We start from the raw sequence: 72,089 nt of genomic DNA, 5'->3' as shown, positions 1-72,089 counted from the left end.
AGAGCCCGATGCAGGACCCTGAGATCATAACCTGAGCTGAAGGCAGAGGCTTAACCCACTGAGCCACCCAGGCGCCCCTGGGTTCTGTCATTTTTATCCAGTCTGCAACCCTGTGTCGTTTCATGGAATCGTTTAGGCTGTTCACATTGAGAGTAATTATTGAAAGGTACATTTTTATTGACAACATGTTGCCTGTGAAATCCTTGTTTCTATAGATTATCTCTGTAAATTTCCAGTCTCTGTCACTCTTGGGTTCTTTCTTCTTTTATAGAACCTCCCTTAATATTTCTTGTTGTGCAGCTTGGTGGTCACATACTCTTTTTTAAACCTTGCCAGTCTTGGAAGCTCTTTATCTCATCATCCATTTTGAATGTCAGCCTTGCTGGATAAAGTATTCTTGGCTGCATTTTCTCATCTAGTACCCTGAATATGTCTTACCAGCCCTTTCTGACTTGCCTGGTTTCTGTGGACAGGTCTGATATTATTCTGATGGACCTTCCTCTGTAAGTAAGGAATCTCTTCCCCCAGCTGCCCTCAGGAGCTGTTGTCTAAAATTATGATTCATCAGTCTCACAATCAAGTGTCTTGAGTTCTTTCTAGGTTCTTTTTTTGGGGGGGAGGGGTGATCTTTCTGTGTCTAGGACACCAACACTGGCTCCATTCCGCAGATTGGGAAAATTTTCGAGAATTTGCTCAACTATATCTTCTAGTCTTCTTTCTCCTCCCCTTCAGGGATCCCAATAATTCTGACGTTGGAACATTTCATGGTGTCATTTATTCCCCTAATTCTGTTTTCATGGTTTCTAAGCTGTTTCTTCCATGCTTCCTCCTGATCCTTTTTCTCTATCAGTTTGTTCTCCAGATCACTAATTCTATCTTCTGCCTCGGTTATTCTAGCTGTTAGAGAATTTAGATTAGACTAGATCTCACTGATTGCATTTTTAACCTCTCCCTCGGTGGCTTTCACTCCCTTAGAGATTCCATGTTGTTACTAATGGTTTTATCCAACCTAGCCATTGCCTGGAAAATTGTTACGCTGAATTCCCTTTCCAATATACTGTTTATATCCATATCCAATAGTTCTGATGGACAGGGCACAGTCCCTGAATTTTTGCTCTATTGGGTGTTCCTCCTCCTAGTCATTTTGGTGAGAGGTGGTTGAGGGGATGTATAGCTGAATATATCAACCGCGATCCAGGCAAGGTGCACCCTGGAATGCTTCTGAGCAATCAGAAGTCACCATTAAAAAGAAAGAAAAGAGAGAGAGAGAAGACCCAGCCAGAATGGGCCCCTAAGGTAAGATTTTTAAGGCATACAAACAAAAATGGACAAACAAAAAGACCGACAAAAGTAAATGACAAGAAAAAGAAAAGAAACCAGCCAAAATTAACCCCAAGGATAAGATTTATATAATACCAGAACAAAACAAATACAGAGACACTGACAGAGGAAAAAGATGGGAGGGTGGTTATAAATCCTCAATGTGGGTGAGGAAGGGTATTTTGAATCTTCCTGGGTGTATCTTGATAGCTTTGTTAAAGGACTCAACTTTCCAGGGATAAAGGGAGACTAAAACCGGGGTTTATACATAGGCGTAGTATTGATTAGGGAAAGAGGATTACCTTGAAGCTTATATCTATATGTATGTTAACAAAAATAGAAAAACAAAAGAAAAACACAGGTATATGTATGAAAAATGTTCAAGTTAAAAGGTTATTATGGAATTTTTTGTATTGAACCTCTCGTTATAATGGTAAATAGATTAAAAAAATAAAAAGAATGAGAATAGTGAGAACAAATTAAAAATAAAAGTTGTATCTATGAAATATACAGGTTTTAGGGCAATACCGGGAGCTTAGTATCTTCTTATCCCCTGATATTGGGGTTTTACAGTTTTATGGGGACCCTGTGGTGGTTGTCCTCTAGTTTTTTCAGCTGGCTTTCTGGGGGAGGGGACTGCTGGGTTGTTTTTCAGTCAGTCTTCCTTGGGTTGAGTCTTCCTGCACCCTATCAAGGGCCTGGGCTCTGTGGAAACCGATTTTTCAGGCTTTTGTTCTCTGGAGGTTTTTGTTCTTTGGCAGGTTTAATGGAAAGCAAACTGCACCCAGACATCCGTCTCAGTCTCAGAGAGAACCCTCATTATGCTCCCCTCTGGGTGGTCCAGAACACACAGACTCGCCCTCTGCAAACTTTGCTGAGCAGTGCATGTCCCCAGCCACCATATCAGGGGTCGCCCAAAGCGCTTGCTTGTCTCTCTGCATCCCTGTGCCACTAAAACCATGAGTGATATCGGTACAGAGAGTTCACTTCCAGGGGCTGCCTTTGCTAGGACTGCTCTCTGGGGTCCAGATCTCAGGGTTTCGAAGATTGCTGCCCACCCAAGAGATCCGAACCAGAGATAGTGCGCTGTGTTTTTCAAGCCCGGGTTGGGAGTGTTCAGACTCCTGGCTTGTCCTAGAGAACACTGGCTAGCGCCCACACGGAGCTCTCTCAGGCAACAGTGGGGAGTGAGGCTCAGATCCCAGTTGTGCAGTGCGTGCAGAGCACAAAAGGCTGTGGTTCTATAGAGTGCCAGCCCGGGCATACATCAAATTACCTCAGGCACACCTGCAGAAGTACTCCTAGCCCAGAGCTGGTGCTAGCAATGGAAAGCTGGGGGGGTGGGGTCACCAAGCTCAGGGACCATGGCCTGGAGGCTTTTCCCATACTCTCTCTGGCATGGGTGGTCTCTGGCGGTGGCTGTGCTGGGTCGGTAGTCTTGGGCCCAGGCCTGTGACTGTCCAATTCCACCAGTTGTCCCTTAGGATCTTTTGCTCTTTTTGAGTGCTTTTAACCAGACTCCAAGTTAATGCTGGTCCCTAATCACAGGGCACTTTCCTATTGGGATATTACTTTCCAATGGGTTACTTTGGGAGGCTCCCTCCCTCTTCTGTTTATCTTCCAGTATCAGTCCAATTGTTCACACTCCGCTTTACCTCTCCACTGGTGTCTCCTGCCCCCATAGAGATCCAGAAGTGTATAATCTTACATCTCAGGCTGGCTTCATGGGTGTTCAGAGTGTTCTGGTAGATAATTAACTCACTTTAGGGGACAGCTGAAACAGGGTCTCCTACTTGTCTGCCATCTTGCCCCTTCCCCACCAACTGTTATGAAGCATCTTTTGTATGCTTGATATAAGTGGCTTATAGCATAGAAGTTAAGAGCAGGGGAGTTGGGGAGAGACTGGCCTGCATAGCAACCTTCTAATTGTGAGCTTGGACAAAAATACTTAACCTCTCTATGCCTTATTTTCCTCTGTATAAATAAAGTTATACTCACTTCACAAAGCTGCTTTGAGAATTGCAAAATATAATTTTATCAAAAGAATTCATATCATACCCAGCATGTAGTATAAATAATGGCTAGGATGATAACCAATGCTGACTATTTTGATAATAATGATAAATGGTAACATTTGGCATGGGATTGGCTGAAAGCAAAACAGTAGTAGTGGGTTAAAGATTTATCAGTTTTTGGTGATTTTTTTCCACATAACAAAAAAATTTCAGATTTAGGCTATTGCTGACATTAATTCAAGTGCTCTGCAATGTCTTCAGAGCTCTTTCTCCCATTCTCATCTGCTGTATTTTAGCCTGTACTATTCAATATGCAGTCCGTCAGTCAGCAACATTGGCATTACCAGGTACTCATTAGAAATATAAACTTACGGGCATCTTGTTAGCTTGTGGAATCAGAACCACATCTTCCTAGTTGTTTTGCTTATTCATGTTAGCGTTTGAGAACAACAGCTTTAGCCAATGTTTTTGTCCTCATATGTGTTCCCTCATAGCAAGATGGCTTCTGTAGTTTTGAATAGAGGAAGAATGACTCAATTGATTAGGTTTTCTTTTTTTTTTTTTAAAGATTTTATTTATTTATTTGACAGAGATCACAAGTAGGCAGAGAGAGAGAGAGAGAAATCAGGCTCCCTACCGAGCAGAGAGCCCGACGTGGGGCTCAATCCCAGGATCCTGGGATCATGACCTGAGCTGAAGGCAGAGGCTTTAACCCACTGAGCCACCCAGGCACCCCTGATTAGGGGTTTTTGCTTTATTAATTTTTTTTTGTGTGTGTGGGAACATATGTAGGACAGCATGTCTGGAATACAGTAAAGAACAGAGATAAAACGGAAACTACTGGAAGGACAGCTGTTGAATCCTAGACAGGGAAAAGAAGTGAAAGATTGGGAGGAGCCTTACACATCAGGCCCAGAATTTGAATGTTAATTATCAGAGGATTGGAACAAGACCAAAATGTCATCCATGCAAACAGTGTCTCCAAGAGCTGCTCAAAACAGTTCTATGTATTTCTTTCCCTTCATGTTTATACTTGTATGCAGACATATGTTAATTCTAAAGGGATACTAATGTTTGCTTATTTGTAAACTTTAAATAAATGTCATCATGCTGTTTGTGTTATTCAGTGAACCAGGGTAAAGCAGGTTGCTTTAAAAAAGCCAAATATCTTAGTGGTTTCACAGTCTTAAGGTTTTTCAGGTTTGCAGAGCAATCATGGAAAGGTGTTCATGAGTGTAGGTTGGATCTCTTCTATGAGGTTATTCCAACACCCTACATTAGCTTTCTACTGCTCCATAACAAACCAGCACAAACTTAGCAGCTTTAAACCATACTCTTGGGGCACCTGTGTGGCTCAGTGGATTGGAGCCTCTGCCTTCGGCTCAGGTCATAATCCCAGGGTCCTGGGATTGAGCCCCGCCAAGCAGAGAGCCTGCTTCCTCCAATCTCTCTCTCTGCCTACTTGTGATTTCTGTCTGTCAAATAAATAAATAAAAATCTTTAAAAAACAAAAACAAAAACAAAAAACAAAAAAAAAAAAACCCATACTCTTGTATTAGCTCAGTTCCATAGATCAGAAGTATAAACACAGCATAACTGGGTTCTCTGCTCAGGATTTTCCAATGGAAAATTCAAGATCCTGGCCAGGCTGCATGCTTCTATGGAGGCTCTAGGGCTTTTGTTCTCAAGCTCATTCAAGTTATTGGATTAAGTCACATTCATGCTGAGTAATTAAGATCCCAATTTCCTTGCTAACTTTCAGCTAGGATCATGATCAGATCATAAAGGCCACCCTCCTTCCTTTCCTGCCTCCCCCATTTCAAAGCCAGGATACCCCTCAGGTCAAGTCCTTCCTAAATTTCAAATCTCCAGGAAGAACACCTGTGAAACCCTTTAAAGTATCCCCTGATTAAGTGTGACCAACCAAAGATCATCTCCCTGTCCTAAAGTCAACTAATTTGGGCCTTAATTACTTTCGCAAAATCCCTCACGGCAGCTCCGATATTAGTGTTTGATAAATACACCAGGGAGTAGAGTAAATCTGGGAAGCCATCTTAAAAATCATGCCTCAGAATTTCTAAACAACCAGCTTTTCAATGTGTAGCTTTCGAAGTTGTCCTGGGCATCAACATCCCTCCACTTGAAGGGGACAAAAGTATAAAGAATTCCTAAGACTTTTTTGTACACTGAGGCTGAAAGTAGCATATATATTTCTATTGGAAAGAAATTAGCCATCTGTTTCATCCTAAGAAGGATATGTAAACTTTTTTTTTTTAAGATTTCATTTTATTTATTTGACAGACAGAGATCACAAGTAGGCAGAGAGGCAGGCAGAGAGAGGAGGAAGCAGGCTCCCCGCTGAGCAGAGAGCCCAATGTGGGGCTCCATCCCAGGACCCTGGGACCATGACCTGAGCTGAAGGCAGAAGCCTTAACCCACTGAGCCACCCAGGTGCCCTAGATATGTAAATTTTTAAAGAAGATTTTATTTATTTATCTGAGAGAGAGCATGAGCAGGGGGAGAGGGCCCTAGGGCTCAATCCCAGGACTCTGGGATCATGACCTGGGCCAAAGGCAGACACTTCACTGACTGAGCCACCCAGTGCCATAGAAGGAGATATGAATTTGGGTGGATGGCAGGCCATCTCCATATTCTTCATGAATTTGAAGTTCCCTCTCTCTTTCTTCTGCTGTGTCTGGGTTTACCTTTCCAGGTCTGGTGATTTTGTGTTTAGGTCCACCAATCCATGAACCTCACTGTGCAGAAATTAAGTAAGAAGCAACTTACGTGAGGGTCTGTTTAGAAGCTCTGTGTTCTCAGCCTTTCCTGGCAGAGAGCTTCATATAGGCTCAGCTGCAGGCAGCATTGGCAGTGAACTTCTAGTCTCGACCACCTCTCGTACTTGGCCTGGTTCAGTCCTTCAACTTTGTGGAGGTTCATTTTTTAAAAAAAATTTGTAATTTCACTGGGAGTCAAACTCACAGCCTCAGCTTCCTTTCTCTGCTTTTACACTTTGATGTCAACAAATCTACAGTTTCACTTCTGATCACAGCTTTATTCCCATGTGCTCTTCAGTCAATGGAGACCTTTACCTTAATTTTGAGTTCTCCTTTTACATTTTAACTTGCATTGGTTTATGAGGAAAAGCTACAAATTCAAATTAAACTCATAAATGCCATCTTCATCAGAAGTACATGAAAATTCCTTATGGGTTTGTTTCTATTGCCTATTTTTTTTTTCTATTCTTTGGTTCATATTTCCCTGTATCATTGTATTAGTTTCCTGAGTGTGCTGTAACAAAAGGTAGCAACTAGATGGCTTAAAACAATGAAATTTATTCTGTCATAGTTCTGGAGACTAGAAGTCCAAAATTGCAGTATTGGCAAGGCCATGTTCTCTCTGCAGAGAATGTGTTCCATGTGTTTGTTTTCTTTAGCTTCTGGAGTTGCCAATAAAACTTGGCATTTCTTGGCTTACAGATGCATTAGATTTCTGCTTCAACTGTCATGTGGCATTCTCTTGTGTGTTATGTGTCTCTTTCTAAAATGACACGAATAATACTGCATTAGAGACCACCAAATGGAGTATAACCCAACCTTAATTAATTATACCTGCAAAGACCCTATTTCCAAATCAGGTCACATTCATAGGCACCTGGGGTTAAGGATTTCAACATATTTTTGGTGGGACACAGTTTTACCTCCAATACTCTTCATGTGAATTTTTAACTGAATGCCAGAAATTTTATTTGAAAAACTATAAAAATAATTTGAGACCTATGATATATTACCTTCCTCCAGAGAAGATTACATTTGATTCCTGTAAGTGGCTAAAGGCATAATAAGCAATCGAGGATCAGCTTAATCTAATTTCAGTGTTTTAGATAATTCAAAACTGGCCTTTAGTTACTATGAGAACTAATCTACTTTATCTGTTCACATTCACTACAAATTGTAGCCATTTATAGTGTAAGCCTAAATATGAGAGGTTTATTACACCTTCCTGCCAAGTTTGGTGGGTCCAGAACTCTGTGTTTTGTACTCATAGCCCGAGAGGTGATCTAAAATAGTGTTCAACTTCTTATATTCTTTTTAAAGTCAGTAGTTGTCCACTAGGGGAAAGTGTCCCTAAGTTTAAGTCTCACCTCTTTGAGTTTCTCTCTAGGATCCTAACGTCTCACCACCTTTTTGATTTTCTCATGTCTCCAAGGCATATTTTTAAAATATATTTTGTATCATTTATCAGTATTTCTTAGATGGCAAGATCATTGACACAAATTACTTGGTCTATTAATATTTTGAATGTAACTCTAATGTTTAAATATTCACTATCAATATATGCTATCTCATAATAGTGATCTGGTGTGTTTTACATGTTAACATTTTGTCAGATTTCAAGGAAAAAAAAGTATTACAGGAGCAAAATGTTGCCATAATTAACAAGGATAGTAAAAGTTCTTAATTTTATGAATGAAAAATTATTAAAAACTTTAAGGTAGTTCTAAAACAGAAATAATTTGACATTTAACACAAAAAAATGAAAGAATTAGATATTAGGGAAAACTATTATTTTGAGCTAACAGATGTCTTTAAGATACAATTAATATTATAAGAAAAAGTAATAGAAATTAGAATATATCCTAACTTAATACATACTTTTTGATTTATTAGCCTTCAAAAATTAAATTATACATGTATATATATTTTAAATTATTTAACTGAATTAAGGCTAGGAGTCATGAAAAATCCCTTTCTTAGAATTAACATCTGGAAAGTATGAATTAAAAGCAGAATGTCAAGTTTGTTACCTTCAAGTTTCAAAGGGAGGAATAGTTCCATATTGTATGTGCAACTAGATCCTTTATAAATTATCTTTGATCCATATATCTTAAAGACTATAAAGAATATGACATAAAGAAGAGTGTTAAAGCAAATTATCTTTCCTAAAAACTCATGTTCCTAAAGCATCCAAGCTGAAAAGTGAACATCTATTTAGGATCACAAATGTGCAGTGTAAGGATTACAGAAACAATCTAGCAGGTGTCAGCTGAGAAATTGTCCTTACACTGTAACACCAAACCCACATAATTTGGCCACTAAAATGTTAATACTAAAAGTACAAAGATAGTTAAATTTGTGGTAATACTTAAGATTTGTTCCTATATCCTATAAGTTCATTCTATGGTGGAAACAGTGAGTTTCAGCTGACTATTGTTTTTAACATTTAGCCATCTGGCATTTGGCTAAAAAGCACATTCAGTTGCATGTCAGAATATATATTCATATGTTAAACCAATTTCCCTTACATCTCCTATTTATATAGTATATGTTGGTGGTGCTTAACTTTAAATTTTGGTCCATTGCTGTTAAAATATTGATTCAGGAACATAAAGACCTAGAGGACCAGGAATCTAATAATCTGGGCCTTAAACTGAGTATACTAACTACTATGAACTGAATGTGTACCCCTAAACTTTATATGTTGAAATCTTAGCTCCCAGTGTCATAGTATTAGGATGTAGGGTTTTGGGGAGGTGATTTGGTCACGAGGGTGGAGTACTCAGGAATGTGATTAGTGGCCTTAAAAAGAAAACCCAGAGAGCTTTCTTGTTCTTTCTTTGTTGTAATGCCAGTGAGAAGATAGCCATTTATGAACCTGGAAATGGGTATTTACCAGACACAAAATCTGCCAGTGCCCTTATCTCGGACTTACCAGCTTTTAGAACTGTGAGAAATAAGTTTCTTGATAAGCCACCTAGTCTCTGGTATTTTTCATAGGAGCCCAAATAGACTAAGACACTAACAAATGATAATCAGAGTCATCTATTCTTTAATATTGAAAAGTGAGGGGTGTGTGTGTGTAACATATGCATGCCTTAGGGTGTTTGGTGAAGTCTGAACACTTAGGGCCAGATATTTCATCTCCGTGCCCATTTGTAGCTGGAACGTGAGCATATCCTATAGGCCAGGTAATTAGAGGCTCTAGACAGGAATACAAACCCTGAGAAAGTGACACAAATATTCAGGGGCACTTGAGGAAGTATTATTGGTAGCAGCATTTGCATTAAGAATGCAGCTATTGAGGGGTTGTGAATATGGTAGACGGTGGCAGTCTAATTTTCAGTCTCTCTGAATATAACATAGAAGCAGAAAGGGCAACTGGATAACAAAACTAAAATCCTACGGGCAATCTATTTTTTTTTTTTTTTAAATAGGTGGGCACCTGGGTGGCTCAGTCACTTAAGCATCTGTCTTCAGCTTAGGTCATGATCCCAGAGTCCTGCATCAGGCTCCCTGCTCAGTGGGAGTCTGCTTCTCCCTATATCCCCACCTCTGCTCCTTCAAGCTATCTCTCAAATGAAAAAAAAAAAAAAAAAGATGAAACACCCCCTAAACTCCAAACTACAACATGTAAAGACAAACTACCAATAACCATTTGATCTGCACAGTGATCATCTCTGCAGATGAGAAAGCAGAGGGAAGTAACAAAGCATCTAATGGACCTAAGAACAGTAGAATCTCAAAATGAATAACAAGTATTCACTAGAAAGCACAGAGGTCCAATTTAAGAGAAGCAGCTGGAAGGGTTTTGTCCAGTCTAATAGCAGATGAATACAAAGATTATACAGCAAATACTAAAGGAACAAGAATAGTCTACATTCTCTGAACATTAAGAACTAACCCATTAGGACTCCCTTTCAGGTAAGAGCCTTGCACTTTGAGGAAACTGCTGAGGCTGAATCAAAATTGAGCAGAAATGTAACAAAGAGAGGTCCAGATAAAAGTTGGGGAGGAGAACAAAGCCACTATCTTAGAAAACAAGCCATCATGTCTTTGAATACTCCAAGAAAACAAGAGAAATTTCTGTGAAGTTATAATAGCTACCCTGAACCACATCTTCTAAAAGTTCAGGAAAACTAATTTCATACCAAATGAACAACAGAGAAGTACCAAAATCAAATTTTACTTTAAAATGGTCATAAAAGAAAAGAGAATAACAAACCAAATATCATTTTTACAGATAATGAAAACACCTCAGAAAGTCTTGGTCAAATACATCAAGACAGTAAATATCTCTATTGAAAAAGTACTAACAGATATTAAGATATAGATATAAGACATTAGCAACAACATAAATCAGAATTAGAAAAGCTCATAAAGCAGATAAAAGAACTCAAGAAGTATTTCCAACATTTTAAAAATTACTCTAGAAATTAAGATATGATAGCCAGCCTCTACTGACTCTTGTTTCCTAATGTTTAAACCTTTTTATATTTTTTTATATTGACACAGGACTGATCAGCAGAATACCATGTGAGTGATGGCATGTGACCTTTGAAGCTAGGTCACAGGAGGGTTCCATTTGCCTTCTTGGATCTCTTGATCTGGGAGAAGCCATCTTCCATATGGTGAATTCATTCAGCACTATGAAAAGACCAACAAGGAGAGGAGATGAGACCTCCTACCAATAGCTAGCACCAACACTCCAGCTGTAAGTGTTACTTACATTGAAAGTAAATCTTTTAGCCTTCAGTCATGTCTTCAGATGACTAGAACATTTTAAGTCTCTGAGTCAGAAATGGTGAAAAAGAGTGTTTTTTGTTGTTCTAAGTCATTCCGTTTTGTAGTAATTTGTTATACAGTGGCAGCAGAAAACAAATTCAAAGACTAAATTATACAGAATGTAAACAAAATGAAAAAATTTTTGAAAAATTGATTAAGAAATAGATAAAAATATTTCATGAAGTATCATATATGGGAGATATGTGTACACACAAAAATACAACTTACAGATGATAGGAGACTCTGAAAAAGTAAGCCAAAATAAGAGAATATATACAAAAATTATCATTTTAAAAATGTATTACATTAAAAAAAATTTGACTGCATATCCAATTTGTACCATATACCCAAGGATAGCTGAATGACCAATACCAAATTATAAAATAGTTAAACTATTAGACATTAAAGGAAATACCCCCCCCCAAGTATCTAAGCAAGACATGACTTACAAAAGAAATAAAATTACATAGTAATGTTCTATACCTGAAGAAAATGTAATAACATTTTATTTAAAATAAGAGATATTGCCTGGTGGTGGGTATTAAGGAGGGCACATATTACATGGAGCACTGGTGTTGTACATAGACAATGAATCCTGGAACACTGCACCAAAAACTAATAATGTATTTTATGGTGAGGAACTAACACAATAAAAAAAATTTTTTTTAATAAAATATTAAGTAGAGAAAAAAAGAGCCAAAGATTTTATATCCAGCTAAGCTGACTTTCAAATGTAAAGGTGTAAACTGTAGTCATCATGCAAGTACTCTGGAGATTTCCTCCCATGAGCCATTCCTTACGAACTCACTAGAATACATGCTTCAATCAACCACAAAGAAAAAAGAAAGACTTAGTTGAATACAAATTATAATCATTAAACATGGTTATATTCAAGCTAAGATTACATAAAGGACAAAAATATAGTAAGCAAGAGCTATAGGCTGTTAAACAGATACAATATAATTATTTTTTAAAAATATAAATTGGTGAATAGAAAATATGCAAAAATATTCAAATATTTTCAGTATTTAAGATAGCAATAGTATTGTTACTGTGAACTGTGTACATGTAATTTGGGTAAGTAAATGATAGTTATGTGATAATTCTAATGTCACTGTCCCTTGTGTCCCTTGAGCAACAGGAGTTTTCATTGTGGAAGAAAAGAGAGAATGATGTGGTACAGAGGGGATTAATTTAAATAACAACAACATGTTGCACTATACTGAAAGTATGCAGGCAGCAAAATCCAGGCACCGAGAAACCCCACAGGTCAAATGGATGCATTTCTTCAACAAAGAAATCCTAACAAAAACAGAGATGAAGAGGGATCCCGTAAGTAGAAACTCACACATAATTTGTTTTCAACTAATTTTTTTTTTAATTTAAATTCAATTAGCCAACATACAGTACATCATTAGTTTTTGGTGTAGTGTTCAATGATTCGTTAGTTGTGTATCACACCCAGTGCTCACCACATTATGTACGTGTTTTAAAATGAGAAAAACCAAACTATAGTATCTAGAAATGCACATTTAGGTGAAATTCATGGAAATGATTAATATAAAGTGAAGTAGTGACGACATTTGGAAGGGTGAGTGGATTGAGACATAGAGGAAAGGAGGAATACTGGTGGGATTTCTAGGAATGGTGGTGAGGTATTCACCTTATCATAACTCCTTACGCTATATTTTTGCTTTGTGTCACTTTTCCTGTGTTTTAATTTAAAATTAAACAGGTTTTAAAAGATTCTGAAAGGAGTAAATAAGAATTCTGTGGCCACAGCACTGAGTATTCCCAAGTTAGAATGCCCAATGTACTATCTATTACCTTAGAATCTTCTTAATTGCTTTCTTTTGCCAAGTCTAGTCTCTCAGATTTTCTGTAAATTCTTTGAACTATCTGATCTTGTTCCAATTAAACATGTATTGAAAGAGTTAGACAATTTAACGTTTAAAGTTTCTCACACTCTGGATTTTGTTTATTGTATACTTAAGCACAACATATTTTTCTGTTCTCCGTGTGTATGGTACATATATGTGTGTATATGTAAGCATAAGTATATATGCATAAATACATATATTCAATAGAAATTACTTCCTGTTAAATTTTGATTGATAAAACTGAGAAGGCATGGGCAAGTCACTTAATCTTCATCCCTTTTATTTTCCTCATTTATTTAATGGACTAATAATACTTACCTTATAGGATTTTTGTCAGGATAAAATTAGTCGTTAGTTATATAGTAAAATCCACAATACTCAGTTCTCAGTAAGTAACTGTTAACAGCCTTGCCTTTCATTCCTGACTTATAAAGGGAAGAGTAAAAGACGATGTACTAACAAGTCTAGGTGATTGGGAGATTGACAGAATGGATGATTACACCAGAGTACCTATGAAGAGAAGTCAGGTTGTGGACAAAATGAATCACATCTTGCTTATATGAAATCCACATCTTAACAACTATTCAATGTTGATCATCTTAAGAAAATTCCAACCTTGAATAGAGTGAAGATTGTAGTTCTTCTGAGGTGTCTTCTTTATGCTTTTATCAAGATTTCGAACAACTCCAATGCAAATGCTCAGCTTCAGCCCTGTCTCTCTTGTCAGCACAACAAGGGGAATTAATTAAAGTGCTTTCTGTGGGCTCGTTAACCCACCAATTAACCATAAAAGTTTGATTTGGGTATTTACTACTCCATAATTAGTCAAACATAACAAGCAAGAAGTGGACTGGATAATAGAGAAATTCAGCTACTCAGTATGCTTTGCCAACTGGACCTGTAGCAGTGACAGTAGAAAGGACCCGTGATAGCTAGCTAGTCAGGACTTCTGCCTCTGCCACTCCTGTCACCATATACAGCTCAATCACTGCATATATATTCTATCCAACCACTTTTCAGATGTGACCGTCTTCCTATCTTTTTTAAAAATATTTTTCGGGCTCTTGGGTCTCAATTAAACATCTGACTCTTGATTTCAGCTCAGGGTCCTGAGATGGAAACTTCTGTTGGGCTCCTTGCTCAGCAGGGAGTCTGCTTGAGATGCTGCCCCTCTCCTTCTACATTCCCCCTCACTTGCATTGTCTCTCTCTCAAATCTTAAAAAATATTTTTAATATTGTCACTGTTGTTTCTTGTCCTCTAGAAGGCAGGGATTACACATACATTAACTGTCCATTATTAATGAATTGAGCCCACTTGTGGCAACATTATATTTGGAAACATCCTTTATTACAAACTACTACCCAACCTTTACTGCTGAAAATCATGTAATGCCTGGCATTCTAACACAGATCATGAATAAGATGGTATTTAAGAACTAATGATTTTCTCACCTATTCTTTATTATCAGTCACCTAGCTGGGACATGACAGAGCCTATTTCCACGTCTGGATCCCTCTGAATTTCCCCATATTTTATTTTCACTCAGTACTTTACATTTCTGAAATATGTGATTATTTCTCCTATTACCTTAATATCAAAGTATTAGCTGTTTACCTTATCTCTGTCTCAGATTCCCTCTTTCTTTCTTCTAGTCAATAATACATAATGTTCAAAAGATGTTTAAATACATTTCCCTCCTTGTGCTAACATATTCTCCCATTTTAATCTCATATTTGTTCCACATCAGAGATAGGAAATGTGAAGTTCATGATCAAAGAGTTATTAGTCATAAGGGAGAGGAAGGGATGAAACTTTGTCTAAGTATAAGGCTCCAACTCAGAGTTCAGTGTTATTCACTTGACACCAGGACCCATGAATTGTCTGAAGTACACAGCTGGTTTGCAATGTGTTTTTCATTGTCGAGAAAAGGATCTGGACAGATATAGTTTTAAGATTCTGTTCTCCTCTGGGGATAAAAGGCTTTCCTCTTCTTGAGGTAATTGAATATCCTTGGGGACAGTGATCAAACAGAGAAAGGAGTCTTTTATAGGTAATATCCTTTCCTTAAGTTTTTATTCATTTATTTTTCATTTATTAAGCATTTATTGAGACTCTGTTGTATTCCAAGCTGGGTGAAAAATAATAGTGAATAAACCAGGCCCCAAATCTCCTGAGACTTAAAAGAACAATTGAATAAATGGTAATTAATAAATAGATGAGAATACATATTACTATTATGCTACTTTTCCCCTAAAGTTTAAGCATCCATTGAGTATCCTTGCCTGAGTCCATTATTACACTGGGGTATACGAAGTGTTGATTTTTCAATGATATCATTCCTTCTAACATGTATTAGCCAGGTTTTGGTTATCTACTGCTGTATTACAAACCATACCGAAATTGTATGTTTAAAGCACCTACTTTACTGTCTGTTATGATTTTGTGCATTGATAGGATCAACTGGTGGGGTTCTTTAGCTTCACATGATATGAAGTACAGTCGTGTAGGAGTTGGATTTAACTAGGACTTCCAAGATGGCTGACTGACATGGCTGGCAGTTAAAATTAGCTGTTGTCTAGGAACTCTGCTGAGGCTATGGATCAGTGTCCCAAAATTTAGCATCTCCCTGCAGGTTTGGATTTTCACTGCATGGTTAATGGGTTCTGAGAGGGAGCATGATCGTGCCAGATCCAGTGTTCTAAGAGTAAGGAAAAAGATGCTTTCCTTACCTTCCTGAAGTTTAGACCCAGAATTGTCACATATCCCCTTCTATCACATGCAGCCAGCCCCTATTCAATTTCTTACCTCTAAATGGAGAAAGTAAATAATCTTTAACCCATCACAATTGGCATCCTTCTATTTTAAAAAGAAAAAAGTAAAACCTATCTGTCGTTCTTTGTCCTCTTTAGGTGGTGGGGGAAGGACATTACTATAAATGTATAGATCTATTTCTGTTCATTATTTTATGATCTCTTGCCATCATTATTAATTTGAGACTTTAATTACCCCAAATTTGACCAGGTAAAATCCCTTCACACCAACTTCAGTGAGCACATGTTCTGTTGACATTGACTTCATTAACGTGTGAGCCCTTTCTTGCTTTGGCATAAAAGGATGGCTTTTATTCTAGGCTCAATCTGTACTTTTCCTGAAATTAGCAATTTCTCCAAGGAATTCTGATACTAAAAATGAGAAATGATATTTAGAAACCAATAACTAAGAAACAGGTGTGCTAATTGGTTTTGCAATGTCAGTCCTTCCTATTTATTTATTTATTTATTTATTTGAGTGAAACAGAGAGCATGAATGGGGGGGTGGGGAGGAGCAGAGGGAGAAGAAGACTCTGCCGACCAGGAAGCTTGACACAGGGATGGATCCCAGACCCTGAGCCGAAGGTAGACACTTAACTGACTGAGCACCCGGCCTCTGAGTCTCTACTAATACTTCTAATCCAAATTCAAAACCTGTTTTTTAAAAGATTTCATTTATTTATTTGACAGATAAAGATCACAAGTATGCAGAGAGGCAGGCAGAGAGAGAGAGGAGGAAGCAGGCTCCGCGCTGAGCAGAAAGCCCGATGCAGGGCTCGGTCCCAGGATCCCGAGATCGTGACCTGAGCCGAAGGCAGAGGCTTTAACCCACTGAGCCACCCAGGTGCCCTCAAAACCATTCTTGTTTTTTTTTTTTTTCTAAAGATTTTATTTAGTAAAAGTAGGCAGAGATCACAAGTAGGCAGAGAGGCAGGCAGAGAGAGAGAGAGAGGAGGAAGCTGGCTCCCTGCTGAGCAGAAAGCCCGATGTGGGACTCCATCCCAGGACCCTGAGATCACGACCTGAGCCAAAGGCAGCAGCTTAACCCACTGAGCCACCCAGGCGCCCAAAACCATTTTTATTTGTATTTCATTTCTCCAATAGTAAGAAATGGGTTCAAAAATATATTCCTACAAGTAATAACATTTTCTCACTTACTTTGCTCTACTGTGACCTTTGATAAATACAAAACAACTTAGCAATTACCAAGCCAAAACCACTAAGAAGAAAACTTGCAAAATGAAGTGAAAATTTTTTTAGTAGTTATTTTTGTCCTGGGAACATATTCCACTAAGAGAATACAATCAGAACATTATGTTGAATAGGTATTTGAATAAATTATTTTATCTGTATGGTTATATATCTTTTTGCTGGATGGCCTGACATTATGTACTTCCTGATATGATATTTTAGAAAGTAACCAAACTTGCCTCTGTGGAACATTTTTAGAAAAAAAAAATTTTTTTTTTAAAGATTTGTATTTATTTATTTGACACACAGAGATCACAAGTAGGCAGAGAGGCAGTCAGGAGAGAGAGATTGGAGGAAGCAGACTCCCTGCCGATCAGAGAGCGGGATGTGGGGCTAGATCCCAGAATCCTGGGACATGACCTGAGCCAAAGGCAGAGGCTTTAACCCACAGAGCCACCCAGGCACCCCCCCAATTTTTTTTTTTTAATTTGAACTTAATCATGAGAAAATAGAAAAACTCAGAATATGCAAGTTTTCAAGGGAACTCCTCAAATTATTCTATCTCATAAAGAACGGAAGGAGGAAGTAAAAGGCTCGTACTCCCCCCAAGATGGGGCGTGTAGTGCATCATCCTTGATTAGACCTTGGGTTAGAAAAATAGTTATAAATTATATTTGGGGAGTAACTGTAGGAGTTTAATAATGAATTATACCTTTAATGATAGTATTAAATTACTGTTATTTTCTTATCTATGGCAATGATGTTTTACATAGGAGAATGCTCTTACTCTTGGGATCTACAACAAAATGAAATTTCACAATGCCTGTTACATTTTTAGATGGTCTGAGCAAAGGGAAAGTGTTTTTGTAAGTATCATACACACACACACACACACACCTATTTGCAGACCAGGAATATAAATGATGACACCCAAACTAAAATATTAAAATAGTAGAACTCTAATAGACAGCACAAGCTTAAAAAGTTTTCTAAAGGGTATCCTGGGTGGCTCAGTTGGTTAGGCGTCTACCTTCGGCTCAGGTCAGGATCTCAGGGTCCTGGGATTGAGCCCCACATTGGGCTCGCTGCTCAGCAGAGAGCCTGCTTCTCCCTCTTCCTCTGCTACTCCCCCTCCTTGCTCTCTCTCTAATAAATGAAAAATCTTAAACACACACAAAAAAGTCTTCTACAGCTTTGTATGCTATAAATCAGTATTTTACCAACATGGGTCAGCGCACCTATGGCCCACAGAATTATTCATAGGTTTGTGTTCAATGTAGATACCTGGGTCCTATGCCAGATAATGTCGGGACATAGGCCCTGAAATTTATATTTTGTCAAATGGACTAAATGTCCTTTATGAATATCAAAATATCCAGAACAATAGTTGTGAGGACAGACTGGCTATTTAATACATTACAATTGGATTAATTAAACTAAAGCTGTGAAGCAAGTAAGGCATTTCCCTTGATAATTTTAGTGGCTCCCCTTGGAATAAAGAAAAGCACTAGAATCTTCAGCTGAGAAATGTAAGATTCTGTGTGAACAGTCATCAGCTCTTTCAAATTTTATGTAATTTTCTTTATCTGTGCACTACATACAACCTCCTTAGTACTCTACTTCCAACTAAGCACATGACCTTTCAGTCATATTGACCACTGATTGCTACTGTAGCATATTTGGAAGTTTTTGTGACTTGGTTCCTATTTTCACCTCCCTATGCAATGCTTTTGTTTAGCACCAACTCCCAGCCTCTACCCCAATCTGTCTAAATCTCCCCCAAATTTCAGAACTCTTTAAGATTTTATTTATTTATTTATTTGAGAGAGAGCATGTGCAGGGTGAGGGGCAGAGGGAGAAACAGACTCCTACCTGAGCAGAGACTCCCCTGCCCAGTGTGGGGCTTGATCCCGGGACTCTGGGATCATGACCTGAGCAGAAGACAGAGTCTTAACCAATTGAGCCACCCATGCTTTAACTCTGTTTAAATCTTCAGCTCTTTCTGATATTCCTACTCCATATCCCATCAGCACTTCATACTTCTACGAAAGCATGTATGCCTTGAAGAAGGATCACTTGTGGCATGCACCAGTATGAATATGTATCTGTATGAGTCCCTAGAGGATTAGTCCAGGATTTGTAATCCCTAGTTCATCTAACATGTCATTTTATTTATGGAAAGTGTTTAATACTTGCTTGTTGACTATAATAAAAATGTTTAATGCTTTCCCACCTTTTATGTACCATTATACTAAGCCTTGTAGTTCACTACAAAAATTTAAAGGGCTTCCCAAGAGATACCTACCCTTTCACTTTTCATAATAAGTAAATGACTAATTTGTAACCACAATATTTATTGTGACATAGTCATTACTTCTACAGTAAGCTACCAGGGCCTTGATTTTTCACTAAGAATAAGGTAGGGTACCATTGTAGACATGATTTATGTTTTAAAAGGATCACTCTGGGCTTTTCTGTTGAGTCAGACTGAAGACTGTTTCTTCTAAAAAGAAACAAGGGACTAAGCAAAGACAGAAAAGGAGACTAAGACAAAGGAAGGGCTGAAGCAGGGAAACCATTTAGGGAACTACTGACATCACCCAGGATTAAAATGATGGTGCCTTGAACCTGGACTATTGCAGGGCAGAACCTCAGAACTATCTGAGTGCTGAGTATCCTCTGAAGGTAGGCTCCTGTAGGATTTCCTGGTGAATTGGATGTGGTATAGGTAACAAGAAAGCGGTCAATTTAACGATTTTGAACTAGGGGTGCCTAGGTGTTTCAGTTATGCATCTGCCTTCGACTCAGTCATGACCCAAGAATCCTGGGATGGAGCCCCGTATCGGGCTCCCTGCTCAGTGAGGAGTCTGCTTGTTCCACTGTCCCTCCCCACTGCGTGTGCTCTTTTAAAGAGTAAGGATTTTTGAACGAGATAACTGAGTGATGGACTGGCCATCAACTGAAATAGGAAAAAACATTAGGTGGAACAGGTTTGTGTATGGGGGGGGGAGATACCCCAGAGCTCAGTTTGGACATGTTACATTAGACATGTCTAAGGAGATCCTTGACTATATGGGTATAGAGTTCAAGAGGGAGGCCTTGGCTGGAGATAAATTTGGAAGTCAGGGAGGGAGAGTGCGTACAGAGGAAGACCTGCAAAAGGGACTAAGAAGGAGCAACCATGAGTGATGCAGGGAAGAAACAGAAGAGTATGGCATCTGGAAGCCAAATGAGAGCAGTACAGTAAGGAAGGAGAAGTGGTTCTCCATGATAACTTCTCACAGGACATGTAAGATGAGGACTGGAACTGGCCAAATGGATTCAGAAAACTGGTAGGTTAGGAGAGCAGTTCTGAACTAGCACCGGAAATAAAAGCCTGATAGAAGAGTGTTTAGAAGGGGCACCTGGGTGGCTCAGTCGGTTAAGTGTCTGCCTTTGCCTCAGGCCATGATCCCAGGGTCCTGGGATTAAGTCCCAAGTGGGGCTCTCTGTTCAGTGGGAAGTTCTGCTTCTCCCTCCACCCCCCACTTGTGCTTCCTCTCTCTCTCTCTCACTCAAAAAAATAAAGTCTTAAACCTGCCCACCCCACCCCCCAAAAAACCCACAAAAGGTGTCCTATTTTAGGCCACCCTTAAAAAAAAAAAAAAAAAAAAAAAAAAAAAAGATGTTTAAAGGAATACAGAACAGGAAATTGAGATCCTGGATCCCTTGAAGGATTTTGCTACACAGAGGCACACAGAAATGAGGTGGTAGATGGCAGGGGATGTGAAAATAAAAAGGTGTTACTTTACTTGGGATTTTTTTAAACTGGGAGAATTCTATACCAAAAGGAATGCCACTTTCTAGTAGAGAGAAACAACATAGGAGAAATGGAGACTTCTAGAGGCGAGTTCTTGAGAAGAGAGGGAAGAGCTGGGCTCCAGTGCCCACGTGGGAGGCTGTGTTAGGTGAGAACAGGTATGGCTCCTCTTGGTTAATAGGCAGTACCACAGATTAAACATCCTGTCCTCTCAAAATTCCTCTGCTGAAGTCCTAATCCCTAATGTGATGGTATTTGGAGGTGGGGTCTTTGGGAAGTAATTAGATCAGGAGTGTAGAACAGCTATGATGGGATTAGTGCCCTTATTAGCAGATTAAAAGAGAAGCAAGGGGAGACCTAATCCCTCTCCTCTCTCTCTCTCTCTCTCTCTCTCTCTCTCTCTCTGCCACGTGAGGATACAGGAAGACTTCCCTTTGCAAACTAGGAAGAAAAGTTTTCACCAGCAACAAAATCAGCCAGTACCTTGATCCTGGGCTTCCCAGCCTCCAGAAGTAAGTGTCTGTCGTTTAAACCTCCCAGTCTATAGGGTTTTATTACAACAGCCCCAGAGAAGACAGGCAGGAAGACAGAGCTGTGATGCAACCACTGGAGAAAGGGTGAAAGGAGAGTCCCCCAGGGTAGGAGAGCCACAGTGAAGTCTGGAAATAGTACCAGACTTAACCAAAGGACCTGAATCAGTCTTGAGAAAATTCTGGTCCTAAATTCTGGAGTTAAAGCTTCAGCGTTCTCTAGCATCTTCAATCTGGAAAGCTCCACAGCTGTTGCTCTAACAGCTTCCAGAGGGTTTCTGATGCCTTAAATGTAAAAGTTGCTCTACCTCTTAGAGCTTTCAAGGACATCTGTTGATATCTACTTTTTTCCAAGATTCTATAAATAGAACCTGGAAACCTGTAGGATTAGACACTAGTCTCCAGGTCTTTTTTCTCTAGAACTAATCTGCACAGGTGAGTAGCGGGGAGAACCTTCACCCCCGAAGCACCAGTTGTGATATAAACAGCAAGATGAACAAAACCGGAGCAAACCCTGAAGAAGTCACAGCCTGGCTATTAACTAGAGGAGTCAGAACTCAGCAGAACTCAGTGCAACTCAGTTGCATTCTTTAAGATCATACATGGTCTCAGAGCTCATCTCTCTCGCTGATAAAGTATTGGGCCAAGATTCAATTACAAATTGGATTTCATGTAACAAATGGGTGAATGATAGCATGGATTCAAAGAGCAAAATAGTAAGCAATTTCTGTTGAGGCATGAGTTGAGATTCAGCCAGAAGGCAGGTTCAACAAGTGAGAAGATGTTTCAGGGCTTCTGGGGGTGTCATCTGAAGTTCTTTAAGTTTACCAACCTCAGCAGCATTAATTAAAATTAGCACATTAAAAATTAAATGCTTGCAGCTTGAAGGGCAATTTTGTTTCTTAAAAAATTAAATATCCCTATACAGAGCGATCTTCTATTACAACTTACCCTGAAGAACTTTCTCTGCAGTTACTGCCATGGTAAATACTATTGTGAAATAATGCCCATTGAGAACACCTGCACTATGCACATTTCTTAAGTCACATTAAGAAATGCTTGACCAATTTAAGTTCTTAAACAAAAAGAAAGGGGAAATAAATACATCTGGGCCTCAAGACGAGAGCTGAAATCCCTAGCTCTGAGATGTAGTTAGGCTATCATTTGGAACGCATAATTTAATTTTTCTAACCCTTAGTTTCTGCTCCGTAAGGGTAATAATTTCTGCCCTTGCATTGTCATTTTCAGGGATTCAATAAGATAAAATATATAAATCACCTAACATGGTCTAGGAAGCTACAGATATTTAACAGGTATTTGTTGAACCTGACAGCAGGAAAACATCTCAATGGAAAAGCTGAGGGGTATGCTATTATGTAAGAGACTGATAAGCAAGAAGGCTCGGGGGAGTTTCCTGATTTTAGGTACTTACATGTGTGCACAGCTCATAGCCACCTCCATTCCAGAACCTAGTATTTGCCTCAAGGTTGGGTTAAACCCCACTTTCCCTACTCCTATGCCAAAATTCCTCTGATTCAAAGCCTCCAGCTATGAAAAAGAAAAACAAAACAAAACAAAGAAACCCATTCACCATCTTTAAGAGTTGTGGGCACTGAGGCAAACATGTTGTTTGGAGAGTGGTTTGCTTAGGAACGTGTGTGAAGACGTCATGTGGGAGAGAAAGAACGGGCAGTATTTTATGGTTCTGCGCCTGAATTTTCTCAGCAGGAAATCACTTTGCCTGGACAGCCGCCATGCTTGCTAAGAACAGGATTGGCTACAGGATACTATTTCTCTTTTACGCCACAACATACAAAGTCTTGTCCTATTAACTAAGAACTCTGACTAAAAACCAGTAGCCAAAAACAGAGGGGCACATATTGACAAAGGTGTCATTCCCAGATGATAAAAGATCCACCCAACTGTGAAACAGAAACCACGGGTCCACTCTGTTCTTACTACTCTTCACCCCCAGGAATATTAGCATCAGTTTTTTGACATAGCGTTCTGCAGGGTACTTTGACTGCCAAGTCCAAAAGCATGTGGGAAAGTGAGCCCATGGACTGCCTTGCCCTTCCCATCTATATCCAAATCCTCACTGGTCAAAGTCATTGTTGGAATTGAGATTTTCCAGGAGAAATGGTAAAAGTACGAATTTACCTCAGTTCTTGCATAACACTCATGAATGTAGTTTGGGAGGAGGGTCAGCACTCCCTTGGCAGAAGCAAGGAATAAAACAAAACAACAAAATTTGAGAAAGAGAGATTCCCATTTAGACATTGCATTACTTTCCTAGGGCTGCTGCTGTACAAATTACCACAGACTGAGTGACTTAAAAACAGCACAAATATCAGGCGCCTGGGTGGCTCCATCAGTTAAGCCTCCAACTCTTGGTTTCAGCTCAGGTCAGATCTCAGGGTCCTGGGATCAAGCCCCGTGTCAGGCTCCATACTCAGCATGGAGTCGGCTTGTCCGTCTCCCTCTGCTCCTCCTTGTGGGCTCTCTCTCAAATCAATAAAATCTTAAAAACCCACAAATTTATTCTCTTACAGTGTGGTGGCCAGAAATCTACAGTCAAGGTGCTAGCAGGCTTCCTTGCAAAGGTTCTAGTGGAGAACACTTCCTTGGCTCCTCCAGCTCCTGGTGACTATAGTCACTGGGGCTCTGTATTCACAAGGCCTTCTCCCTCTATCTCCCTCTCCCTTTATAAGGCCACATTTCATTGAATTTAGGCCCCATCTGATTAATCCAGGATGATCTCAAGACCTTCAATCACATCTGCAAAAACCCTATTTCCAGATAAGGTTGTGTTCACAGTACAGGGATTAGAATGTGGACATGTCTTTTTGGAGCCACTGTTCAACCCATTACAGACATTAAAATTTCCCTTGGCTGGGGTGCAACAGAAGTGAATTCAGTCACTGACCAGAAGGATCTGTGAATAGATCTTAGACACCATGCAACTAGGATGGCTCAAAACGAACCACCTCCTCCTTCACCCACATGGACAGTGGTTTAGTCAAAAACCTCTTCATTACGGGGCACCTGGGTGGCTCAGTGGGTTAAAGCCTCTGCCTTCAGCTCGGGTCATGATCCCAGAGTCCTGAGATTGAGCCCCACATCGAGCCCACTTTCTTCTCTCTCTCTGCCTGCTTGTGATCTCTGTCTGTCAAATAAATAAATAAAATCTTAAAAAAAACAAAACCAAAAAAAACAAAAAAACCCTCTTCATTCCCTCTGAATACAGCAAAACTGCTGCAGCAGAAGCTGGGAGCAGCTTATGAGAAAACTTTGCGACCTCTTTGTCCATTTATCCCTTTCTCTACCATCCACAAGAAAGTGTCTTTTAAACTGATACACCTGCTTCCCTATTTTCAAAATTACATCAGTTGTACATCCTCATTCTTATTAGTGACTGTGCTATGCTTGCACCCCAGCTCAAGGGAAGTATTTTTCCCCCAAAATCACCACATAAATAACAGCCTATTTTGAAACAAATTGTTGCCTATAGTATGTAAGGCCTAGCTGATAAAAGTCATTCCCTGAGTTGAAATCAGGAGCAACCTCTAAAAAAGTCCCTGTTTGGCTGGAATAAAGAAACTGCAAGGTGTTGTGGAAATATCATAGACCCAGAGTCAGGCATTTCTGGATTCAAATCTAATGCTCTTCTGCATATTACTTGCATAATCCTAGATATGGTTCTCCTCCCTACTAATTCATTCACTTCCTCATTTATAAAATGAAGTTGTTACTACTTCCTAGCGTTGTTGTGAGGGTTATAAAAAATGCAGTGTCGGGCATATAGCAGATTATGTAGCTATAATTGTCCTACAGGAATCTTCTGGAGTTCTATATAATAACTGCCATGGGAATTAGCATTCCTATCTGAAAATCTAAATTTTAAGCTGTTCTCAAAAATCAATAGGAGTATTTGTAAAGGCCACTTTTCTTCTTGGCATTTCTGTAGTTTTGCCAATTTGGAGCCCTATGTACTGGCGAGAATATCCACCTGCCAGTTTTACTTGCAAGCATTGGATTTTTGGGGCCACCACCCAGGACGTTCTAGATGTGAAGCACCTCCTTCCAAGGTACTCAAGGTCAGTCTCAGCTCTCAGATTCTCTATCACTCTCATTGCCTGAGGCAAGTGAACTGAGGACTGCAATGCCTCAGGTAAAGCCAGTGAAACAACTTCTCCACTGTGACATCTTCTCTTTATTTTACAGTTGATCAGAATCAACGTCATAATTAAAGTTTGTTTCACCCACATAGATAACACTTGGCCTAACTACATGAGAACTCTTTGATTATTGCCATTATTGATGTTTTAAGATAAGTAAATGAAAAGTTCTTTCGAATAATTGGGCATTTGGCATCAGTGAGGAAATTGGGTCAAAAAAAATGACAATAGGGCTTGCTTTGAAAATAAGAAATGGACAGCAAGCTCCTATCTATAGTTGTAGGCTTTTCATAATAATTTATCACAGGGGCTGGGTCTAGGGCTTGCCCTGGGAAGAGCCAGAATTGGAGGTACAATCAACTGCCTAGAAGGCAGACCCTTGATTGAGCAAAGAAGAGTCAAAACCAGTGAATCAGGACAAAGGGCAATTACGTGCCCAGACACTCAAGGAGTATGCTAGCTCATGTATGACTTGCCATGATAGGTCTACTACACAGAAAAGAATGTAAGATTTTCACTCATACAGGTCTACAGGATAGGGCAGATGCTAGGGTGGGGGGAGGCAAAATCTACCATAGATTAGGGGAGGATATCCAGTCCAAAAGAAAGAGTACCCTGTTCAAAGACTCCAGAGATGAGCAACAAGAGACAGCTTTGCCAATGGATGGCACCACATATGGTCAGAAGGGATACTGAAATCACAGCAGGCAAAAACAGATAGGGACATCTCCCTAGATCAGGAAAAATAGGGGAGGATGGATATGGATTAGAATCTAGTACAGGTTTCAAATTAGCTAACTATTCGTTTCAGCCATTCAATGTAATTCTACCATTTACTGTGCTCCCACTGTCCACCTACCTTGAATGGCTCAGCAGCTAGGATGATCCCTCACGGCTGTGCAGGGCCTGGAAGCCACTTCCATTTGTTGAAATAGAAGCAAAATATGAAAAGGGTCTACCTCTTTTTTAGAGGGGAAGAGTCAGACATTCATAAAAGTGCCTAACAGATCACAAGTCCTTAATAAATACTTGTGTAAAGACAGCATTCTCCACATGTACTCAGACATTCTCCTTAGCTTTTCTAGTCCATTGTTAAGTAAAAACAGATACAAAGATAAAGGTGAGAAAATACCATCGAATCCCATGGGGTTAGACACTGAGCTTCTCTTACCACATGCTCTATTCCATAGCTTGGTAATTTCTTACATATGATAGCATCACCATCGTCAGAGGACCACAGAAATGAATTATTTACCCTCTGTTGCTACGTAAAACTACCTTCCACTAATTCAATGCTGTCTTACCTCACTTCTTAGAGCCAAATGCCCAATACCAGGTGAAATTTGGTTCAAGAGGTAGAAAAACTTAACCAGTGTAAGGACAGTTGGTCAAAAATACCCAGGATGACTCTTCGTGTGTGTGGACCAAGAACAGGAACAAAGGGGTGCCTGGGTGACTTAGGTAAGCGTCTGACCCGTAATTCTGGCTCAGGTCATGATTTCATGGGTAATGAGATCAAGCCCCGCATCCACTCTTCTCTTTCTCTCTGCCTCCCCCTCACCACTCATGCACTCTCTAAAATAATTAAATAAATCTTAAAAAAAAAAAAGGAACAAAAGAATTCTAACACTTGTTATGCTTCAGAATTTTTTTTTCTTACACATTTAATTCACAGAGAAAGGGAAAAAGAAAGGATGGGTGTGGGGAGACGGACTGCTTATAGATGGGACAGGTAACAGGCATCCTGAGAAGCAGGTCTGTCATAGGACCCTACCAGCAAGCACCAGCCCAGATCCAAGGAGGTCTGGGCAGCAAAAGATTTTTGCACTGCCATCATTAGTTTTGCTCTAGCAGCAAATTATCTCAACTCTCTAGGACTCAGTTTCCTCATCTGTAAATCAAAAAGGCTGAACTAGATCATCTTTAAGTTATAGCATTGATTTGCAGGCACTCAATGGGTATCCCTTCAAGATGTGGCCCCCTCCCTGCTAATCTCTTCGTTTTCATTTATTCAGCTCTGCTCTGATCATGCTCGGCCCTGTTTCCATGGGGAGTCTGTCTTCAGAAGCATGATTATTCTACGTGCATCCATCTGAAGCTTATTTCTGCAGTGAGCATCTGTTTCCACTCAGGTAAGAGACTGGGATGGATCTGCTCTCAGAGATGTGTGGGTCCATGTACCATGTGTGCTAGGCAGGGGAGAATCAACTGGAAAGACTGAAATGCTTGAAAAATCATTAAATGCCCCTCAGAAACCTCCAGAAATAGAAAAAGAGAAGGCAGACTTGAGTACTTGTCAATCCAGCAAAATGTGAACCTTAAACAGACTGCTGCAAAGGAGAAGCAAGCCAGCCCTGGTCTCTGTGTTCTCTCTCCCCCAGAACGAGCTCATCAGCGGGAGGGGAGAATCAAGAGGCAGTCTGCACAGAGTTCAGGCTGAGCGTCAGAGAGAAAATTGAATTCTGTAGTGGCAGAAATGGTGACTTGGAAGGGTCAACATCAACATTTAGTGATGGATACAGCTTGGGGTGACTTAGAATTTTTAAAAGTACTCAAGAAAATCAAGAATTAAGGATCCAAGTAAACACTCTTTCAGAGCCTCCGGAGAACTGGCCAGGTTAGAATAAGCATCTGACTCCTAGAAGATGGAGAGGAAAGAAATTCAAATAACCAAGAATTGTCATAAGTATGTATTAATAATAGTGCACTGAGAAAGTGTAATCAAGGGCTATAGCCTAGAAGTCAGAGAGGAGCCAAAGATGACTCGTGAATGTGTGGGAGCATTCCCCCATGGAGGACTCTCCATTCCCTGAGAGAGGCCCCAGGAAGATGATTCATTAGGGTACTCAGAGGGCAGGTGGGGAAAACAACTGGTTCAGTTTGGGACATGTTCATTTTGATGGACCCCTGACACATCCTAGAGAATCAGTCAAAGTAGACTATTGACAGCCCAAAGCCAATGTCTAACTTGAATATAGTAGGAAAGAGAATCTGAGGGTGGGAAACACCATCGACAAGGACAGCACTGAGTAAAAGAGGAGAGGGCGTAGGAGAAAAGCTTAAGGAATCTGTCACGTTATTGTTGCACAGATGAGGACGAATCTCTGCAAAGAAGATGGATACCTAGCCAGAGAAGCAGAATAATCAAACAGAGCAGCGTAGCATCATGGAAGTCAAGGAAATAAGTGCTTCCATTTGTTGGTTTATATGTTTTTTAGGATTTTATTTATTTACTTGACAGAGAGGAGCAAAGGAGAGGGAGAAGCAGGCTCCCTGCTGAGCCGAGAGCCCAATGTGGGACTCGATCCCAGGACTCGAGAGATCATGACCTGAGCCGAAGGCAGATGCTTAATCCACTGAGCCACCCAGGTGCCCCAAGGAAATAAGTGTTTTAAGAAGACAGCGTCTAACACAGGCAGAAGGTACGGAAATTTCTGTAAGGTGAGACCTGAAATTAACAGGTTAAAGGAGATTAATGGCGGGGAGGTCATGAGTGGCAGAGTGAGAGCTGTTTCTGATGGAGTGAGGAGGGTAGATACCGGGCTAATGGGGCTGAGGATTAAATCAGAGGTGAATGAAGGGTGATTATAAAATATAATCTGGAGAAGAGGAGAGATGAGGTAGCAACTGAAAAGGAATATGAATTTAATTTTAAAGCTTCCTGGGTATTTTTAAATATTTATTTTGTTGAACTACATTTGACATATAATATATAAATTCCAGATGTCTAACATGTTAATGTGATGCATTTATATATTGTAATATAATGGCCCTTACAGGGACAGTTATTTGTACCTCTACCATGTTACATAGAAATTCTTTCTTTTTGTAGTGCTTGGAACCATTCAAAGGTTTTCAGAAGCTGATAGGGAAGATCCAGATTATAGGGAGTGATTGAATACACAAGAAAGAATAATTTAAGGAATATGTTAACATCTAAAAATTTAGATTTAAGGGGTGCCCAAGTGACTCAGTTGGTTGGGCAACTGCCTTTGGCTCAGGTCATGATCTCAGGGTCCTTAAATTAAGTCCCAGGTCAGGCTCCCTGCTCAACAGGGGAGTCTGCTTCTCCTCCACCCCTGGCTCATGCTGTCTTACTTATTCTCTCTCTTTCAAATAAATAGATAAAATCTTTTTAAAAATTTAGATTTAAGTTGGTTATGAGATATAACCAGCAAAAACAAACAAGCAAAAAAAAAAAAAAAAGATCAGGAGAGGAGAGGTATTTTTACAGGTGTTTAGGGTAAGTATGAGAGCTCTACTTGGCTTCCAGACTCCTCAGACCATCTGTGGCAGGCAGGCTTGTGGGGTAGTTTTTATGGGAGTGATTTTTGGACTCAAATTGCTTGGTTTAAATCCCAGCTTTGCCACCTACCAGATTTGTGATTAAGCCAAACCGCAGAAACCCTTCAAGCCAGGGATCATCTCACCAGTAAAATGGGAAGTTATAATAGCATGTGCTATAAACACACACACACACACACACACACACACACACACCATTAATTCTGCACATACACACACACACACACCACACACTTTTACACACACACACACACACACACATTTTTACATTTGGAAAAGTAACCAACAATATAATAAGCTCTATAAAAGAGTGTTAGAAATTAGGATAGCAGTCATATTTTGCTGAATTTAGAGTAAGACAATTCTATGTGAATATGTAAGAAGTCAGGTTGTTAACGGAGGTTTAATTTAGTGTGTGTTCTTTTCAGTCAGGTTTTTCTTGACCCCTTTTGGGAAATGGAGACAACTACGTATACCCTCCTCATTCCATACTCGAATGCCTCATTGAAGGATTTTAAGGAGGTCTTCCGGGAGCCCACTAAGCACACTGCAGTGATTCGTTTCATTTATTCTGTACATCTGTGCAGACTGTGTACACTATACTAGGGCCTGGTAAAATAAAGATAGATACGTTACAGTCCTCGTCCATGAGTTGCTGAATGGGGGAGACACATAAACAAACTGTGGTAAAATAAAATAATAAAGATACTGTGGGGTGTCAAGAACTGAGGCCATCAGATGAAGAGAGTGGGCCATCTATTGTCGTTTCTCTGTTGGACAAGTCAGGACTACAGCACAGCACTCAGATCCTGGGGTCTATGAGATGGGGTAATTGGTCTGCGTGCTGTGAAGTATGGAGCCAAGAGAGATCTGAAAGTAGTGTCCAAGTGTGAAGCTGGGATCAAGCCAAATAAACCAAAGCCAGACTTCTCAGTCTTGATTATGCCCTAGAATGACCTGGGGGGCTTTTAAAAAAATATGTCTGGGCCTTCCACCATCAAGAATTAAATCAGAATTTCAGAGACATGGAATCAGACATCAATATCTCTTTTAAATACTCTCTAGTCAGAATTCAGATGCAGGGAACTCAGTAGAGAATCACGGCCCTGAAGGGTCAAGTCAGAGGAGGAGAGAGCACAGAAGTAGCAACAAGGTCTGGACCCACCCTAGATCCTCGCTGTTCAAAGATGGTCCATGAACCAACAGTGCCTGTGGGGCCTCGGAGCTCACAGAAATGCAGAACCCTGGGCCTCACCCCATTAAAATCTGCACTTTGACAAATTTCTGTATAATTCCTTCATACACTAAAATTGGAGACGATTTTTGGGAAATCACAGTCACCCTCCCCGCCCCCCCTTACTGGTCCTCTTGCTTCTACTCTTGCTCCCGACCCGAGTTTATACTGCTGAGGTTGGACCCTTGGAGACTAAGACAATGGCTGTGCCTGACCTTGCCTTAACTGCCCTGAAAAGGCCCAAACCTATATACGGAGGAGGACAGATGTCAATAACCTGTTGAAAAGACACCCTCAGGAAGCAGACCACGTGGAACTGGAAATCAAGGTGGGGAGAAGACTCTGGACAAACCCAAAATACTCAGAAAAGCCACATTCTTCTGGCAGCCTAAGACCAGGTCTTACATCTGCTTTAAAATCAGAGCAGCCTTCTTGGCAATGCACACATTTGTAAATACAGTTCTATCCCCAACTCCTGCCTCCTAGCCTTCTGTCAAGAAGACAAATTGTAATCCACACTAGGGCTATCAAGAACATATCTGATTTTTCTGACTCATTATCAGATCAGTGCTAAATTTCAATAATGAACTTGGATGCTAAATTCCAGTGATGTACTTGGATATTACAGAGTAGATCTTTCATCAAAGGACCTGAAACTGAAATAAAAACCCTCATGAAAAATTGGGTCCCTGTCAGCCAGACAAGAAAATGTCTTGGAAACAACTATTTTGGAGACTGGTGTTTAACACTGATCGAATTTTTCTAAGTTTAAGACCATAACAAATCTATAATTTATTGAATTTTTAAATCTGGAGTCACAGCAATAGAAATATCTATTTATTCTAAACCACAGAATTCAAATCTCTCCTTCTTCCTATATCTAAAACTGGAATTGGAACAGGACAATCAGAAAAGTCTAGAAAGCGCTGGCTAAAGCTGTGTTATGCATCAAATATGTATAGAAACATTATTTTAAGACATAATGTTTCCTTGTTGTTTAACTCAATCATCTATAAAACACTGAACTACATTTTCTCATTTAATTCTTAACAATGCCATACAGAGATTAAATTATTTATCACCACATCCTGCCACTGAAGAATCGGAGAAAAGAATCTTCACAAAGACATGGGGCTGCCCAAAATCACATAATCGTTTGGGTTATATCTATACCCTTGACAATTTACATCAAAGCTGGATCCTTGGGCGCCTGGGTGGCTCAGTGGGTTAAGCCGCTGCCTTCGGCTCAGGTCATGATCTCAGAGTCCTGGGATCGAGCCCCGCATCGGGCTCTCTGCTCAGCAGGGAGCCTGCTTCCTCTTCTCTCTCTGCCTGCCTCTGCCTGCTTGTGATCTCCGTCTGTCAAATAAATAAATAAAATCTTTAAAAAAAAAAAAAAAAGCTGGATCCTTTGACTCCAAATCCCAGACCCATTTCATTCCATTAAGCTCTCTCCTATGCTTGGACTGATCACATCCTTAACAATATGCAACTTTTTTCTTATTGTCCAAAGTGTTTGAAGAAAAGCATCTGAGGCTTTCAACTGGTTCTTGCATTTGCCGCTATGGAAGGAGTTTCCAGCTGGATTCTCCCAATTTCCTCAAGAAGGGGAAACGCAAGCTCGTCAAGGCCAAACCTCAGTTCCATTCAAAGGAAACTGTCTTCTGTGGCTTATTGGTAGAGCCCCAGTGCCTCCCCAAGTCAAATTTATTCTAAAACAAATCAGAGTAGCTTTTGTTTACCATGACGCACGCTCTGTGAAGAGGGTGTCTGTGTTGGTTCTGTGATAGACGTGAGGCAATTAGTCACAGTTGTGATTTGTGGTACTATTTTAGTCAAAAGCTATAAATACATGAGTTCTGTTTTTCTTGTTGTTGTTATTGTTTGTTTGTTTGTTCTGGATTGAATTGAGCACTGATTAGCATAGCAGAATCAGCTCATAAAATGAATGCCAACATTTAAACAACAATTATGGAGATGCAATTAAAACTTAATGTTGGGAGATTTGTGTACCCTACAGGAGAACATCTGCCCAATAGCCAGGTGGGCACATGGGAATGGCGGAAGAGGAAGACTTCCTGCTGATATGAGCTACATGAGAAACATCTTGCTGAGTGAAGGTGACACCAGAGGGCAGTTTTGTCCTAAGAGGAGAAATTGAGGCAAGGGCCAAATAATATGGATATATTTTAATTTTAAATTTATATAAAGAACTAAAGGCCTTTTCAGATTTAGAAAAGATGGATTAACATAATTACTCCATTTCTATCCAATTAGAGAGCATCTGCTCTGTATTTATATATGATTTTTTTTTTCCTACCTCTGGCCAAATCTTCACAACTTATGAGAAGTATTCAGTCCCTATTCTGAAGTCACCTTATTTTTCTTTTCCTAATTTCTGTCCTTAATTATATTAACTCTGTATTCTGTGTCTTTGCAAACTTCCTCAAATTCTTTTTGGAATGAAGTATAAAAATCATTTAATCACCCTTTTCTTTGAAAAACAATGTTTCTGTCACTGGTAGTCTGACTTCCTTCTCTGTTGCAAAATGCAAGGGCTTGGGATAGCTGTGTTCAAGGCATAAATGATGTGAGGACCTCAAAGAACCCAGTTGAAGTCTACTGACAGAAGCAACACCTAGATAAGGTACTATCCACCCTGAATCTGCTTCTTTGAACATTTGGGGACAGAAACTTTATCTTGTTCGTCTATATATATATACCCACCAACTACGCTGGTTCAATATAGATCAATAAAATGGTGTGAGTTTTTTGTTTTTGTTTTGTTTTAATTCAATGGAGAATTACAGACAAAATGGTAAAAAGCCTATTACATGGTATACGCTCAAGGAACCTGTCCTCAGGACGATTTCTGTGAAATAGTGACTTTTAGACTGAGTTTGTGGGGACAGTCAGATTACAGAAGTAACCTGCAACTCTGAGATCAGTATTAACCAAAACTCTGAGATGTCAAACTATTATTGAACCACCTGGAAATTTTAGTAAAAATTCCATGCAGCAATAAGGAGTAAGAAATATATCATCATCCTTAATTATCTACAGCTATTCTTCATTGAGCTAGACAGAAGCCCCAGTTCCTTTCCTTAACATTACAGTAGAGGAATTAAGTGCACAAACCAGGGGATCCAGGTCTGAAATGAGAGTCTACCACTTACTAATGCTGTGACCTTGGGGCAAGTCATCAGAACACTAAGACACATTTTCTTCATCTGTAAGTTAGAAGAAATGATAGTGCCTACACCAGAGAGTTGTAGTTTGTTACATGGGGAAATGCTTTGAGGAATGCCTCCACATAGTATGTATATAGTAAATTATTAGCTAGTTCTGATTCTCTTCTCAGTATGGTTGCTTACAAGTCTACCTAGTTAGGCCAGCATGAATTCATCTGAGAAGACTTTCCATGCCCATACTCCCCAGAAGTGTAATTTCCCCTTTCTAGGATCATTCTTGTTATCCCACAAAAGGTCTATAATATCTCTCATTTTAAAATACCCTCCCTAGCACCCTATTACCTCCCCTAGCTACCATCTTATTTCCCAGCTCTCCCATTTGGTAAACTCTCAGACAAGGTATGAGTTACCAGTGTTCACGTGTGGATTTCCCTTTTTCTTTTAACCCAATTCTGTTTGGCCTCCAACCTCCTCACTCTGCCAAATCCCCATTTGTCAAGGTCATAGGTAAAGGTCAGTATCCTACATTTGCCCAAAGCCACTGGTCAATGCTCAGTCTTCCTTTTACTTGAGGTCTTAGAAGCATCTGACATAGTTGACAATTTCCTCTTTCTTAAAACCCTTCTGTCACTGGGAAATCAAGTTATTCTGGTATTTCTCTTTCCTCATCAGCTGCTTCTTGGTTTTTATTGCCAAAATATAAACTTTGTAAAAGATAGTGTTTCCCCCTTTTCTCTGTATAAGATCATCTAAGGAAGGAGTCTACCTAAAATTGTCCACTGTTCCCTGAGTTCTCCATTAATTCCAAGTGGTTCATCTCCATTTGGGTTTTTTGGAGGTTTCTCAGCCCTTTCATATCTTGATTTTACCCTGAAGCTTCATCCATGCCCTTTTTAGTAGACAGCATCACTATTCACTGTCTCTCAGGAAAAAGAAATACAAACACACCCCAATACTGAGCTAAAATATAAACTCTTTCCTGTGGTCCTCTCAACCTTCTTTCTCAATCATCATCTTATTCTCTCAGTGCAACCCACATTGGTCATCTGACTGATCTCTAACCATACAACGTAGTTTGTTTCAGGGCCTTCATTGGTGAGGGTCTTTCTGCCTCCTTGAAATGATCTCTTCCTACAGAATTCACAAGTTTTACTTCTTTGTTTCAACACAAATGTTACCTCTTCAGAGAGGTCTTTCCTGATCACTTTTTCTAACATAGACCTCCCATTATTTCCCATCCCTTAATCTTCTATTAATTTGTCACATAGTTTTATTTTACCATTGCTTATAATCATAAGATCCATTTATTCACTTGCTTATTGACTGTCTCATATCCGGAAGAATTTTAAGCTCATTTAGAGCAAGGTTTTTGTTTCTTTCCTCACTGTGTTCCCATTTTCTGCTTATAATAAATTCTCCACAAGTACCTGTGAAATAGTTGAACTATAGAGATGGGACTTGGTTAAGGAAAGGTCTGAGTCAAACCTGGACCCCTGAAGACCGTATACACAAAATGTATATTCTATTTATCTAAAGACTTGCTATTTTCATTTCCATCCTCAAGCTCCTAGATACTGCAAGAATACTGAATCTAAAAGCAAAAATATGGAAGTAGTGGCTCTAGCCTGTCATTTATAATCTACCCCCCCCCCAGGGAAAGTCACTGGAACCAGCAACTCAATTCCCCAAGTTGTAAAATGGTGATCATAACAGCTGCTATCCCTAACCTAGAGAATTGTCAAACAAGAAAGGAAATCATCACTTACTATGAACCTACTATACATCAAGCATTGTATACTCAGATATGTCTTCCATACATATTTCTCTTCTGAATTATTACAATGATTATTACAGTGATCTCACTCATTGCTCTCCAGCCCTTGTGGCCTCCTGTGTGTTCCTAGAGCACACCAGCATGCCTCCCCCTCACAGCATCTGCAAGTCCTATTAAATGTTACCTTATCCAAGTAACCTTCCTTAATGGTTCTCTAAAACTGCATACATATTCCAACCCACCTCATTCTCTATCACCTAAACTTCATTTTTCATCATAGACCTGGTTACCATTTGGCATCCTTGATTGTTTTTATTTATTTGCTGTAGTAGGTGCTGGGAAGCTATCCAAAGTTTCAACTGGTAGAGGGTGAACAGTTAGCCAGAAAGGGGATGTTGGTCCTAAAATAATGGAGAACTTTAAAAGCTTGACAGGAAGGTTTGAATACCATTTTGTTGAAAATGTGAAGCCTCTGCAGAGTTCTGATCAGGCAACCAACATGATGGAAGCTCTGTTATAAGATTAACAGGATATGCGTGCATCAGCAGAGTCCTGGTCTTCCAACTGTTGATTTTGAGGACTGCGTTCTCACTGGTTGGTAACTGACTTTAAGTACTGTTTATGCCCTCAGAGTTCTCCTGTCTTGTAATTAGATATTCTGCATATCAAGAGTGGTCTCAATAGCCCAAGTTTATCACTTCCTCTAGCAACACCTAGTAAGGACCATAGATAGGACCCATAAGGCTCTTTCCAAAGAAGGCAGCCCTGTGAACCCAGATCACATTCTCCAATTAGTCCCACCTTCTTTGTATCTTCTGTATTCCACAACCAAGTAGTTTCAGAAGGCCTTGCAGCATGACCCAGCTGCATGAAGAATTAAGTTAGGAGTAACAGAACTTCACATTTTGAAATAGAGACAAGGAAGAGAGTCCAGAGTGACGCCAAGTTTTCAATCCCAAGTGATGGAAAGAGCAATGATTCTATTTGCGTTAGTGGGAGAACCAGAGAAAAAAAATCATTTCATTTTAAAACATGTTGATTTGAAGACATGACAAACTTCAGATAAAATATCTAGCACATATTTGGAAATGTAGGATTCGAAATTAGGAAATAAATCTGCATCTAGGACTCAGATCTGGGAATCATTTGCATCGATGTGTTATTTGAAGCTGAGAAAGCAAGTCAGATGAGCAAAAAATAAAGTGAGGGAAAAAAAACACTTTAGCAAGTTTTTAGAGCCAATTTAAGCAGGATGAGGAGGTAAACAAGTGAGGGAAGAAGTGTTAAGTAGAAAAGGGAGGGTTGCTTTAATAACACGTGGGTGGTGAGTATTTCTGGGAAGACAGTGGAGTAAGAGGGACCCAAGCTCCCCGGCCCCAGTGTTATCTACAACTTGGTAAAATTAACATCAGGGTAAATAACCCAGAAAACAACCCAAAGACTGGCAGAACAGACTCTACAGCTAAATGTAGAGAAAAAGCCACATCAAAGAGGGTAGGAAAAGTGGAGGTGGGGTGGGGAGCTAAACGGAGCTGCAGGACTGTCCACGGGAGGGAAGGACCTGAAGGTGCAGAGAGGGGAGAGAAACAGACCCTCGCACTGAGGAGCCCACACAGGAAAGATGACTCCCCGTAACATCTGGCTTTGAAAACCAGAGGGGCTGAATTTCCAGAGTTCTTACAACCCACAGGACTTAAAATCCAGAATTTAAAAAAGAAATCAGTTGCTCCACTCAAGGACAGCTGGTTGGCCAAGAGGAAGCGGAGTCCCCACCCTTTAAGAGACAGCATAAGAAAGAGCCTGCGGAGACACCATGTAAAAGCTATGGTTTGAAAAATGCCTGGGGCATATGAGAGAGAGAGAGAGAGAGAGATACTTTACTCATCTCAGAGGGGTCCTAGAAGAACAGAGATCACTGGAAGAAGACTCATCCAGAAATAAAGGAGCCAGCAGGAGCCATTCCCCTCCTCTACCCCCCAGCATAAGTATATGGCCACCTTGGGACTTCTGTCCCAGGAGTGGGCTAGGGGCTAGGAGCAGACAGCTGTTCGGCCTGCAGGCCCGCCCACCAATGGAAGCTTCTTAGGGGACAACACAGGGAAAGCGCACTGCAGTTTGATGCTACCGCACCTCGTAGACGCCTGATCTGACTCCACACAAGCCTAGGCAGTCCTGCCCTGGCCCGCTAACAGTCCAGGGACCAAACACTTGCCCACAGCTGGCAAAGAGAGCTACTGCGGATGATGGCACTGAAGGAAAGAGCAGTCCAGCTACCAACAGCAGGGCATAGGCGACACACATAGGAGATGCCTCGGAAATGCCAGGTTCCGGTGTAGAGGGGAGACTGCACCACAGGACGCTTCAACACCTCCTCCTCATAAGGTCACTACTTTCCGAAGCAGGACATAGAGCTGACTTTCTAACACCCAGAAACAAAGAGGGCCACACAAAATGAGACAAGGGAATATTCCCCCAAGTAAAAGAACAGGACCCACCCAGAGCAAGAGACCTAAACAAAACAGGAGTAATCTGTCTGATGAAGAAATCAGTGATCATAAAGAAACTAGAGTTGAGAAGAGAGTGGAGGACATCAGTGAGACCCTTAAAAAAGAGAGTAAGAACCCATCAGAGATGAAGAACACAGGAAATGAAATTAAAAATATACTAGATGGAATAAATAGTAGGTAGAAGAGGCAGAAAAATGAATCTGTGACCTGGAAGACAGAGTAATCAAGCTGAGGCAGTGAAAGGGGGAAAAAAAATAGGCAAAGGGGTGCCTGGGTGGCCCACTTAGTTCTAAGAGTGTGGCTCTTGATTTTGGCTCAGGTCTGTTATCTCAGGGTCCTGAGATAGAGCCCAGTGTAGGGCTCTGCACTTAGTGCGTGTGTATATGGAGCGGTGGCGGGGAGGTCTTCCTCCTCACCTTCCCTCTACTCCTCCCCCTGCTCATACTCTAACACTTAAAATAAATAAATAAAACTTAAAGAGAAAACAAACAAAAAACAGCCAACATCACACTCAATAGTGAAATACTGAGAGCTTTTTCGCTAAGGTCAGGATCAAGACAAGGATGCCTACTCTCACCACTTTCATTCAACATACTGTCAGAAGCCCTAGCCATGGCAATCAGAAAAGAAAAAGGAGTAAAAGGCATCCAAATTGATAAGGAGATGCTAAAGCTTTTGCTGTTTGCAGATTACATGATACTATATGTAGAAAACCCTGAAGACTACAAAAAAATTACTAGAACTGACAAAAGAGGGACACCTCAATAGCTCAGTCGGTTAAGTATCTGCCTTCAGCTCAGGTCATGATTGAGAACAGTCCTAGTATCCAGCACCATGTTGGGCTCCCTGCTCAGTGGGGAGTCTGATTCTTCCCCTGGCTCTCCCCCCTGTTGGTACTCTGTCTCCCTATCTCTCCCTCAAATAAATAAAATCTTAGAAAACAAAAACAAATGAATTCAGTAAGGTCACAGGATACAAAGTCAATGTACAGAAATCCACTGCATTTCTATACATTAATAATGAAGGAGCAGAAAGAGAAAATGGTGGTGAGGCTATGGAGAAAAGGAACCCTCATGCAATGCTGGAAATGCACAATGGTGCAGCCAATGTGGAAAATAAGATGGAGCTTCCTCAAGAAATTAAAAATTGAACTACCGGGGCACCTGGGTGGCTCAGTGGGTTAAGCCGCTGCCTTCGGCTCAGGTCATGATCTCAGGGTCCTGGGATCGAGTCCCGAATCGGGCTCTCTGCTCAGCGGGGAGCCTGCTTCCCTCTCTCTCTCTCTGCCTGCCTCTCCGTCTACTTGTGATTTCTGTCAAATAAATAAATAAAAATCTTTAAAAAAATAAAAATAAAAATAATAAAAAAAAAATCGAACTACCCTATGATCTAGTAATCCCACTACTGGATATTTACCTACAGAATATGACAATACCAAGTCTAAAAGATATACACACCTCTATGTTCACTAGAGCATTATTTGCAACAGCCAAATTATGGAAGCAGCCCAAGTGTCCCCTGACAGATGGATAAAGAAGATGCGGTATGTATATATATATATATGTATATATATATGTATATATATATACAATGGAATGTTACTCTGCCAGAAGAAAGAATGAAGTCTTGCCATTTCCAGCAACTTCTATAGATCCAAAGAGTAAACTGCTAGATGAAATAAGTCAATTAGAGAAAGACAAGTAACTCACATGTAGAATTTAAGAAACAAACAAAAAAAAAAAAAAAAAGAGAGAGAGAGAGTGACAAACCAAAACCCAAACTCTTAACTACTGAGAACACACTGATGGTTACCAAACGGGAGGTGGGTGGGGGGATGGGTGAAATGGGGGATGGGGGATGGGTGAAATGTCATGATGAGCCCCAGATGACACACGGAAATGCTGAATCACCATATCGTCCACCTGAAACTAACAGAACACTATAGGCTAACTCTACTGGAATTAAAATTTAAAAAAGAAATAACATGTGAGTGGTTGATGCGTATAGATATTAGAGTAGAATGTTTAGAAGAGCTACTCTCAGGAGAGGAGTAGACTCTTCAGGGGCAACACGATTAGCGAGGAGCCAAGAGGACTCGGTGGAGACCGATCTCTGAAGAGCTGAGGCGGCATGGTTTTCTAACTTTATAGAACAATCTAAGACTAGGAATAGAAACAGCAAGTACTGGGAGCTTCTGCCCACTGGCATTTTACCCAGTAATTATAGAACTGACCTGATATCTAGGGACTGCCTGAGTATACACAGTCTAGCAAAATGTAAGGAATTCTAGGATGTAAAGTAGCACAGAGCAGATAGCTCCAGCTGAGGGAACCACCCCCCCCTTTTGTTCTGGAAAAAAAATCACCAAGGTCAATGAAATCTAACTATACAATCAGACAGAAGAGGTAGTAGAGTATCAAAGCTGGGCAAAAATTAATTCTAATCCTTCCGTGGATTTCTGAGCCATTTATTGGGTGATTGAATGGTTCAACAGGTCTGAAGCACAGACAATGTATCCGGCACTTTCCTCAGCTCTGGAGATGGAAAAATCTCAGATGAGCGGGGAGATAAGGCAGAGAAATCTGAAGCAACTTAATGAGGGTCCCACAAGAAACTTATGGTAAAACCTCCTGAGGCCCAGTCTATGCTTTTTGCCTTCTGTCCAATTTCTTACATTTTTCTCTAACCAAGTTCTAATTTATTTTTTCCAAATCTGGATGAATTTCTTTGAAAGTCCTTGTATCTTCTGGCATTTTCTAATTTGTTCTGATTTTATAGGTTGCTTCACTTAATCAAAATCCTGTTTCTCTGACTATAAAATGATAATATAGCTATAACCTGCACTTGCTTATACATGATAATAAGCATTACAGAGACAGAGTCACCTGAGTTCCTTGGAGAAACGCACTATGGAGACAAAGGCAGATATTCAATATTGCAAATAATCTCATCTTCTCTTACTATCAAATGTTCATTTAAATTGCATGAAACAGAAAAAAGTGGCTTCTTTAAAATTCCATTGTAGAAAGATATCCATTCTGATCTAGCTGTGTCATAAAAGTAAGAAGGGGAAACACCATTCTTTGTACTTGGAACAAACAGAAAATAGCTAGTTTCATTTCACTAACAGGCAACTCAGGGGGGCTGCCTTTATTAGCAGTACAGGAAGAAGACCTCTTCATAGGAAAATAGTTAACACTATTTTGTAGTCCTCAGAGGGGGAGAAAAACAATGAGACCCATAACTACAGGAAACAAAGAGTTGCTGGAAGGGGAGGCCCTTGGGGGATGGCGTAACTCGATGACAGGCATTAAGGCAGGCACATGATGTGATGAGCATTAGGTGTTATACACAACTGATAAATTATTGAACACTACATGGGATCCTAATGATGTACTATAAGTTGGCTAACTGAACTTAAATAAATGAAAGAAAACAGTAACTTTGTTTTGTTATACATGATGGATTCTTTGGAAAGTAGGTGTGCCCTGCCCAGTGCAAGTTAATCCATTTTTTTCCACCCTGGTGGTGCTGAATTGTTTTGTTGTCAGCTTGGCTGCCCTGGGAACTGCATTTTCCAGAACTCACTTTGTGGTAAGGTTCTGGGTCAGGCAGATGAAGTTGCAAGAATTAGGTGAGGAGGAAGTACAGCTACGACTGTTAGCCTTTGACATTGGTGGCTGGCTGCAGGTGATGAGAGAGCGAGATGTGCTGGCAGGTTCCAGTCTGCCCAGATTATTTTCTTAGCTGCCACCCCTGCCGTGGCAGGCAGAGTTCTAAGAAAGCCCCAAGCTTCTGGCTCCCTGATGTACTCCCCTTGTGTAAGACCTGCCACTGGACAGCTGGAGGGAGGATGCGGACCATGAATAAGATAGGCTACCACTCCCACAGCTAGGTTACCAATCAGCTGACTTTGAGTTAATCAAAAGCAAGCTTCTCTAAGATGGGCCTGACCTAATCTTCCAGAGCCTTTATTTTTATTTTTTTAATTTATTTAAAAAAAAATTTTTTTTTTAATTTATTTGACAGACCGAGATCACAAGTAGGCAGAGAGGAAGGCAGAGAGAGAGGAAGGAAAGCAGGCTCCCTGCTGAGCAGAGAGCCCAATGCGGGGCTTGATCCCAGGGTCCTGGAATCATGACCTGAGCCGAAAGCAGAGGCTTTAACCCACTAAGCCACCCAGGGACCCCCTTCCAGAGCCTTTAAAAGAAGGTCAAGGTCAAGTGTCAGAGAGGTTCATTCCTACTGGCCTTGAAAACAAGGCTTCCCTGATATCTACATCATCAGAAAAAAGAATTCTGCCAATGACCACATGAGCTTGGAAGAGACCCCAAGCCTCAGATGAGACCCCAGCCCTTGATGACAGCATGGTGACAGCCTTGTTAGACCCTAAGAGGAGGAGCAGGCTAACCTGTGTCCAGGATCCTGACCCACAGAAAACTGTGAGATAATAAATACATATTGTCTTAAACTGGTAAATTCGTGATAATCTGTTACATACTAACAGATAAATAATATATCCATTGTGATAATGTGCTACATATTAACATAAGCAGATAACTAATATATCTGTTCACCAAAAGAAACCCCAGGTGCACCCTATCCAATGCCTTGCTGAAAATTCAAAGGCAGGAGCCATGAAGAGCAAAGACATTTATAGACTTCATCAGCCTTTCTTGATGGTCTTACTCTAACAGCTAGACATACCAGCTTCGATATTCCCCTACAAGTTCTAACTCCCCAGCTCCTTTTGTAATTGTGTAGCATCTAATTTGTGTAATAACTTTCTCACTTTGTGACACTCATAGTGGCTCTGCTTCCCTGAATGAACCATGACTGATACGGTGACGGTCCCAGAAGTGGCACTAAGACAACAGAATCTTTAGAATGGAGATCTGGAATTGGCTTTAACATCTAATTAGACTTATGGACATTAATGACCTTGTCACCAGTATTAGCACACTGGTAGTCCAAGGAATTCCAATCGACAATCCAAGTGACAATACAGAAAGCTAAACTGTCACCTCTAGACATCTATATTCAAGCACCCATACAAGGCAGTGTTTGGAAGACCAAGTGGTTGCTGCTATAAACATTTTTAGTTAAAATAAAGCATATGGACATTACTTGGCCAATTATAAATGCATTAGAGCACTCAGAGAAATACAATTATGATCATGTGGCTTTAAATTCCCACTGCAAGGTCCAGTAAAAAATCAGAAAGCTTTAGTAACTGCCCTAAAAGAAAACCTTATCTCCTATAACTATAGGCACAAGATTTCTGAAAATCAAACCAAAGTCTAATCCTCTGGGTGACTTAAGTACAATACAGATGCAATCCACAATTGCACAGGGCTTTGTTGTTGTTGTTGTTGTTGTTTTAATGTTATAGTGAGGGTATTGATGGAGAAGGAGAAGGATGTTGGAAGTCTGGATGGAGGGATTTAATGGGCAGAGTCTAATGAAACTGAGCACATTACACCCTGAAAATTCTGCTGAGCTCCCTTTTCCAACAGTAGCAGACCTTACTCCCTTATATGAGTAATATCTCTCCATGGCTGAAGAACATGCATTTACTTCCCATGAAGTAGTTACCTACAGGGGATTGCTGGTCCTCCTCAGGACCTTCTCCCAATTTCTAGGCCCAAGTCCTGGCATAACCTATAGGGTCAGATGCAAACTACAACCCATGGAAAGGAGCCCTATGTACATAAAAAGAAATGTGAGATTTTTCCAATTCCAATTTGGTTAGAGCTAAAGCAGTAATCAGAATGGTTGAAAGCACAAAGATCACTGATGTTGGCTAATTGAGCATATTGTCCTTGGGACTAAAAGATCAGAAAATTAGAGTTTTGACTTTTATAAGTGAAAAAAGGTTCTACATCAGATGAAATCTGTCTTGAATTGTCAAAATACAGCCCCCAACTTGACCTAAGCCAGCTTACAGACCTAGTCACTTGAGTAAAGTGGAATCTGAGTCCCCTTGAGAAAGGAATCTGTGCATGCTAAAACTGCATGCCTCGAATCCTTCTCCTGCTCTTCTCCAGTGTGACCAGTGACCATTTAGGGAGTTGGCTTGGTCAGAAGAGGTGGGGGAATGTTATGCTGGTCTTTCAAGAATTATTACACAACAGCTCTGAACTGACACTAATTTCTGGTGACTTAAAATGTTACTGTGATCTACCATTCAGAGCAGGGGCTTATGGAGACCCCGTGATTATGAAGTTTTGGCCCAGGTGTACCTCACAGCAGGCACAGTGGGCCCCCACACCCAATCTGTGCTTATCTCCTCTGTTCCATAATCTAAAATTAATAGACATCTCAGAAACTGGCAGATTCCCACATTGGTTTCCACACAGATAATGTGATGGCTTTTCTTGTTGAAAAGGTCACATGGAAGCTACCAGAACTGAGTCCTCTTACTAAAATAAGAAATCAAAATGACACTACGTTCTTGGAGAGATTACAAATATTACTGCTACCCTCAAAGCCTCAGAAAATACAAGAGTTGTGATTCTTACCACATACCTATTCCACCTTCCAAGGAAGACAGAAGGATCATCTGCAAATATCAGGGGATTATTGTAAACGGTAAGAACTTTAATTACAGCTGATGGTCTAAGTCAACTGGCACCTGGTACCTAGCTATCATTCTGGTGAATGATTCTCCTCCATATACCTAACAGTGTGGACCACAGAAAACAATTTACTTTCATCAGGCAAGGTCAGCCCCATTCATTGTCTTACCTGAGGGTTCTAGTCAACTCTTAATTGCTAATTCAGAGTCTAATCTGCAGGGTCCATGATTGCTTCTCCTGGACACTGATTACTGTGTCAATGATAGCACAGAAGCTGTTTCTAACAGAAATCTGACCAGTGCAGTGAGAGCTTCGCACTCAGTTTACTGGTGTTACCATGTCCCTTAACACCCTGCAATAGCTGAATTGTAGAATGCACTTATGAAGACCCAGTGTCCTAGCTGGGTAGCAACATTTTGCAAGGTTGGGTTGACGGCCTCAAAGACACAGTACCTGCAACCAGCATACAATGCTATCTTTCCTTCGAAGATCAGAAATTCAAGAGGTGGAAATGGGAGTGGTCACTCTCATTATTTCTCCTAGTCATTACCTAGCGAATTCTTCCCCAACCTTGTAACATTGCCCTCTTGTTTATTTACAGGTCTTCATTCCCAAGAGAAAGAAGCTTCCTCTGTGGATAGTAATTATGCCATTAAAATAAAAGTTGAGGGCACCTGGGTGGCTCAGTGGGTTAAAGCCTCTGCCTTCATCTCGGGTCATGATTTCGGGGTCCTGGGATTGAGCCCCACATCAGGCTCTCTGCTCAGTGGGGAGCCTGCTTCCCCCTCCCTCTCTCTCTACCTGCCTCTCTGCCTACTTGTGATCTCTGTCAAATAAGTAAATAAAATCTTTAAAAAATAAAAAAATAAAAGTTGAAAGTGCCATGTGGTCACTTAGATCTGTGTGAGTCAGTGAAACAATGGGTAAAGATAGGATTACTCTACTTCTGGGTGATTAATCCTATTTTTTTTCCCCTGACAGACAGAAATTAAATTGCATCTATATAGTAAGAACAGGGAGGGTCATGTCTAGAATGCAGGAGATCCTCTGGTGCATCTCTTAGCTGTCCCATGGCCTGTGGTCAAAGTTAATGGAAAACTACAACAACCCTATATAGAAATGAAGGTTTTGATCACCTTTGTAAACAAGGAACCATGACAAGCTGAAATGCTTGGTGAGGGCAAAAGGAGTATCAAACATGTATTAGAAAGAAGTTATATAAAAAATGAAAAATTTAAAAAATTTAAAAATAAAAATAAATAAATAAAAAAGAAAGAAGTCATAATGCCAGCTATGATCTTGTGAATAATTGCAGAAAAGCTAGGAAAGAGTAGGTCTTCCTTATTTTGATATGAATATATTTGCATAGGATGTTAATTCTCTTTGTTTTTAATTCCTTTGTTCTCTTTTTCCCATTCTGTAAGTCAACCTTATAACTCAGTACTTAAGTAACAGGATGTCAAGGGGGAGTGTGAGTTCACCAGAAGAGTAATAAATATCATCCAAAAAATGGCTGAAGTGGGAGTTTGTGTGCTCTCCCTTGGAGGGAATGTTAGCATGTCTAAGGTACAAAGAAATGATCAGATCATGTCAGGTAGAGGCCTCATTTTGCTATTGTCCTCATCTGAAGTTAAATATAGGTAAAAGAGGTGTGTTATGTATGCCAGTTTGACAAGGGGTTGACTGGTGGGTTGTTCTATTGTCAACTTGGTTATGCTGAGAACTACATTTTCCAGAATCTCCTTGTCTATGTAATTCTGGGTTAGAGTTTGTCAAAAATTAAGTTGTCTGAGCTTTGGGACACAGAAGCAGCAACCACCATTCAACCATTCAGCAAAGTCAGAGATGTTGAAGATAGATACAGAGGTCCTAGCAGATCCCGGCTGGGCCAAGCTCTTTCCCACTCAGCACCCAGCTCTCCTTCCCAGCTGCTGGTCCTGCTAACAGTGCCCCAGGCTTCCCACCAGATGCTTTGCTGCAACATCACAGAGCTGACAGCCATGAACAATCCCTGCCCTCCAGAGACATCTATAAGGGCTCCCATCGCAGACACACAGGAACCTTCCAGATTTCATTTAAATTCTAACTCACTCTCTTGCTCCCAGGATGGTTCGTGGTGCTTCCTCTCTGAGCGCTGAACTCTTTTCAATCCTTTGATTCTCCAGTTCCTCCCTCCAACATAGAAGGTCTAATTCCTGTAACGAATACCTTACCAGGACACTCAGAATGGCTGCACTTTAGCCTGAACTTGGACTGATACAGGAGCCTAAAAATAGAGTGATCTTCATTCCTTGTGAAAAATCAGCCATCATTTTATAATAAACTAAATACAGAACATCCCTAAATATCAGTGTCAATGCTAAAAACAGACAAGACCCTACAGAGTATCCTCCCCTTAATTCTTTCTAACCTGGCCTGCACAGAAGACATCATTCTCTGAAAAATGTTATGCCATGTCTTCCTGTGAGTTTTCACCGGCAGACTGATGAGATCCTTTTCTTGGGGTAGTGGTTGTCTGGCCGACTCAGCCACTGTGATCAATACAATTGATTCTATCCAGGAGGCCAGAACAGGAGAGTATGAAAATCTAGTCTAGCTTATCTGAGTTAACTTCACCACATGTACAACTTCTCACTTATTAAGACTGACCACAGACGTTCAAAAGACAGAGGCAAAAGTTGAAGAACCCAAGCCCTGATATTTGGGGTCGGGTGGGGGGGGCAACTCAAAAGTAATCTGCACATCTATAAAATGCAATAGAACTGATCTAACATGTAAATTATTAACACGTTGGCCCTGGCACAGAGACCTCCAGTTGGCACCATTGACAAGTGCTCACCAGGCTCTCAGTAAAGTGTAATCAGCACGTTGAACAAGCACGAGTCACAGAATGAAATTATAAAGCCCTTTTATATTGCCTCTCATTGTTTTTACCACTCAATGAGTCTTTGTCTTCTCCCACCCTTATGGAAAATTCAGGCACACCTCAAGACAGTTTCGGCAAAACTCTTAAGTTATAAAATATTGTTTCAGCTTAAGAACTGAAATGTCCACTTCCATGTGTGTTCAAAATCCTAACGCTCTTTGGGTTGAAACATGAGGAATAAAGAGAGAAAAAGAATTAAGGATGGTCCTTAGTGGACGGATGGCTTTTCTCCAGAACTGGCAGATGTCTGGACTGACCATTTCTCCAACGGTGTTCTCATGGAGTCTGTGGGGGCCATTCTGGGGTCCCTTGATCTCTGTTCTTGTTCATCTGTCCACTTGTTCGATCTTCACCCTCTGAAAATTGGGTGATACCTTCAGTTTCTCTCCGTGGATAGCTCTACGTCCCTCCAGGCAACCCTCTGACTTTTCCCCAACTCCATCTTATCCATCACTGCTCCATGAGAAATAAAGTCATGCATTCTTCCCCCGATGTATGTTGGGGTGCAGACGACTCAGTGTAGTCATCTCTAGATCTCCTGTCTACCAGAGTCAGACCATGTCTTACACTATTCCTCGCTCAGGCAGGAATCAGACCTCAGGCCAGTGTGTGTGTCAACTCTCTGCATGGACCTAGTAAGACTCTTTCATGGACACAAAGTGAAGGACAGGCACAGCCCCAGCCCTTTCCTCTGAGATGAGTAGGAGAGCTCAGTGTCCACCAGCAGTCTTTTCCAAAGTCCTCTTTACAGCTTTTTATTTTAATCCTCAGCTCATTTACATCTTCTTGATGTGGAAGAGGCATTTAGAATGGTCATAAACCACCTAACCACTTTCAACCATGACTTTATGTGAATTCTCCATCGTAAACTGTTACGCTTGCTGTGGTGTTTGATACACATTAGCTTACATCCTAGGAGAAAACTCCATTGTAAAATACCATCAGGTGAAGCAATTTATTTCTGGAATCACTTATCTTTACAATTCTTGATCTGTCCTCTCAACTTCTCTACTTACCAACTCCACTCTTTAAAGTATAATTATATTCTCAATCACTTCATAAATACACACACACACACACACACATATATATACACACATACATATATATATACACACACACACATATATACACACATACACACATACATATATATACACATACACACACACATATATATACACACATACATATATATACACACACACACATATATACACACATACATATACACACACACAAACACATACACACACATATATATATCTTAAAAACCTATTTATTTATTTTAGAGAGAGAGAGCACAGGTAGGAGAGGTAGAGGGAATGGGGGAGAGAGGGAAGAAGCTCAAGCGGATGCCCGCTGACCTCAGAGCCCAATGCTGGGCTTGATCTTACAACCCTCAGATCACAACCTGAACCAAAACCAAGAGTCTGACAGCCAACTCACTGCACTGCACCACCCAGGTGCCCCATAAATGTATATTTCTTTCAGATAGTTCATGATACAATAAGTGTGATTTCTGTGTCTTAACTTTTTTCTTTATTCATACACCTAAAATATACCCCACCCTCAGGTCATCCTACATGCAAGTGCAGGGCCGAACATGAGGACATCAAGGATCCTTAAACCAGAACCCGGCCGAAAAGAGATCGCTCCATTGTTAGAATTATGAGAAGAGTATTCGAGAGAGAGTTAAGTCACACAGAAGAAACAGAAGTTACCAGAGGAGAGGCTGCATCTGCTGAATCTTCAAAGAGAAACAAAAGTTGGGGAATAGAGAGCCATCCTAGAGAAAACGGGGAAAATACAGGTCAAAGTAGAGAGGCAAGAGAAGGAATGGAATAACAATTAGCCAGGGATGGCTCAGTATGCAGGAAACACACACGTATAAGGCAGGCCACGTTGATGGATGAGCTGAACAAGTTTAGCAAGGATACATTTTAAAGGAGTTTGCATGCTTGTTAAAGTTTAAAATTTATGTTGAAGGCAATTGGAAACACCACATTTTAAGCAAGATTGTGCTGCAGTTGCAGTAAGATTTAAGTTTTAGAAAAATTATTCTAAATGAAGAGCTGCTAATAATGGGGGGAGGTAAGGAAACATTATGACATTGATGTTCTCTAAAAATTAAGATCTCATACAAATAATTTAAAAGCCAAACAGTACCACAGGAGAAAGGGGGAAGCACTGAAAAGATTCATTCTGGGGCGGGGGGGGGGGGTAGTGAAGAGAGACAAATTAAAAATGGGATAATACTTTCCACTGGTAAGATAAAAATTCTGTCATGTCAAATACGATGAAGTTTTAGGGAAACAATCTCTTACAGTGCTGTGAGGGTTCAAGTCAGTGAAGACATTTTAGAAGACAACTTGGCGGTATCTATCACAACTGAAAGTCGTGCGTGTCCTGTGACTCTTCAGGAATCTCTTCTTGAGGTCTTATATCACAAGTATTCGTGTGTGCCCAAGGTTAGCGCAAGGATGTTCAGAGCTGCATTGTGTGGGACCATGAAACCTTGAAAACTGTTGTAAAAAAGATGCCATGAGGTACAAACAGGACATTTCCTTTTTTCCTAGAACTAAAGTACACAGCTGAGAACAGAAGACATTACAGTGAACTGCCCAACGTGGGGTCGAGCCCTCTCCCCCTGGAGCTTACACAGAGACAACAGGTCAGTAGAACTGACACATGACCTCCCCTCCTCCCCCATGGTCCTATCAGGAGAACTGGGAAGTTGTTCTTCCAGTTCCCATACCCAGGAAGGGAAAAGCCCAGAGAATCTCTGGGGACAGTATGAGGAGGTCTCCAAGAAAGGGAGAGGACATTTTACCTCTACTTAGATTTCTGCTTGGTCATGGGAGAACCCCGCTCCAGATGAAAAGAACACAAGAGGGACAGCCAGCTGGGGGCGCTGACAGTCCACTCAGGTCCCCCACTCCCACAGATCTAGAAAGGAGAACCTGCGGGTCTCCCTAGACTCCGTCAGGGGTCACAGAAGGTAAAGAGACGGAGCCCTGCTCTCCTGCTGGGGATGGCTGGTGTTGAGCTGGGCTGTGGGAAGCTGCCACCACTCTTCTACCGTAAAATCAGCGAGCTGGGAAAGTGCTTACAACCAACCCAGGAGAGGATCTCCGCGTTGGGCTCTTAAACAGATGACATGTTTTATCCCCCTCGCTCCTTTGGGCTCACACCAAGAGAGAGAAGAATGGAAAGGAAAAGTGGGAACAAGGTAGAGGAAGGAGGGTTCCTGGACCTGAGAACAGAAGACATTACAGTGAACTGCCCAATGTGGGGTCCATTCTGCCTCCCACCAATTCCCCTGTCCCAATCCCCAGTCTAAACCCTTAGACCCACATCATGACCGAGTGAGTGCAGCAATGAAAGATATTGCCTGTAATCGAATAGGAGATTACAGTGATAAAAGGTACATTACTGAGTCTTAAAGAAGTGAAGTGGAACTGGTTTAATAACAGAAAGGGACGTCACTGGCTCCAATGAGCTGCCATTAAGGGATCCCAGGACTCAGCAGGAAGGGGCTGGAGGAAGCTTGACAGAGCAGGGCTATTGTAGTTATTGAAAAAAATAAAACATTCTCATATACCCGGGGAGAACGGAGACTTCTTTTTAAGTAATTATACAAACTAAATGTCTAACACTAGGAGGAAGGATAAATCTATGTATACATACACTGTGAATTCAAACAGCGTGTGAGGTAGTTCAAAGGAATGAAGTGGTTCAAAATTACCGATATGGATATTTCAGAAACATGTTGGCTGAAAAAAAAAGAGGGGAAGAACAGTGCAGGCACAAGACCGTTATTATATACTTTTCATGGAGATAGATAAAGAAATAGAGATGTAATTTTTAGAAAAAGACTCCTTCAATGCATGTAGGTTCTTAGGAAAGAAAAATAAATAATTATTGAAAGATCAAAGTCAAGGGGATTTTAGTTTGATGTACAAGATGCCTTCTTTATTAAAAAAGAGACAATGTATTCAGACACTACTTGTGTAACACAACTTATAAAAGAGAAATTTTAGAAGCACCTGGGTGGCTCAGTGGGTTAAAGCCTCTGCTTTTGGCTCAGGTCATGATCTCAGGGTCCTGGGATCGAGCCCCTTGTCGGGCTCTCTGCTCAGTAGGGAGCCTCTGCTTCCTTCTGCTTCCTCCTCTCTCTCTGCCTGCCTCTCTGCCTGCTTGTGATCTCTGTCAAATAAATAAATAAAATCTTTTTTTAAAAAAAAGAAATTTTACTAAAACAAAACAATGGTTAATTTTGTGTGATGGATATTTGAATGACTTGTGACTTATTTTCTTCCTTGTACTTTTTTAAAATATATTTTTTCAAGATTTTATTTGTTTATTTGACAGAGAGTAAGATCTCAAGTAGGTAGAGAGGCAGTCAGAGAGAGCGGGGAGGAAGCAGGCTCCCCGCTGAGCAGAGAGCTGGATGCGGGGCTCCATGCCAGGACCCTGGGATCATGATCTGAGCTGAAGGCAGAGGCCTAACCCAGTGAGCCACTTAGGCAACCCCCCTATTTTTTTATATTTTAAAATAACATTATCCTCCATAAAAAGGGAAAAGAACAGAAAAAAACAACATGCACAATGATCATTGATCTCATCAGAGTTACATAAATTCTAATAAAGATGAGCTATTACTTCCCAACATATTTATTTAATTATAATAATGGAAGTGCTCATATACAGGAGGTAGGAGTTTCTATGGTCATGCTCCTCTGGAAGAAATCTGGCAAGATGTATATATAGTGAGTGGGTTTTTTTTTTTGTTTTTTGTTTTTGAGGGGAAAAAAGTTCATGACTAGGTATGCATAAAGCATTTCCAAAACAGTAAAATGTTAACTGTGTTAATCTTGGATTCTTGGGATTATAGATGATAGTTGTTTATCTGTATCTTTCTTCTATAATAAACACATGTTATTTAGATCATAAACCTATACACTATGTACATATACATATTTAAATTTTCTACTCTCTCACTTAGTAATTCTACAAGTAGGAATCTATTGTAAAGAAATAATAGATTTCTTCAAGATATAGCACAAAGATATCCATGGAAACCTTATTCATAACTAAAAATTGGAAACAACCTCCATGCTCAACAATAAGCGAATGTTTAAAGACACTATAAAACAACCATATGATGGAATAGAAAGTAGCCTCTTACAAAAACAGTGTTTTCAAAACACACTGAATTGCATGTGGGGAATTCATAGGATACAGTACTGTGAGGAACAGAGAAAGGAAGAGAAATAGGGATGAATTACCAGGTAGTTCCAGGGGCCTCCCCAAGCTTGAAATGCATACATTAGTGGAGGAACCAATCAGCCTGGTTGCAAGATTTTTCTCATCTAGGACTCAGCACCCCATCACACAAGCACGCAAGACAGACAGCTTCTAGAAAGCTAATTCAGCGCCAAGTATAATGAACTCTGTGTTTTCCAGGGCTTTGAGTTTCAGTTTACAATCACCCCTGTCTTCAGAAGGGGTCCAGAATACCTTCTTCCCTGAAAGGTCCCCTGCCAGCAGACTATAGTCCTGTTGTCACATGCAGAAGCAGCAAGCCACTGGCGTCTGCAGCGGGACAAAACTTGTGTTTGAGGGACCATGGAAGAACTCCTGAGAGTGCCCGGACTCAACCCTTTACCATGTGGTTGGCAGAGTTCTCACAGGATCACTACTATCTGTGTCTGTAGAACACGGGTTCCAAGACCAGACCCCTCAAGTGTTCCTCCATGCTGATGTTCAAGCAGACCATAAAGTCTCTGCAGCTTCACAGTTTTATTTGTTTTCACTGTTGCTTGGGTAGTCTCGTGTCTGGAATTATGCCCCACAGAAAGATGTGTACACTGAAGATACATTGTTAAATGGAGAAATTTTTTGGGAAACACTTGAATTTCATAAATCCAAGAGGTTATGAAGTATAAGTCAGGCACAAATAAATGTCTCCAGATGAATCTTTTAAAAGCATATTGTGCAGGGCACCTGGGTGGCTCAGTGGGTTAAAGCCTCTGCCTTCGGCTCAGGTCATGATCTCAGGGTCCTGAGATTGAGACCCTTATCGGGCTCTCTGCTCAGCGGGGAGCCTGCTTCCCCACCCCTTCTCTATCTGCTTGCCTCTCTGCCTACATGTGATCTCTGCCTATCAAATAAATAAATAAAATCTTTTTTAAAAAAGCATATAATGATCAAATCTCACCCTCAAAGATTCTGACTCCAAATTCTGTGAGGCAAATACTTGTTTTAGTACAGTTGTGTTAATAATGGCTAATCTAGGGATGCCTGGGTGGCTCAGTGGGTTAAGCCTCTGTCTTCGGCTCAGGTCATGATCTCAGGGCCCTGGGATTGAGTCCCACATCAGGGAGGGAGCAGGGAGCCTGCTTCCCTTTCTCTCTGCCTGCCTTTCTGTCCACTTGTGATCTCTGTCTGTCAAATAAATAAAATCTTAAAAAAAAAAATAATGGCTAATCTACCCTCCTCACAGAATTTCTCCCTTATAAAGAGATGCACAGCGATTTTCCAGAAGATATTCCACTTTCAGAGCTCTTTTAACACTTTTCGTTTCACATCAAGGCTCCCAATGGGGTCCTGGTTTTGTACGTACCATTTTGTACCCCTAGGTTTTGGTCTACCTCTCCTATCTCAGGGTTTAAATACAGTGTTAGCAGAATGAACACTCAGGGGCTTAAAGATCACCTCATATGCCATAGCTCTTTGACATGACCCTGCTAAACAACTTGTTCCCCATATAAGTAAGCATCCCCATCAATGGCACACATGGCTCTCTGAAGTTGGTGCCCTTTCTTAACTCTGTATCTTAGATATCAAAGTTACAAAACATCATGGAGAGTATGCACCAGGCTCTGTTTACAAAGGACAGTCTTAACTCGTGCTTATTCACACACGTAGTTTCTTAAATACCCACGCAGCCATGGGTCATGTGACTGGAAGGGCTCCCAACCCACACCATCTCTCCTCGGCGCCGGGTCAGTGCGGGCCCCATCCCGGCCACGGGGTGCTGCTACAGCAGCGAGAAGGAGGGCTGGGGCCGGGACAGAGAGAATAGAAGCTGCTGCTGGACCCGAACAGGCCCCCTACCAAAGCCCTCAAGGGAGCTGAGCCCATCTACCACAGCCTGCCTCCCACTCGCACAGATGCTCTCCTCCATCCTTGCTGAGACAGGCAGCAACATCACTGCCGTGTCTGCTGCAGCCTCCCGGGGCATGGAGCAGCGTGCGTACACGGACCCAGCAAGGCAGGACAGCTCCCACGCCGCTGCCATCTCTCACCAGCCAGCCCCACCAAGGGCTGGCCAGCGAGCCCGTCCCCTTCTCCGACTCGCAGCAGGTGTCCAGGAGAGCTGCCCCTGCCTACCGTGCGCTTTCTCGCATCCCAGGGAACGCAAAAGAGGAGCTGGTTGTATGGTTTGGGATCCCACGAAGACAGGGATGGCTGGACAGCTCTTCTTCTCCCTTTACCCTGTGTTCACCCTGCCTCCCCTGGACCCCAGCTTCAGCACGGCTCACCCAGCACCCTGACCCGCTACGAATCACCGAGAAGAGTGTGGAGGAGGCGAAGAGCGAGGCTGGAAGCCTCAGCGCTTGAGGACGAAGCCAGGGAGGGGCAGAAGCATTTGGGCCTACCGTTCAAAGCCCTGACCAGGGATGGGGTGGGGATCAAAAGGTCAGAGCCTAGTAGGTCTTCACGGTCACTGGCAAGATCAAGGTACCACTGTGCGGGTGATCCCTAGGGGGCCCGTGGGGGCCCCATCCCATCCTTTCTCTTGGCCTCACTCCTCCCCCACCCCCTTGACTTGGTGTTCACATGCATCTCAGGAGGGTTTGTGACCAGGGTCTGGAGGAGCTTGAATTTGAATGAACTGACTTTGTATTTCTAGCACCCTGGGTTTTTACATGTTTGGGGTTTTGGGGTTTTGTTTTGATTGGGCGCCCTCGATCAAGGAAGTGTATTCATCTGTGGAGGAAAAAAAAAAAGAAACAAAACCAAAATTCCCCAAGTCGCCAGGCATCCTAAACCACCACATCCACAGAAGTGACTTCAGCTTAATACACATTCACATCACTGGCCTTGGTGTTTCACTCTCTTAGGACAACTGAGTACTTGAGCACGTTTACAGGCTAAAGAAGAAGCTAGTGGAGGAAGAGGGAATGAAGAATCAGACAACAGAGGAAATACTGAGGAGTCCAGGCTCCTCCAGGGCTGGGCCAGGATTAGACCTAGAATAAAAGATGCTAGAAGTGGTGTCAGATGGTATTTAAAATACAACACACCGAGAAAAAGATTGAACACAGAATCTTTATCTCCAAATTATGTTCTTAGATGTTCAAATACCAACCCTTTCCAGCCTATCTCAAGAAAAATAAAGGCACCTATCTTCATCAAATTCCCTCTATTTTCTGATTCTGTATCCCCTTTCTCCACCAGCTCCCTTCACCTAAGCCAAAATTGATGTTCAAGGTGTTATCATAAAATGACAACAAAAGGCAAGAACAAAGATGCTATTTGACCAAAATACAGGCAAATGCACTTACTTGATTACTGTGAAGTTTTGACTTGAGAGCTCAGCATAGTGGCCTGTTTGACTAGATTTGGACTTGTAGGATATTTTTGCTCAGCTAAAGCCATGACTGGAATCTTCAAGCCAAACAGACTGAACCCCCACTTTGCTCCTGTCTCCATACACTCATGCCTGAATTCCAAGCCTCCTTATCCTAACAATAATGAAAGAGTGACCCAAGGGATCACTTGTAGCCAAAGAGAGGAGACAAGCGTGGGAGCAGCAGAGATTATGTACCAATGCCTAGAGCAGAGATGATTTGAGCCTCATGTCACAGGATTTTGTAAGAGGAGAGGCAGCTTCCAAAGCTTCTGGGCTCCATCCTTTGCAGGAAAAAATCCAGAGGGAGCAAAGGAAGAACCCAAGAGAAGGATAGACGCCAGGATCTTTATCCAAGGAATTCTGCCAGAGGAAAGTAGACATACAGAGAAACAAAGACCTAAAGCTGGATTATCTTTGAGGACTCTTGGATACAAGAGATATTTATATTCTTCCTATGAAGACTCTATCCTTTGGAAAAAAAATAGCTTGATGAGTTTCTTAGAATTAATTGATCATTGAAAGCATCATTTTTTTCTCTCCAAAGGTGTTGTCAGCTAACTAGCAGAAGTTTAAAAATGGTTGTTAACCTTTTCCTTTGACATAATAATAATTCTTTTGACATAAATTTAGGTGAGACTCTTGGTAAAAGTTGAAGTCATTGGTATAGTTCTTAGAGTGAGTTCAGAAATACGTCTTAACGCAAAATGCTGTGTTACTTGCAATAACATTCCAAGTATTTTTAAATTTACCTATTTTTTTTTTTTTGAGGCCTAAAGACATATTACTTTTAATCACGAATAACTGAATCTGATGAGCAACAAAGCAATCACCAGTAGAGACTGTATTCCAGACCTGGTCTCGCTCCCCACTACCAGGCAAACTGCTGCTAGAAGAGTGGGTGGCAGTTTCATGTGCAAAAAGCAGCAGTCTTTAAAATTCAAGATCAAGGGCACATTAAGAAACTGCTCAGCCAGAGCAGCCCCTGTAGCCACAATGAGGCTCCTTGACGATCACCCCCACATCCAGCTTTCTTCCATATACCCAACAAATGCAATTATTTCTAAAGCTGGTGTTCCAAGTCTCATATCCCTCTTCCCCATTTCACAATCAGGCTTTTATCTGCAGAGCATTCAACAAGCAGCATTTCATTCACATGGTTCTTAGCTTAGGGCTTTTCGCTCATCAAGAGGTTGTAGGTTTAGCAAATTTTCTTATAATAAATTCTGAAGGTGGGCCCCAGGGTTTCCCCTTTCTTCTTTCCCTTCTGAGGTTCTAATCCAACTCATCTAGTGTTGGCCTGACCAACTCCAAGCCATCTGGAAGAGATTTCCAGCTTCTTTAAACTTTAAGCCTTTTCTTTCATAGGATAATTTGCAAAGACTCGAGGTCTTGAGGTCTTCGGGGAAGTCACATTGCATCTCCGTTCCTCCCTTCTCCTTCCTGGATATCTATCTTCTTTATCTGTTACTTCACACTCAAAAAATATACTTTTAAAATCAATAAAAGTACATGCAAGCTTAGCTGTATAATAATATCCACCTCCCCCAATGACACTTCAATGGCTTTCTGGAGTAGAAAACAAATGCTAAAGGTCATGTGGCTTTCTGCTCATGGGAAGAGGATTTCTTCTCATAAAATCAGTGCTTGGCTTTCTCTGAATCTGAAGCCCAGCATCAAGAAGAAAAAAATACCACAACAGTGAGGGGTGGAGGGTGGTGGTGGAGGTGGGGTTCCTGCAGAGCTATGCTAGTAATTTGTATGTAGCTTGGTATAGAAAAAAATAATGCTGCTCTGACTCAACAGCTAGAAGTTCACAAATGAGAAACAGAGAAATAAAGTGACTAGCCACATAAGTAAGGGTAAATTAGAAGAAAGGGAATCAGATTCTCATGAACTCCGTTTGAAGCCACGTCTACCACACAAAGCCGCCCTTTCTGTATGTAAGGAGCTGAGACACAAAACTGGTGGAAAGCATCAAAATAAGAGGCAAGAATTGCCTTTGCTAAGGTTTGTTGCAACCTCTCATTTCTCCATGTTTCCAACACAAGCCCCATAAAGAAAACTTGGGTCTGTAATCTAAATTGGTTAATATTTTTTGGACTCTTAGAATTAGAGAACATTTAATATGTCTTCTGAGTAATGAGGAAGAGTGTCTAATTCTTGCTTTGACCTGCCATTCATTTTAATTTGACAAAGCCACTCTTAACACACAATTCAGATAATGCTGAAACGTCAATACATTTCCCTATTCAGACAGCTCCTTAATGTGCAGTTCATTCATTCTCTACATTACCATAAGAAAAGCCATTCAATTTACCAAAGGGATGACAACCAATGGAAGCTCCAGTCTTCTCACAAGTGAGAAAATCATTAGCTTTTCCCACCAAGTAATTATGGCCAATGCCTCTAGAGAGTAGCAAATCCCCCCTCTCACGAAGCTATTATCGGTGTCCTTCTGAGGTCAGAGGCATGAAGACCGAGGAGTAAGGATGACATATTTCAATGTAACCTTTAAAATCCCTCTTTGAAAGACTGTGTAAAATGAAAATCTCCAAAGACCTGAACTTTTACAACTCAGTAAACAGTCACCAGTTGTTCCCATTAAAGTCATCCCTTAGGGAGATTTAATGAGCGAGAAGAGGAGCATTTGTCAGGATTTCCTACTTGATCTTTTGATCTTCTCAAAAGCAGGTTCATGGCAAAATTATCTCCAAAACAAAGGGTTCAGGAAAAGCCCTGTTACTGGTTAGTACTTACATAAGAGTAAACAACATTAATAACTATAATCTGTATTGTACTTTTTCATTTATGAAAAAAAATTAGACAATTTTCTCCATTAGGTATTAACAAAGCTAGTGCTATTACCACCATCCACAGATAAGGACTCAAGAGAGATGGAGATTGAAAAGTTTACATGCTAATCATGCATCAAACTCTGTTTGTAGCAGTCTCTGACACTGGTGGGCAGCTCTTGACCTAGAACAATATTTCAGTATGACATTAAGACCCTACACCTTCAGGCTACAAACTTTTTGCTCATTTATCTTATAAAATATTTTGGAACTAGGTAGCCTATTATACAATTTTATATTTTCACCTCAAAGTTTCTATCATATGATCAAACAACTGTAAAGTACATAATTTCTAACATGTTATAAATATTAATATTTGAAAATAAGAGTTTTTTGTATTTTCAATATATTCAAAGGACTCTAAATACCACTCACGATCTGACACATGCCTTTATCCATTTATAGAGGACATGAAATAGGTCTTTAACATTTAAAAATTTCGTATCATTTCACTTTGCTTTTGAATTCACGGATCTGTTTCACATCCTAATAGAACTGTATCCTTGTGTAGCATATTTTTACATTTGAAGGACTGCCACACTGTCATTCTTGCACACTGTTGTATAATGAAAAATTAGATGTTGTACAATTTGCTTATTGCATTTTTCGGTAACCATAAGCGTCTAATTTTTAAAATTCAGGTCTTCGAGTTGAGATATTCATACTATTATAATTCACACAGAACTGAGTTTAGAGATAGAAAAAACTGGGTTACTAAAACGTTTTTCATTAAGTATTAAAACTTCACTTAAAATGCATCTCTTAATAAGGTGGAATGGGGTCATGCCAGACAGAAAATGCTCCTATTCTAATCCTGAGAATCTGCAAGTACGTTACTTCCTAGGATAAAAGGATTTTCCCGATGTGATTAAATTAAGGATCTTGACACCGAGAGCTTATCCTGATCCTGGGTGAACCCAGGGTCATCACTGGAGGGTTCTTAGAAGGAGGGAAGTAAAAGAGTCAGTAAGAAATGAAGAGAAGACTGAGCAGAAGATACACCTAGGAATGCAGATGCCATCAGGGGCTGGAAAAGGCAAAAAAAAAAAAAAAAAAAAAAGAAGGGTTGGTTCTCTTGGAGCCTTAAGAGAGCCCCCGGCCCTGAGGACCCCTTGATTTTAGCCTGTGAGACTCTGGGCATCTGACGCTAGAAGATGTTGAGTCTGTGCTGTTTTAAACCACTAAATTTGAGGTAATTTGTTACCTCATTAGGGAACTAATGCACAGCTTCTGTTTGCAAATGTGTCCATTTAGGGGCGCCTGGGTGGCTCAGTCCTTAAGCATCTGCCTTACACTCAGGTCATGATCTCAGGGTCCTGGGATTAAGCTCTGCTGGGCAGGGAGCCTGCTTCTCCCTCTCCTGCTTTCCCTGCTTGTGTTCCCTCTTTCACTGTCTCTGTCAAATAAATAAATACAATCTTTAAAAAAAAAAAAGTGTCCGTTTATCCTTGGAGGATTATGACTTCTCACTGGAATAAGAAAGGATTCAGCATTTATTTTTATACCTATTTTTCATTTTATGTAAGCATGAAGAAGTCTATTCTGAAAGACAGAAGTTTCATTATAGCAATGGCTATCATTCTGAGCTTCTTCTGAGTTCTGCAACAGAAACTGTGCTGTATTCTAACGTAAGAATCGTCTTTAATTTTAATTTGAGATATCATCAATTTCAAGGAAGTTTTACTGGGGCTAGGATTATGGATGAGAATGAAAGCCAGGGTGAGACTAGGGAGGCACCACTCACCATCAGGGTCAGGCAAGGATAGAGTGGATACGGGTATGACCCCCATGGTGAGTGCCTTCTTGAAGTTTCCTCCCTGGGTGCTTTGTTTATTTCACCATGATCCGGGCCTTGGGTCCTACTCTAGCTTTGTAAAGAGCAAAGGAAAACAAACAGACTGACTGGCTTTAAAAAAATTAACTTTAGTGTATATTATTAAAGGAATTCTTTGCTTCCATTTCTGAGAAATATATTTTAAAAAGACTAACAACTATCTGTTAATTTTTCGGTTAACTTTTCATTTAAAGGCATCTGTTCAATTAGTCTCAGAAGCTTAAGGAAAATGAGCTAATGTTAATTTCAATATGTGTTTTTAAACATTACATTTTGAGTAACAAACTTTCAGCTTCTTCTGCTCTTGAAATGTTCTTCTTACAAAATGTTGGAGATGAACATATAGCTCATTTTGGTAATTAACAAAGTGACTAGACAGAGTTCCGTGTATCTTGTCAGGAGGACTGACAAAAAGGCTAGACAGTATCTCCCCCACCCAATTTCTGGTTATTATATGACCTCAAGCAATTTGAGAATTCAATCACCAAAAATGATTACTAGAACTTAATCCTAAAATTGTAGGACAAAACCCACCATTTTTAATGGTTCAGCATCTTAAATTCTGGGAAGATCTAGACTGAATTCTAGACACATTTAAGGAATCGAAACCCATAAAATTATTATTATTTGAAACAAAAAGTTGCTACATTTTAAAATCTTATATATTCATGTTTTATGTAATTCAGCCAATTAAAATAAGATTCTACTTTTCTTACTCTCATTTGATATGTGTAAGCAACTGATTTGGATATATATTTTAAGTTAAAATCATATTCAATTTATGTTCAACACTAGAAAGTGACTTTAGATACAGCATATTTATGTTTTATTTTTTAGGTTTCTAGGAGTTATGCAAGCAGTTGCGAAGGCTTGTCAGCAATTTGAATGCTTAAATAAAAAATCCCGTTTATCAAGTTTTAAACATGTAAAAATGTTTGAAGATGTTTAATTATGAAGGCTGTAAATGGAAGTAAACATTATGCAAAATCTCTTCATATGTGATTGCTAAAATTCTCTAGACTCAAGAACAGAATCACACTGTGTCAGCTGAACTTAAAAGCATAAGGAAGAAAGGTATTGGACTTTTTTTTTGCTTTAATAAATTAAACATTAATTTTGAAACACAATTTAAACCTCTGAATGGACTTTTCTGAACATAAAAATTACTCAGAAGGGCACCAAAAAAATGAACATTTAATACCACTTATCAGCAGTCGGACTGGCCTAAGTTGCCTAGTCTACGGGAACCTTTTTTTGTCACCTACAGCTGGAGTTGACAATAAAGAATAAAGGACACAACACACTTTAACTCCTAGTCCTGTGTCTCATGTTGAACAGATATTTAACAGTGATTATTACAAAAAAAAAAAAAAGTTCTTAAAACACCATGTGCCCCCAAACCCTTAACCTCTAGAAACCTATCCTAAAAAAATGTGCATCTGTGTGCATGGAAATAGATGCGTGACAATGTTGAAGTACTGATCTCATAGTAAAAACCAGAAAACCACTAAAATGTCTGACAATAGGGAAAGTACAGTAAAATAAATTAGGGTGCATTTATGCCATGAAATACTATGCAGGGGTTAAAAAGGGTGGGTAGAGATATATACACTCACATGGAAAGATTTCTCCAGTATATTATTAAGTCATGAGAAACACTGCAGAAAAACAAATACCCCATTTCTGTACAAAGAAATGCATTATTTATTTATGGCAACAGAATGGAAAGGATTCACACAAAACTGTTAACAGTGGTACGGTGATCTTACATGGCTGGAGGCAGCACGGTGATGGTTGGAGGATGAGGACAGGTGAGGATGTTATACTCCTGTACTCAGGCATCATGCAAACTACTTAGCAGGTAATCACCCATGTATGGATACACGCACACACCCACACATAGTATGTGCTGTAATCAGGAAGTTTAACAGTGGAATGAATCCATTTTTATAAAACTATCTCTCTATATAACTCTATATCTGTACATTTAAGTGATCTGTTCCCATGATACATGACAAAGGTGTCTCTCTACTGCTCATACCACATGTTCAAACACTTCTGCTGACATTGTCCCAAGCAGATCTTGTTGGATTTGACATCCCGGGTGGTATCCAACAGCTTGGCTTTGATGTTTCTTCACTATCCACGCAACAGCTCAAAGACATATGGGAGTACAATAGTAACACACCTCCAGCAATAATAAACGAACACCTAGTGAGTGCCAGGCACTGCTCGGAGAACTTTGACTTAATGAACTTGTGTCATTCTAACAATAGTTGCATAAGGGAGACACCACCCCAATCATCATACGTAGAAAAGGGACCTGCACCCAGAAAGGTTGGGGAACCGTCCATAAGGTTGCACAGCTACAAAGGGACAGAGGCAGGATTAGAACTCTGGTCCTGAGTACAGAGTTGTGTTCATAAATCACTGCCCCTGACTGCTGTTCTAGCAGAGGAAGGAGGACAGTTGTAGTCCCATGGAAACATTTTCGAGAAAACTACCATAATAGCGAGTAGAGCCAACCTTACGTTGATTGTGTTCAGCACTCCACATTTTTTGAAAACTGGGAGACATGCATGCTAATGCACAAATGAAGCCCGGGCGCACTTGGGTGAGACCCAACACATCGTGCTCAAAACGAGAGGATCATAGTTACCTCTCCCAACAATGCTCCCACCGCCACACAGTCTAAATTTCTCTAGACTCAAGAACAGAATCACACTGTGATTCTGTGATAAGGAACACACTGTGAACACACTGATAAAGAACACACTGTGATAAAGAAGAGGGGATGATCTTCACTCCTTCACCCCAGGTCCTTGACAGAGATCTGACCATCATCATCTAGCTCCTGAGTGGCAGAGATGAGCTAAGAACCCTGAATCTGGGCAGAAGCCCTGTGTACTCACTCATCCATTTCCAAGAATGTGTAGCTTTGCGAGGAGGAGAGCTGCAGTCTGCTCTTTCCAGAGCATGGTACGCAAAGTAGGTTCAAGGATGCCTCTGAAGCCATGTGGTCGGAAGGAAAAGCATATATGCAAGAATCCCACAGATCAGAGTTTAAAACCTACCTCAGTTCCTTCCTAATTTTGCCCTGTTGGGGGCAGTTTCCCAATTTCTCTGAAGAGGAAAAAATCTAATAAATAAAATGGAGAAAATACCTATATAATAAGATGATGGTCACTATTCAAATTCCACCTTCAATACAAAGTCTTAATCATCTTTGACAAGTTATTTACAGTTTGTGTTTCTCAACATTCCCACCTGTAAAGTGGGGATCTTAAAAGTATGCACTGAGGGGCGCCTGGGTGGCTCAGTCCGCTGAGCATCAACTCTTGGTTTCAGCTCAGTTCATGATCTCAATGTCGTGAGATCCAGCCCTGCATCAGGCCTCTGCGTTCAGCCAGGAGTCTGCCCAAGATTCTCCCTCCTCTCCCTCTGCCCCCTCTCCCAACGCACACACCCATGGTCTCTCTCAAATAAATAAATCTTAAAAAATAAATAAATAGGGGCATCTGGGTGGCTCAGTGGGTTAAGCATCTGCCTTCGGTTCAGGTCATGATCTCAGAGACCTGGAATCCAGCCCCGCATCGGGCTCTCTGCTCAACAGGGAGCCTGCTTTCCCCCTCTCTCTCTCTGCCTGCCTCTCTGCCTCCTTGTGATCTCTGTCTGTCAAATGAATAAATAAAATCTTTAAAATAAATAAATAAATAAATAAAAAGTATCTACCACTTAGTGTTGTAGGTTGGATTGAGATAATCTATACAAATTGCCGAGCACCATGAAAAGGAGAGGAGCCCCATGAAAGGCTGGCCCATGACGCGCTGGATAAACCAACACCAGTCTCCCCAAACATTAGATGCACTCTGTTTTCAACTCCCTAAGCAACTGCCATTATCCTCTTATAAACTGTCTCCCGCACTGTGCACAGTGCTTCTGCTGTTCTGCTGTCTTATCTTCCCACCACCAATCTGCCCGATGAGTCAACGTACCTTAGAACAGAAATGAATACACTGAGATTTCCACACCCCAACTCTTGTGATGAAGTCAGGCCGATTTCCATTTAAAAAGATGACAAGGATATTACATGAAAATTACAAGCCTCTTCTCTAACGAAATTACCTGAAAATCTTCTGGAAAAAGGAAGAATGGAAGGAAGGAACGCAGGTCAAATCTAGTGACAATAGGACAGTAATAATAAATAAATAAATAAATAAATAAATAAATAAATAAATTTTAAAAAGATAATATACCATGATTCATTCAAGTTCGGTTTCTTTCAGAAATACAAAGCTTGGTGAAGATTCAAAGTCAGTATAACTTACCACATGAACAGATTAAAAAAGGAAAAAAAGGGGGCGCCTGGGTGGCTCAGTGGGTTAAAGCCTCTATCTTAGGCTCAGGCCATGATCTCAGGGTCCTGGGATGGAGCCCCGCATCAGGCTCTCTGCTCAGCGGGAAGCCTGGTCCCACCCACCCCCAAACCCTGTCCCCAGACACACTCTGCCTGCCTGCCTCGCTGCCTACTTGGGATTGCTCTGTCAAATAAATGAATAAAATCTTTAAAAAAAAAAAAAAAGAAAAGAGGAAAAAATACAATAATCTCAATAGATACAGAAAAATCATCTGATAAAAACCAACAGTCAGGGGCGCCTGGGTGACTCAGTGGATTAAGCCTCTGCCTCCAGCTCAGGTCATGATCTCCGAGTTCTGGGATTGAGCCCCACATTGGGCTCTCTGCTCAGCAGGGAGCCTGCTTCCCTCTCTCTCTGCCTGCCTCTCTGCCTACTTGTGATCACTCTCTGTCAAATAAATAAATAAAATCTAAAACACAACAAAACAAAACAAAAAAAACAAACCCCAACACTCATTCATGATACAACCTTTAGGAAAACGGAGAATAAATGTATATAATTAACAAAACCCACTCCCCCCAAAATATGTATAGCAATCATCTGAATGATTGAAATGGTGAATGAATGGTGAAATACAGAACGCTTTCTCCCTAAGATTGTGAAGAGACAAAAATACTGATTATCACCATTTATAGTAAACGTTTTTTAAAGGAACTCCGTAGGATGAACTAAAACTATCTTATTCATAGATGATAGGATTACATAAAAAAATTTTCAAAATAATATAAAGAAAAACTACTGCAACTATTTTTTTAAGGTTTTATTTATTTCTTTGATAGACAGAAACCACAAGTAGTCAGAGAAGCAGGCAGAGAGAGAGGAGGAAGCAGGTTCCCCGCTGAGCAGAGAGCCTGATGTGGGGCTCGATCCCAGGACCCTGGGACCATGACCTGAGCTGAAGGCAGAGGCTTTAACCCACTGAGCCACCAAACTACTGCAGGTGCCCCAAACTACTGCAACTATTAAGTACATATGATGAAGTTGTTGGAGGCAAAGTCAGTATATTTTAAAATCACCTGTATTTTATTTTTTCTTAGGTAGGCTCCATGCCCAGTGTAGAGCTCAATGCAGGGTCTGAACTGAGGCTCCTGAGATCAAGACCTGAGCAGAAATCAAGACTTGGAAGCTTACCTGACTGAGTTACCCAAGCACCCCTAAATCATCTGCATTTCTTTTTTCTTTTTTTTTCAGATTTATTTGTTTTAGAGGGTGGGGTAAGGGTACAGGGAGAAAGTCTTGAGTAGACTCCACCATGAGCTTAGAGCCCAACACAGGACTCAATCTCATGACCCTAAGATCATGACCTGAGCCAAAACTAAGAGCTGGATGCTTAAGTGACTCTGCAACCCACGTGCCCCCACCTGTATTTCTAAATATTCATAAGTAGAACCTAAGTATTTGAAAAGATACATTTATAGCAGTATCAAAAGAGAAATAAATCTATGAACAATGTGCAAATTTTATGTAGAAAATTACAGAATATGATTAAAAGAAATTAAAGCAGAGCTAAATCATGGGAATGTACTATATTCTTGGATTACAGAATACTATAAAAATTTTCATTCTCTCTTCATAGATTGATTTATTCAATGCAATCCCAGTCAAAGCAGGGTCTTTACAGTAGAAATTAAGAGATTCTAATAATGTAAAAATACAAAGGGTCAAAACAGAAGGAGTCACTCTACTAGATATTAAGATTTCCAAAATGCATACTTTCCGATGGTGCAAAGACGAACAAATAAATACACCAAAAAAGAATCTAGAAATGGACCTACAAAAACTATCAGTTAATGACAAAGATGACATTGCAATGCAGTGGCAATATGATAGTTCACTCAGTACGGAGCAGGGCCAGTTGGATATCCACATGAGAAAATAAGAATCTTAACTCCTAGGATACCCGGGTGGCTCAGCGGGCTGAGTGTCCAACTCTTCATTTCAGCACAAGTCTTCATCTCAGGGTTGAGATCAAGCCCAATAAAAATAAATAAGGGGCACCTGGGCAGCTCAGTCAGTTAAGCATCTGCCTTCAGCTCAGGGCATGAGCCCAGGGTCCCAGGGTCCGGGGATCAAGCCCCATGTTGGGCTCCCTGCTCAGACTCCCGAGGATTCTTTCTCTCTCCCTCTGCCCCTCCCCGCTTGCTCACCCATTCTCATTCTCAAATAAATAAATAAATAAATCTTTTTTAAAAAAAATCTTAAACCCCACTCTCTAGATCCACTGGAGATAAAAGGTGAATGGTTGTTTCTCTCTTTTCCATTTCTTTGCAAATCTCCTCATTTGTTCTCTTTCTGCGTATCCCCTCCCCCACTGGTGCCTTTTCTGCTTTCTCTGTTTTGGAAAACTTTTAAGACCCAACAGTCCTTGATGTAAATTTACTTCTTTGAAATGCAAATCTACTTCCCTGATCTTGGGAGCAAGGCTGGGTTAAGCAGGCAATTCCCCGTCCTCCAGCGCACCAGCTGTCACCAGAAGGTGGAGACACAAAGCCACTGTCACCAAGCTACATGGACAGAGGGAAGAAAGGTATCCCAGAAAAGGGAGAACCCTACTCAGAAGTAACTACAGGTTTCCGTTCAAGAAAGCAGATGTCCAGAGTAACTTCCTCTAAGCCCAAATTAGGGGAGCAACACAGATCCAATCTTGAAATCAGGATTAAGTCCCTGCTAGGCTCTGGGGATGCAAAATTGAATAAAATCTTCCATCCCCTCCAAGGGATGAAGGCCTAATGGAATAGTCATAAATGTGAATAATGACACTCAACCCTCAAATGCACCAAAATCAAACAGAGATATTTTTACAGACATCCAAGCTTGCCCCTGCTTGAGAATCCGATACAACTGGCCGAGGACCCAGCCTAGGGATGGTGTTTCTTAAAATCACCCCCAGGGCACTCTGATCACTAAGCCATGAAGAGAAGGAATTAATAAACCTTCGGATAATTCGGATAAAGTAGGGGACAGGCAATCCATGCAAACAGCACGTACCAGGTTATGGGGGGTACAAAATACCTTACTACCTTCAAGCTTATTGTTAAGTTTTGTGTCACTGGAGACCCGAGTGCATCTGGAGGAACAGGGGAGCTAATTTCAGGGGGGGCAGACAAGAGCAAGATAGTGGAAACCCTCCCGTGATAAGCCATTTGGACGTCTGTCATTAACCTAAAGAAAGAGCTCTAAAAACTTCATTGCTCTAAAAAACTTAATTACAAAGCACAATCCAAATATGATTTTTTTTTAAAACTATTAATAGTAACAGTATTCGTAGGTAGCAGTAGTCCTCTGAGAGGGGGAGGTTTTGGATCTCTTCCTGAACACAAGGACAAATCTATCCTTCAGGAACTGAAAGGAGGTGGCCCGAGACACCATTGTAGGAAGGACTGAAGGATAAGCCTGCTGAAGGAGTCAAAGACCTGAATGGCAGAGGAACAGCTGATAAGCCACTTTTTCTTTTAGTTCCACCCATTCTGCACCTCGACCCAGGACGGATACTACCTTCAGAAGTGCTACATTTGACGTTTGGTTGTGCAAAGACCAAAACCATCACTGGAAGTCAGATTCAACTGTCGCTTCGGCCCCATCACGAAGGAGCTGCGTGTCTCTGAGTCCTGGCTTCCTCACCCATAAAAGGTGTTAGTAATCACTAGCCAGCTTTTCTAACATGGTTTGGAGTGATTTAAATTAAACTAATATTTACAGAGCTCGTTAGATCTTCTCATGTGAGATAATGAGATAATCTATGGTAAAGTGCATTGTAACTTTAAAGTGCCATACCCACATTAAGAGATAGTCATTGCTAATAAATACAGTAATTTACACAAACCGTTTACCATTTAGGTCAAATTACAATGCCGTCAAGTAATGATAAAGCATATCATTAACTACGTGTTGGACAATTTCTTGTATACAGGTTCTGATGGCAACGCTAACCAGATTACATCTGTTAAGCATCCTCTGCTCCTTGTCCAGAGAGCACGGTTGTCTGCTCACAGCCTTAAACATTAGAAGGAGTGTTATTTCTCCTAGCTCATCTCAGTGAGTGAGCAAACCGAGTTTTAGCAAATCATGCAGTGAGTCAGTAGTGGAGATGGGCTGCAGGAGTCCCAGAATTCTGAGACTATTACTTAGCACAGAGGGCCGGTGTGCCTCTGGGGATAATTGAAACTCTACGCTGGCCATGGGGGGTGGGGAGGAGACCAACTGTACATTTGATGTTTCACTGAGCTTGGGTAATGGGTAATTTTAGGACGAGCATCTCAACCTCTCTTCTCTTTAAGCCTCCAGTTGTCTTTTTTTTTTTTTTTTTTTTTTGGAATCAGGACATTATTTTAGGCAATTACTGGATTCTGAATTGTTCATTCTTTTAGAGAAGGCCTCCTAATTTTACCTCTGTGAAGTAGGTGTTTCTGAAATTGTCTGAGTAGGAAAAAGAATAAAGCTCATCATTAGTGTTTGATTGATCATTTAGGGGAAAATGTGCATTATCTTTAAATGGTTCAGGTCAAATGATATATTGATACAGAATACATGCTGTAAAAATACTGATACAAGAAAGATTTTAGACGAAATCGCTTTTCTGCTCTATGAGAGCGAGCAGATCCTACCAGACATGTGGTGTCCAGTTTCCTAGTTATAACCTTTGGCTCTACACTCAGTCAAGCTGGGTCTGACTCTTGAATTCACTATTTCTTTGCTGTGCCGGATCATTCTCCTTTCAACCTTTTTTTTCTTCGTCTATAAAATGAAAATGTTAACAATACCTATGACACAGGGCTGTTTGGGGGAATTAAATGACATCACACATCAAAAGTGGGTGACATGTCAGTACTCGGAGATTGTGAACTTTTATTTTCATCATCCCAGAAGCTGCTTCATCCTCTAAGTCTCCAACAGTAACTTAGAATGAGAAAACAGAGATGAGGTCTCTGTTCCCTGTAGAGATTGTCCATCCGACTTCAAAGTTAAAGTGTAACAGATACTAGCAGAGGAAGGACAACATTGGGACATTTCGGGGCTCGGGTTCTAGTCCTACCACTATCATTAGCTGGCTTGACCTGGAGATGCTGATTCCACTTTCAGTCTTCCCACACTTTTCTCCCACACTTTCTCAGAAGTGGTGCACACAATGAAGAGAGCAGTGTGGTATGGGGAGTGAATAGTTTTACAGGATGAGTCAGCCCCTTCTTCCAGCTGACATGACTAATAATATATACCCATGGCTGCAAACCCAACCCAGCTCTACAGTCACTCCTGATCCCCATAATTCTGTGAGAAGAGCTAAATCTCAGCAAAGTCTCATAGACATCTCAGCAAAGTCTTCATAGAAGGTCATGACTTCTATGAAGACTTCTCCTCCTCCTCCTCCTCTCCCTCCTTCCCCTCTTATTCTTATTCTTATTCTTATTCTTATTTTTATTCTTATTCTTGAAAGGGTCCCAGCTCCCTGGATTGGGTCAAATATTCTTTGTAGATCTTGGCCATTTTCATATACATCTGAGGACCTTACTGGATCCCAGCCCTGCTGGCCCCTTGATCTTGGATTTTCAGTCCCCAGAAAAAAGAGGAAACACGTTTCTATTGTTGAAGCCACCCGGTCTATGATATTTTATGATGGCAGCGTGGGAAGACTAAGACAACTGATTTGGAATCTTTGGTACTGGTAGTCATCTGAACTATGGATCCATTAATATGTAAACATGTGAGGGCCAAGCTAAGGGTGAATTAAAATTAAACTTCTTAGTCCTAGTTTCACCCCATGTCAATTTCCTTCCTCATCTCAGCATCTCAGATGATAAGATACATTGTTTTTGCAATTCCTTGAATCATGAGCTAGCAGGTCAAGATCTTAAGATAAAGAGGTCATGAATGTGGAAGCTGGAAGCTACAAGGAATGTGATCACTAATGCTTTATTAATGCATATGTACTAAAGAAGCTACCTTTTGGTATTTTAGTAATAGACCTAATCTTCTTGCTCCATCTTAGTGAGGATGTCAAAGTTATCTGCAAATAATCATCTTTTTAAAGATTTTATTTATTTATTTGACAGAGAGAGATCACAAGTAGACGGAGAGGCAGGCAGAGAGAGAGAGAGAGGGAAGCAGGCGCCCTGCTGAGCAGAGAGCCCGATGCGGGACTCGATCCCAGAACCCTGAGACCATGACCTGAGCCGAAGGCAGCAGCAGAACTCACTGAGCCACCCAGGTGCCCCTGCAAATAAGCATTTTGAAGAAGAAAGAAAACAGGGGAAGGGTTAAGGTTTTGTTCACTTGCCCATTGGGTCTATTACATTGCATGGTTTGGCAGATTAGGGCAAACAAATTGGTCTTCCAAAAGAGCTCCATAAAGAGTAGTGGGTCCAAAGGAACCGTAGAAAACCCATACAGCCTCTGGGAGAGTGGAGGCTGAAAAGTATAGCCTTAAATGGAGGATTTGTTCTGAAGATATAGGACATAATACAAAAGTTGTCCTGGCAGGGCCTTCAACGTTGTCTAGAAATTTTCACCAAAGCCTCAGACACCTCCTCCTGCCCTTTACCATG

At 40.7% G+C, this 72,089-nt stretch overlaps 1 pseudogene; it reads left to right on the top strand.

Moving 5' to 3' along the window:
- Positions 1-51,182: 51,182 nt before the first annotated feature.
- LOC123389188 lies at positions 51,183-55,431 on the top strand (annotated as a pseudogene).
- The last annotated feature ends 16,658 nt before the right edge of the window (positions 55,432-72,089 follow it).

This window comes from Mustela putorius, unplaced genomic scaffold (assembly GCF_011764305.1).
Source record: "Mustela putorius furo isolate JIRA1106 unplaced genomic scaffold, ASM1176430v1.1 tig00003962_pilon_pilon_pilon, whole genome shotgun sequence".
NCBI classification, from domain to species: Eukaryota; Metazoa; Chordata; class Mammalia; order Carnivora; family Mustelidae; genus Mustela; species Mustela putorius.
Note: the sequence above shows the minus strand (reverse complement) of the source record. Positions and strands in the feature narration are given on the sequence as shown.